The sequence below is a fragment of the Coenobita brevimanus genome, unplaced genomic scaffold (genome assembly GCF_032717465.1).
Source record: "Coenobita brevimanus isolate Jiangsu-jjx unplaced genomic scaffold, ASM3271746v2 jjx.HiC_scaffold_2782, whole genome shotgun sequence".
Lineage (NCBI taxonomy): Eukaryota > Metazoa > Arthropoda > Malacostraca > Decapoda > Coenobitidae > Coenobita > Coenobita brevimanus.
The window spans coordinates 1-62,500 of record NW_027643744.1 but is presented as its reverse complement, the minus strand read 5'-3'; the positions used below and the strand labels follow the sequence as shown (position 1 = coordinate 62,500).

The 62,500-nt window shown below is 41.9% G+C and overlaps 1 protein-coding gene across 1 annotated transcript; it reads right to left on the bottom strand.

The window, feature by feature from the left end:
* Positions 1-11,788: 11,788 nt before the first annotated feature.
* LOC145390063 (venom serine protease 34-like) lies at positions 11,789-46,309 on the bottom strand. The gene is made up of 8 exons (XM_080265137.1): positions 46,274-46,309; positions 40,410-40,416; positions 39,854-39,977; positions 31,321-31,456; positions 25,300-25,423; positions 24,575-24,593; positions 20,057-20,389; positions 11,789-12,677 (listed from the first exon to the last, which is right to left on the bottom strand). The coding sequence occupies exons 1-8, from the start codon at positions 46,307-46,309 to the stop codon at positions 11,879-11,881; spliced, it is 1,578 nt and encodes a 525-aa protein (XP_080121263.1). The 3' UTR covers positions 11,789-11,878.
* Positions 46,310-62,500: the final 16,191 nt, after the last annotated feature.

Below are 62,500 nucleotides of genomic sequence, written 5' to 3'. Positions count from 1 at the left end.
TAATACTATTCTGGCCACTGACAATGTACATGAACAGGTTGATGTGTTACCCTCAGTGTACACCACAAGTTTGTACAAATGTGCCCCGCTTGTTACTAGAGAAATACCACGTCCTGCTGCCCCTTGCATTACCCATGACATGTCCTGCCCCTTGCATTACCCATGACATGTCCTGCCCCTTGCATTACCCATGACATGTCCTGCCCCTTGCATTACCCATGACATGTCCTGCCCCTTGCATTACCCATGACATGTCCTGCCCCTTGCATTACCCATGACATGTCCTGCCCCTTGCATTACCCATGACATGTCCTGCCCCTTGCATTACCCATGACATGTCCTGCCCCTTGCATTACCCATGACATGTCCTGCCCCTTGCATTACCCATGACATGTCCTGCCCCTTGTATTACCCATGACATGTCCTGCCCCTTGCATTACCCATGACATGTCCTGCCCCTTGCATTACCCATGACATGTCCTGCCCCTTGTATTACCCATGACATGTCCTGCCCCTTGCATTACCCATGACATGTCCTGCCCGTTTGACACAGCTGTCACAGTCTTCCAATATCCAGCTAATCTCTACCCTGACTGTCTCCTGTCTTTTCCATCGCTGTCACAGTCTTCCAATATCCAGCTAATCTCTACCCTGACTGTCTCCTGTCTTTTCCATCGCTGTCACTGTCTCCTGTCTTTTCCATCGCTGTCACAGTCTTCCAATATCCAGCTAATCTCTACCCTGACTGTCTCCTGTCTTTTCCATCGGTACACAACATGACACAAAGTATTACTAGACACAAAAATAATCTGTTCGTTGCTAAGGTTAATAGCGACTCAGGTGCAAGATCCTTAGCAGTAACACGGCCAAAGATATGCAACCACCTGCCAGAAAATGTCAAGGAATTACACAGTTTATACACTTTCACAATTACACTTAACAGTCACTTACTAAACACCGTCAATAACCTTACTGTATAACGCTAAACAATAATAAACTAGTAATATATGAGGCAAAAATATGATGTGATAATTGACAAACCCAACAATTTAAAATAGAAAATGTACACACAGTATATTGATAATTGTACAGTTATATACCTTTGTATTATACTGCCAAACACTTATACATCTACAGTGTATAATCTTCACGTCTATACTTTGTACTGTTATTGTATACATAACTTATATTGCTATGTGAATAACCACTGTTTGTGGAAATAAACATTATTATTATTATTATTATTATTATTATTATTATTATTATTATCATTATTATTATTAGTGAAGGAACGTTGTGGGGTGGATGTGGATGTGGTTGAGAAGATTAGGAGAAATACACTGAGGTGGTTTGGACATGTGGAGAGAATGGAGAATGAAAGACTGACTATAAGAGGGTGTACTGTATGTAGGTGAGGTGGAGGGAGGGAGAGGGAGGAGTAGACCGAGGATGAGGTGGAGGGATGGAGTTGAGAGGTATATGAGGGAAGGGGGGTGAGGTGGGGGGAGGGTAGTCAAATGGTGGATGACAGAGCGACTTGGAGGCGTTTTGTCTGCGGCCACCCTTTGCGGGATTAGGGCGTCGGGCTATAGATAGATAGATAGATAGATTATTATTATTATTATTATTATTATTATTATTATTATTATACTCTCCTCCTTCCATCTCCCCTCCCTGCCTCCTGCCTGGCCTCACAGCTGCCAGCCAATCAGAGGGCGGCTGGTGCTAAGGGCAGAGGGAGGCGGACGCTGATTGGCTGAGCCAGTGTAAACACAGCCGCGGCAGCCATATTGCTCCGCCTACTTTCTCTTTAGTATTTTCCCTTTTCTCACTCTTTATCACCTCTTCTATCTACTCGCTTGTGTCTATTGATTTATTTGTATTTATTCTGAGTGTCTATTGGTGAGCTGAGGAGTTTGGGGAAGGAGTAGATGGGATAAGGTTTTAAAATGTGAGAGGGGGATTGCACCATGCGTTTGGCAACACCGTGGTGAACCCCGCGTTGCTGAGAGAGAGAGAGAGAGAGAGAGAGAGAGAGAGAGAGAGAGAGAGAGAGATTAAAATGAATGAGATCAAGAAACGACTGAAGGAGAGGCGGAAGCGCGAGAGTGAGGGGAGAGAACGAGTGGCGTGAAAGATAGTAAGAAAGTGAGCCAGAATATTAACTCTTTCTATTCTACGACGCCTCTCTCTCTCTCTCTCTCTCTCTCTCTCTCTCTCTCGTGAGAAAGTGAGTCAGATTATTATTAACTTCTTCCATCCCATGATTCTCTCTCTCTCTCTCTCTCTCTCTCTCTCTCTCTCTCTCGTGAGAAAGTGAGTCAGATTATTATTAACTTCTTCCATCCCATGATCATTCTCTCTCTCTCTCTCTCTCTCTCTCTCTCTCTCTCTCTCTCTCTCTCTCATATCAGTTGAGTGAACAAGATGAACAAAACAGAGAGAGAGAGAGAGAGAGAGAGAGAGAGAGAGGAGAAGAGGAGAGGAGCGAAGAGAAAGTACAGAAACAGACAGAAACAAAGACAGGGAATTAAAGAAAGTGAGAAAGCTCTAAATGTCGCAGGATTTAAGTCATTCAGATCTAAGTCAGAACTGCTACTCACACAACAAGGCAGTCTCGATAAAGGCTACATTCTGTCTATCTATCTATCTGTCTGTCTATCTGTCTGTCTGTCTATCTGTCTATCTATCTGTCTATCTATCTATATTATGCTGTCGTCAGTTCTCGTTTATAATTACCCGCGCTTCGCTGTGCCCATCACCACCACTTTTCTTCACTGTCTGCTAATAGTCCTTTCACCTAAGAGAGAGAGAGAGAGAGACTATAAGACTTTCCATAGTTTTCACTGCACTTCTTCGTGACTAGCATCATTTAGTGTTAATCTGATAATAGTCCTTTCACCTTCACTTGGCCCAGAAAGACAAGACTAAGGCTTTCCATAGTTTTCACTGCACTTCTTCGTGACTAGCATCATATAGTGTTGATTTGGTGTAGTTCTTTCACCTTAACTTGGCTCAAAAAGACAAGACTAAGACTTTCCATAGTTTTCACTGCACTTCTTCGTGACTAGCATCATATAGTGTTGATTTGGTGTAGTTCTTTCACCTTAACTTGGCTCAAAAAGACAAGACTAAGGCCTTCCATAGTTTTCACTGCACTTCTTCGTGACTAGCATCATTTTGTGTTAATCTGCTAATAGTCCTTTCACCTTCACTTGGCCCAGAATTTCGTCTTTTTGCAGTTTATTTCACGTAGCTCACTGGCAAAAGACAATACTAAACCTCTCTATCCTTCCCATAGCACTTCTTCGTGACTAGCATCACCTGGTGTTTATCTGTTCTTACAACTTAGCATTCAAAAGAAAGAAGAGGGAGAAGAACACGAAGAAGATGAACAAAAAGAAGAAAAAGATAAGATGAACAAAGAACAACGAGAAGACGGAGAAGAGGAGGAGGAAGAAGAACAAAAGGAGGAGGAGAAGAAGACAAGGAAGAAGAGAAGGAAGAAGGAAAGAAGATGAAGATGGTGACGATGATGATGGTGATGATGATGATGATGATGATGATGATGGTGATGATGATGATGATGATGATGATGATGATGATGATGATGATGATGATGATGATGATGATGATGATGATGATGATGATGATGATGATGATGGTGATGATGATGATGATGATGATGATGATGATGATGATGATGATGATGATGATGATGATGATGATGATGATGATGATGGTGATGATGGTGATGATGATGATGATGATGATGATGATGGTGATGGTGATGATGATGATGGTGATGATGATGATGATGATGATGATGGTGATGATGATGATGATGGTGATGATGATGATGATGATGATGGTGATGGTGATGATGGTGATGGTGATGATGGTGATGATGATGATGATGGTGATGATGTACTACTACTACTACTACTACTGATGATGCTGTTGCTACCGCTACTACAACTACTATACTTTTTTTTTTTTTTTTTATCGAGGCAAAGATGCGCTTAATAGGTTGGTGGTGATGGCTGAATGCAACCTGTCCAAATAACATGGTATGTCTGAGAATTACTGGGACTTATTTGCAATACAATGATGTTCTTTGGACGTGTTGCATTCAGCCAAACATCACCAACCTGCTGAGTGCATCTTCTCAATAAAAAAAACTACAACTACTACTACTACTACTATTACTACTGCTACCACTACTACAACTACTACTACTACTACTACCACCACCACCACCACCACCACCACCACTTTTTAAGACTACTATAATGCAACCAGCAAATCAGCTCCATCCATTTGGGAATTATACCGTGCAGCTCAGCAGCCAGCCTCATAATACAGTTCACCATTGGAGTTGTAATGTGAAGGTTATCACTAACCATAATACAATCTGTTGGCCCCAAACACACCAGCCACTGTCCTTACCAACCATATGCCAACACTTTATCATCATTCATTCATTCATTCATCATCTAATCCTGTGTTGCCCCATGAGGAGCATAGGAGCCTGGAGCTAGGCAAATTGGTCCTCACATTTATGATGAGAATGACCAGCCTCACTCATCCCTGAGTGGCATTACGTGAGCATTAAACCCTAACCATCCCTTGGATATAAACCTGCACCGGCTCAATCCGATTGGAGCGCCTTAATTGCCCACTAAACCATCAGGCGCCATAATTTGGTTGTATGGTTACCACCCAGCGTAGTAAATGGTTTCCTGGTGTACAGGAAACCATCTGGCTTGTTACGCAATGTATAGTCACCCGTAGACAGAAGGAAGAGGAATGAATGAAGGAAAAAATGACAGATGAGGAACGATAGAAAGAACAAAGGAAGAGAGGAATGGGCAGGCATCCGAGAACAGCACTACATCGAGTGAGTGGATGGGGAGTGCCCCACCAACCACAAAAGACTTTATTACTACTATATTTTTTATTATTACAGTGTCAACAAAAACTTTAATCTATTGGAGTTGCTGGTCAGTGTGACTCAGTCACAGTAGCTTCGTAATCCATACCTGCCAGAGAGACAGGCCTGAGGGCTGATGGTCTTGTGCCCCTGAGGCATAGCAGTGCACACCTCACAAGGGAGTAGGACAGTTGACACCTCATCCAGGCCATAACGGAACTCTGACGTTGACGCTTCTTAGAAAGAATCTCTGCCAGTCTCGAGAGAATATGCTCGCCTCTGGACCCGTCCCACCTGATGTTGTGAACACAAAGGCAGTGAATCCAACGTGGTGCAAAAGTTAGATCCTTTCTTGATAGTCTGTGTGTTTTTTTTTCTTGTTAATTCCTTTTGTGTGCAGCCTCGAGACACAGTTCACGATGACATGCTGCCATAGGATCAATTATCCTAATGTTGAAGAAAGCCCTCTGCCCACGTGTCCGCAAACCTGCAGCACTGACATCCACTCTGGCATCATTTGATGTGTTTGCTGTTCTGTGGGTGAAGTGCTCGCCGTCTAGGGGCAGCACAGCTGGCTCTGTGGTGACATCATGGCATATTTCCTGCAGCATTTTGGCAGTGACGTCGCGTACACACAGCCTGCCTTCTTGCACACCATTGCATGGTTTGCATCAAAGACAGTGCCACAGGAACAGTGTTGAGGTAGGGTCTACTACTGCTACTGCTACTACTTGATTTTAGCTTGCACACACACACACACACACACACACACACACACACACACACACACACACACACACACACACACACACATGCATGCATATATACATACATACACATACAAACACGTGTGTGGTGTGCGTGTGTGTATGTGTGTGTGCTTATATGTATATATATGTATGTATGTGTATGTGTACGTGTGTGTGTACGTGTGTGTGTATGTGCATGTGTGCGTGCGTGATTCGAAGCCAGAAATTCACAGTTGGAAGAGTTAAAAACAAAATGGCCATCGTGAGAGTCGAGTCACGGACTCTTACGGGCGAACACGAGACCAATGTAACGAGCTGGCTTGGTCAACAGATGGCATTGTGGTCGCCGGTGTGTCGTCTGTTTGTTTACATAAGTTGACAGGCGGGATGTGAGGGGGCGTGGCGGTACAAATAAACATGGCTCTAAACCCTGGACACCGCTGTGTTGTTTGTGGGAAAAACCCACTAACTGGAACTAACCTACGGTTTCGTTTCTTCCCAAAGGACAAAAAGGGGTGCGTAAAACAGATGTAACAAACTGTTATGCATAAACAGTTGTACTACGGTCATAAATGTTGGTGCAGATTAAGACGTCAACAGCTGAAACTGGGCCTCGGCACGTACGCCTAATATAGAAATCTGTAGAAATTACTATGTTTCATTACACGTATGATAAAGGATACGTTGGGCATTGATAAGGGACATGTGAACTTGCTGAGGTAATACCGCCACACTGGCAACGCAGGATATTATTTACCGGCCCTCACACAATCAATATTGATTGACAATATTCATATATGGTGCCGTATTATTGATCTTGTGAAAATGACAGTGAAGATATGCACCATCTATTATTAAAGGATATTACTCGTATACCGATAACGGGAAATTACTATTATATGCAGGTGTGGTGCGGTGAGGATCTGTCCGTTCTCCCCTTTGGGGCTAAGATGCGAATGATTGTGTTTGAATGGATGAGTAAATGGGGAGTGTGTCGTCCTGTCTCGGCTACCTCCTTTTCCCTGGGGGAAGCAGCCTAGGTATATATATATATATATATATATATATATATATATATATATATATATATATATATATATATATTGAGACATTTGGCACTGTTGAATTTTTTCTTCTAAATCCCGTCTCTGTCTTTCAGCGTTTTTTCATATATCTGGTTCACCAGTACACTACTGTCAGCTGGTGAACTGGTAAACCAGCTTTATAAGCACCTGTACTGTAGCAAGGGAATTTAAGTAGTTAATATTCCCATTATATCTTGCGGATTTAATGGAATGAAAAGAATATAAAAAGGCACCTTATAACGAAAGCTTACCTTACTGTTCTGTTAATTGTTTGAAATATTGCTGCCATATTACCTTGCAAGAGTGATATAGCTTTTTTTGTATGTGTCAGACTGGTAGTCCAACAGGCTGAGGAGCTGCAACCAGTTGTGGCTCGTTAGGGCTTTAATCCGGAGTATGTTTAGGGTTTACTGTTAACACTCTGGCACTCAGTGTCTAGGGATCACTCTCACCTTAAATACAGTGTCTGAAGTGTGTATTGGTAATCCAGCCATGGACCAATGCGCTTCTGATGGCACGATAAATGATAACTGATGAAGAAGTAGTTGGATTTAGCAAAGATTATGTGGTCCGTTCTTTAAGACTGAGCAGTTTTCTTGCGTGCCACGCACCTTCATTTGTCATCGCTTCGGTACTAATGTCCACCGTCCACGCTGAATATAAGTTAGGGTTGTCTCATTCAAGACAGGTAATAAGAAATTAACTACGAATATATTTGTGACATGTCGATGAGTTTAATGAAGGTCTATAAAGTTTGATATAAAGAAATTAATATCAGACTTATTCCCTACCCCAGCTTGCTATCAACTCGCTTCCTTCATCAGTATCTGAGTGGATTTGGTAGCGATAGTGGCGAGAATGGAAAGTTTTCCTATTATTTGTCTTTGTAATTTTCCCCTTAAGATGTAAATATCATTGTCTGCTTTTCTCATACCATTCTCTCGTAGGATTCCCCCCTCCACCCCCTCCTCTCTCTCTCTCTCTCTCTCTCTCTCTCTCTCTCTCACAGATCCTCCATCCCTCTTCTCTCCCCTCTTACCATTCCCTCGTGTTTACTTGTCTCTCAGCGTCTCATGGCCATTGAGTGAAAGTACAAGAGTCAATATTATTCCTACCAGCTGTTTCATCTCGTTTTGATTTTCCCTGCATCTTTTCTCTCCTTCCTGTAAGGCTTACTTTCTTCCTCCTCCTACTCTGTGTCTGTCAGTCTGTCTGTCTCTTCCTCTGTCTCTGTCTGTTTGTCTGTCTATCTATCTGTCTATCTATCTATCTATTTATCTATCTGTTTTACGGGCTTTATTCCTCAACACAATACTGGGAAAAGTTCTGAGTTTTGGTGAGGATGACTTGTTGGATGGAACTGATATTTTAAATGAAGTGGTCTCGGTGTGGAAGTGGTCTTGGTGTAGAAATGGTCTTTGCAATGAAGTGGTCTTGGTGTTGAAGTGGTCTTGGCAATGAAGTGGTCTTGGTGTTGAAGTGGTCTTGGTGTGGAAGTGGTCTTGGTGTAGAAATGGTCTTTGCAATGAAGTGGTCTTGGTGTTGAAGTGATCTTGGCAATGAAGTGGTCTTGGTGTTGAAGTGGTCTTGGTGTGGAAGTGGTCTTGGTGTGGAAGTGGTCTTGGTGTAGAAATGGTCTTTGCAATGAAGTGGTTTTGGTGTTGAAGTGATCTTGGCAATGAAGTGGTCTTGGTGTTGAAGTGGTCTTGGCAATGAAGTGGTCTTGGTGTTGAAGTGGTCTTGGCAATGAAGTGGTCTTGGTGTTGAAGTGGTCTTGGCAATGAAGTGGTCTTGGTGTTGAAGTGGTCTTGGTGTTGAAGTGGTCTTGGCAATGAAGTGGTCTTGGTGTTGAAGTGGTCTTGGCAATGAAGTGGTCTTGGTGTTGAAGTGGTCTTGGCAATGAAGTGGTCTTGGTGTTGAAGTGGTCTTGGTGTAGAAATGGTCTTTGCAATGAAGTGGTCTTGGTGTTGAAGTGGTCTTGGCAATGAAGTGGTCTTGGTGTTGAAGTGGTCTTGGTGTTGAAGTGGTCTTGGTGTAGAAATGGTCTTTGCAATGAAGTGGTCTTGGTGTTGAAGTGGTCTTGGTGTAGAAATGGTCTTTGCAATGAAGTGGTCTTGGTGTTGAAGTGGTCTTGGTGTTGAAGTGGTCTTGGTGTTGAAGTGGTCTTGGTGTTGAAGTGGTCTTGGTGTTGAAGTGGTCTTGGCAATGAAGTGGTCTTGGTGTTGAAGTGGTCTTGGTGTTGAAGTGGTCTTGGCAATGAAGTGGTCTTGGTGTTGAAGTGGTCTTGGCAATGAAGTGGTCTTGGCAATGAAGTGGTCTTGGTGTTGAAGTGGTCTTGGTGTTGAAGTGGTCTTGGTGTTGAAGTGGTCTTGGTGTTGAAGTGGTCTTGGTGTTGAAGTGGTCTTGGCAATGAAGTGGTCTTGGCAATGAAGTGGTCTTGGCAATGAAGTGGTCTTGGTGTTGAAGTGGTCTTGGCAATGAAGTGGTCTTGGCAATGAAGTGGTCTTGGTGTTGAAGTGGTCTTGGTGTTGAAGTGGTCTTGGCAATGAAGTGGTCTTGGTGTTGAAGTGGTCTTGGTGTTGAAGTGGTCTTGGTGTTGAAGTGGTCTTGGTGTTGAAGTGGTCTTGGTGTTGAAGTGGTCTTGGCAATGAAGTGGTCTTGGCAATGAAGTGGTCTTGGTGTTGAAGTGGTCTTGGTGTTGAAGTGGTCTTGGTGTAGAAGTGATTTTGGCATAGAAGTGGTTTTGGTGTTGATGTGGTCTTGGCATAGAAATGGTTTTGGCGTAGAAATGGTCTTGGCGCTGAAGTGGTCTTGGAGTTGAAAAGCGAGCGAGCGAGCGAGCGAGAGAGAGAGAGAGAGAGAGAGAGAGAGAGAGAGAGAGAGAGAGAATTTTTCTTTTAACGAACTTGGACTAAAAAGTTATAATCTAGCTTACATAATTTTCAGCTTCAGATAATCCTTTTCGGGCTCCTGTCTGCTCTGCCGGTAAGCACATCGCTTGCATGGCTGATTAATAATGTCGTCAGACGGGGTAGACACTGGTAACGCGAGTCGTCTCCACAACAAATGAGATTCGGTCAGTTAAGAAATAAGAGAGAAAATATGTGGATCATCCTGTATATACATCCACAGACCCAGGTAGACAGTGAAATGGTAAGCACAGGATACAGGAAAGAATATATGTTTTGATTTAATCACACTGTAGCATCATTGATAGATACGGGAATCGGCGTGGACTGATGGCTGTTAAAGGGTTGCTCCAGCTCAGCAAAAGTGCCACGTAAACAAATACACTGCCACCACATCGGTCTCCAACAATCCCCCTGTAGCGCTAGAAAGCGACGGCGTTTTTTCTTTCCCGTCACTTCTACTGCACTATCACATCCCTCTGTTACTCCAGCATCAGCATCACTACTACTACTCCTACTATTAACAGGGTGTGGTGCGATTGAGTCAGGAGGAGGACGTTGACCAAACGGGACATGCAGACAGCCTCGCAGCTCCTCAGTAATATCGGTGGGATGGCCAGCTGTACCGTTGGATTCTCACTTCTCTATTTTTCTCAAGAATATTCTGCATTCTCGGTTTTTAAAATCTTCATCTCTTTGACTCCTTACCGCTTAGACCTGTTTAGAATCCTCATCTCTTTGACCCCTTACTGCTTAGACCTGCTTAGAATCTTCATCCCTTTGACTCCTTACTGCTTAGATCTGCTTAGAATCCTTCCTGGTTAGAATTCTTACTTTTTGACTGCTGAGAATGTTCACTACTTGGGATCCTTGCTGTAATGGATTATTCTTTTTGTCTTAGAATCTACACTGCTTAGATTTTAGACTCGTTATGGTACTGCTTAGATCCTTACTTGTTCCCTGCTTTGAATGTTCCCTACTTAGGATTGTTTGCTGTCTTAGAATCCAAATGCTTGAGAATCGTCACTGCTTAGAATGCTTAGATTAATCACTGCTTAGAATCCTTATATTGCTTAGTTTCTTGGGAGTTTAGTTGCTCAAATTTCTACTATTTAGAATCATTAGAATATTTAATGCTTAACTTAGGATCAGTTCTTAGAGACTGCTGCTACTACTACTACTGCAACTACTACTACTACTACTGCTACTGCTATTATTACTACTACTACTATTACCACCGATATTATTATTATTATTATTATTATTATTATTATTATTTAATGACATCTGTTTTTAGCCTACTCCTGCTACCACCAGTTGATTTTATTTAACTTATGAAGGACTTCTGGTAGGAAATTGAGTTACTGAAGGCTATATCAAATCCCTTCAGTTTGATAGCTCTCTTGTCTAGAATAAAAAAACAAAAACAACCGTCTAATAAAATCGTCTGAGGATAGCAAGAATAATCGTATGTTAAAAAAAACATTTCAGTGAAGGGATTGAATCTAGGTTGCTTTAGAACTGAATCAGATGATCAGGAGGCAGTAAAAAGTAAATAAAAAAATAAATAGATAAATAGACCAAACCAAAATAAACTACGGTACTAAAGTCGTTAGAAAATGATACACGATGAACAATTGATATTTATTTTCCTGTACATTATAACGGTGTTCTGCACAAATGTACACTGAGATTGTATCATATTGTGTGGTGCTGGTACTCTGATGGCCAAAGTTAGATGTTTTGTTACTTCTATTTCCAGACTATTTTATTAAGAGAAACCATACATAGCCAAAAGGATGAAATCAGTATCTATACCTACATATACAACTATTATGTTTGATGCAGTAGTAAGTTATCGTGCCATATTCCCTTTTTACTTCATAGGTGCCCATCCCATCTCTGGCACATATTCTTGAGCGGCTTAGTTTGCTTTTTATACCTAAGATTCGCTTCTCTGTTATTTATATCGTCGTTATATCAACATATTTTACATTAATAGCATACAAGACGATATTAAGTTGTAATATGCAAACAGGTAGCCGAGGAAGAGATGCTACTAAATCTCAGATGCAACCAGACGGTGCTAAGGTGTATATGTGTGAAATAATTGCTCGGAAAGAAGGGTTGTGGAATCTCCAAAGCAACTTAGAATACAACCTTTAGCTCACGTCTGTATGTGGTTGCTGGTAAGTTATGGCTCTACGGACATACAGTGATACCCGTCTTTATCTGAATCCAGGCGAGGTAGTGGGTGACCTTAGCATATACCCCGGGAGTGTCCACACCGGCGCAACCGTAGCCCCAGGACACAACCCCCACGAGATAATACCTCCCGTCTTCTCCCTTCCAAGCCAGAGGACCTCCAGAATCTCCTTGGCAGGCATCGTGGTTGTGCTTGTAGGTGCAGATCATGTTTGAGGTCACGACGTTCCCTAGGTAGCCTTGGCAGTCTGCAGTGAACATCAGGGGAAGCTCCACCTCCTGTAGCACCTCGCTGAATGATCCTCCAGAGGACGTCGCACCCCAGCCAGTTACGATCCCGTTCTGTCCCTCGAGTTTCTGTGGTGTGACGGAACAGGGCAGGCAGATTGGTTTCACGCCGTTACTGTAGGTCACTGCCTCACTCAGTTCCAGGAGAGCTATGTCGTTGTTCACCGTCTGCCTGTCGTAGGCCTCGTGTATGATGACTTTGGAGACCTGCGCTGTAATGGTGTACCGTGTCGGTCTGGTCGGGTCTCTCCAATGGTCTCCAAGTGTGACGTAGATCTGATCCATGGGGTAGTGTGCAGCGCAGTGGGCAGCCGTCACTACCCAGCGATCGGCAATCAGCACTCCGCCGCAAAATAGCGCGTTGATCACCTTGTTGCGAACGGCTGCCTGCCACGGCCACTCGTTCTGCCCAGCATCCTGGCCGTTTACAATCCTGGATGGATTTTTCAGGCCGCACTGCCCTGTCTGTGGCGAAGACGTAGGAGGTCGGGGACGAGTGGTGCCTGATCTGAGGAATTACAGAAGACTTAGTTAATACCTGGAGAGTTGTAGGTAGCAGACAGGCCAACTACAACGTGTTTATTCTAACCTGACGAACGTCCCTAGCCCCTTGCAGCGCAGCTGATGGCCGCGTGTAGTCAGTTGATTTAACCAGCAACCAGGGAGACTCATTCCTACCTCATAACTCAGAATTTCATGCAACCACAAATTAGCATGCAATTTGTGGGAGTGCCCCAGTTCTGTTCGATGAAGACAAACCGACTAGTGGTTGTCTAAGTGAAAAATACGCACTGACTGAAAAAAAAAAAAAAAAAAAAAAACACTCAATGCACTGATGTATTTTTTAGATGGGGATGAATCTTAAGGAACTACCCCGTCCCTCTGTCACGCACTAGCATGCTTCAGACATGATGTGCTTCACCCCTGTAGACTTCAGCAACTTTAGCCAAGTACACCACACCACACCACACCAAACCACACACATCACACCAAACCATACCACACCACACCACACCACACCACACCACACCATACCACACTACACCATACATCATACCACACCACACCACACCACCCAACACACCACAACACACCAAACAACGCCACACCACACACCATACCATTCCACACCACACACCATACCACTCTCACAACATACCACACCACACAATATCACCCTCCCACCACACATTACACCAGGCATGGGTCCAAGTACATGTGCCAGTACTTGTGAACAAGTACAAGTACTGAAGAAAAGTACAAGTACAGAAGATTTGCCTAGTACTTAAGTCCAAGTGCTTGACAGTGTACTTAAGTAAAAGTACATTTCAACAGATTATCTATTATTTTTTATAGACATGTTTATTTCAATTTCAGTAACAAATATCTAGTGAAGAAGCATATTATGGTAATATAATACAGTGATCTTACTAAAATGAATATAGTTAAGCCCCCCCCAAAAGTACCTATCTGTGTAGTTCTCAGATTTTAGACAGTGAACCTCGGGCCACAGCGCCTAAGGGAGGTGAAGATCTACCTACAGGGCGGCAAGAGATGCCCATAGGGCTTTGTGAGTGAAGGTGATCAGAAGTGGGCCAACTCGCAGGTAAAGGTAATGATACAAATTCTAGTCAATTTTCTAGTTTAACTGATAATACAAATTTTAATAATACAAAATAGATTTGCGCTATAAACGAGAAGTGTGATACTTGCAGTTTAGAAAAATATGCAAGCAAATTATAATTTCCTTAGTTTGAATTTAATGATTTGCCTAGTAAGCAATAATGTCGGAAAATTAAACATTAACAAATACTGTACTAAGCTCAACCTGTGAGAGGTCCAGGTGGATGGTGCATTTAATGCCCACATTGTGAAACGTTTGTGGTTGCTCTAAAACTGTCAATTACAGAAGTTAAAGTTTGCAACTTGTTACAGGGCAGGTTATCACACATTTATTTGCCTTGTTTGAACACCAAAAATCCACATTTGACCAAACTCTTTATGTCTTAAAACAGTTTGCTGAGCCGTGTTCTGACAAATTTGTATTTATAGGCCAAAGTGCAGTTAGCCACGCCAGTGGCCATATGACAAAACCTCAACACAAAATGGTGGTCAGGTCATCGTTGGTGTTCAATATGAAAGTCAATCTTGGAATATGTACAGTACAATATCCAGTTAATTTCAATGCTTATAGATAGTAACACATGAAAATTTCTCAACTTTTTTATTAAAAAACCCTCCCCGCCCCCATGGGTAGTGGCATTCAGCTGGATACACCAGGCACGTAAGAGTTAACTGGTCATCCAAATTTGCTTTTCAAAGTACTGATACCATTACCAATACTGTACTAGCTACCTGTAGGACTTATCACTGGATTTCACAAACATCATAGACTCAAAATTCTTGTCTGCAAGCTGATATCTGTGCGGGCGGAAGATTTTTCCAGCGATGCTGAAGATCCTTTCCACAGGTGCAGAAGAAGCAGAGACAGATAGGTATTTTTGTGCCATCTTTGCTAGAGTTGGAAATGTCTCCATGTGCTCCTTTCAGTATACTAGTAGGCTACATCCCTTTCATCAGAAATGCATGGCTGACTCAGGTATCTTTGAATTTCAGTATTAATGGACTCCTGCACCTCTGTTACAGCTGTTGATTGTTGAGCTGGGGTGGCCATAAAACTTAACAGTTCTTCCTCTTTGGTTCAGAATTCCCTGAACTGGGCCCTGGATTATCTTCTGGAAGTTCTGTGCCGGGATTCATACTTGCAGGAACTGTAGCTTCTTTGGCCATAAACTGTGCTGTAGTTATGACAGAGGACTTCAGGTTCGCCTTTTCCTCCTCTTCAGAACATCAATCCATTTTAAACCTTGGTTCAAATATGGTTGCCAGTTAATATATTTTTCGATCTTCATTCAGCTGTAGGTGTTTCTGTACTGACTTCCTCAGTTCAAATACCAGAGCACTATTATACTTTGACTGCATCTGCTCTAGGTGAAACTTGAGCCCCCGTACACAAGGAATAACTAGACTTGAGGAAACAGAGTTCTGTCGTTGGGCACAGTCAGTGACCTCCTCAAATGGTTCAAAAATTTCTAGCACATCTTGAAGAATATTTTGATCATATGCTCCAAGGGTTGGGGCACCATCCAAACTACTTAGCTTTTCTTCTGGCCCTCGCAAAACAGATCTGATCATCTTCACCTGTGAATTCCAGCGAGTGGCACAACCTGATCTATTTTTTTTTTCTCCTTCCAGAACATCTGTGGCTATTGTTGACCTATGCACAAAAGATACCAATTTTGATGCTTTGCTGAGTGTAATATTTAAGTGTCCTGCATCTTTTAGGCTATCTTTTACCACCAACTGCAATGTATGAGCAAAGCAGGAGTTATGCTCAGTTGCTAATTCTTCAAACAGTTCAGCAGAATCAGCACCATCAAAATCATCAAGATCATCATCTTCCAAGTCAGTGTCATCATTTGTGTCAGTAGTGGTATCGGGGAATCCTGGCGTGTTGGCATCTGATAGCGAGGGTCAGCTGCAATAAGTAAACCACTAAAGTAAGGGCTGTCTACAACAGAAAAAGGCACAAGATCACATGCCACAAAGAGCACTAGTGCATCATCAAGTTACTTTTGACGAGCATCGTGTGTCGCACATTTCTTTGGGTCTGACACTGTAACAAAGCATTCCGTGGTTGACTGGCTAGTCCCAGTAGTGTTGACACGAGTGCTGACTTTCCTCTCATATAAAGCACTGTGTTTCCGCTGAAACAAAGGGAAAAATAACTATTAAGATGCACATATATTAAGTATATATATATATATATATATATATATATATATATATATATATATATATATATATATATATATATATATATATATCTGACAACTTTATTGTCATTAACCTAATCTGACAACCTAACCTAACCTTGGGGCTGTCGCCCCACCCCCTCGCCGGTCTTAAAAATGATGTAGATAATATCAAATTTATAAAAAATACAGCTGGGGAGTGAAAAACAGGTTGAACCTCGTGCATGTAAGAAAGTAGAGGCAGTGAAAGGGTAAACTCGTCTGCGAAAGTCATTGGAAGTCCTACAATATTATTTTAGAATTTAATATTGTTAAAAACTCCCTAAAACTTTGAAAAACACCTAGAAAATAAAATAAAAGCCGGCTGCAGGCGGGCTTACTTTTTGTCTGCCCCATGTGCATAGAAGGAAGCTGGATTACTCATTGGGTATTATACAAATTCTTCTTTTAGTTGGCGGGGGGTGTTGGTGCTACTATTACTAATACTACTTGTTAACCTTAGCAAGCTGTGCTTACTTTCATATGTTTGTAAAGGTTGGATGTAACATTTTTGCAGCTTGATATATCAATATCACACTGCTTGCAGACTGTCTTGAATGTTCCAGTAGTATATCCTGGTAATTTCAAGTGGCTCCATATGCCTGAATCCTTAGGTGATGCCATGATGCCACTCGTAGTGCTATAAATGGTGGCTACTGAAAGACTAAACTACAGTAGTGACCAGGTTGCAGACAGGAAGAAAGTCTACATGTTGTTGCCTGTTCAGTCTTGAAGTGTGTGCACCAGAGTTGCCAGATAGTACTACTACCCTACAGTAGTAGCTACAATGGAAATAATAGAATTACCACTAGTATTTAATAATTGACAGACATACTGTTTAGTAAAGCAAACAGTACAACTAAAAAAAACTTATTATAATTTGCTTAATGTCATAGTTAAAACAGTTATTGTTATTAAATTACAGTGTACTTATGCAATGTACCTTATATGATTATTACTGTACTGTACTGGAAAAGTACTTAAAAGTACTTGATTTTTCAAGTACATTTGGCCCAAGTACAAGTACACTGATTTTTAAAATCTCAAGTACAAATACTCAAAATTTTGTACTTAAGTGGAAATACAAGTACAAGTACTCAAAAGTTTGTAAAGTCCAAGTACAAGCACAAGTACTTGTACGTGGAACCAAGCCTGCATCACACCTCACAACACACCATACTACCCTGTCACACACCACACAAAATCACCTCCGCACACCACATCACACCTCACCACACACCACACCACCCTCTCATGCCACACAAAATCACCTTCGCACACCACACCACAGCTCACAACACGCCATACCACCCTGTCACACATCACACAAAATCACCAATATGTAGGCATTATATAGGCACTAGTATATATCTCATATCACAATGTGCAGGATGTAGTGTCTGCAGGAGACATACACAGCTTCTCAGTAGGAATGTCAATCCACATAATGTATATCCACAATCTGGTTGTCCCGGACTAATCAGGAATGCCAAACAGCTCTGATCATGTGCCGGAAACATGACCGACACACACACACACACACACACACACACACACACACACACACACACACACACACACACACACACACACACACACACACACACACACACACACACACACACAGACGCGCGCGCGCGCACATTCGTGCGCACACGTATGCCCACACACTTTAGCTGGAAGCCAGAGGGGGATATAAGTCCCAAATCACGTGTAGGAAGATTAGAGAACCTGAGAGACAGCCTGAGAGAAGAGGTTAGAGAGGGCCCAAAAATACGATCAAGGGCGGAAGACAGAGATGGGGTTAGCTAGGAGGTTTTGCCATCACGCTACGTTACGTTGTCAATCACGCGTCGATATAACTGTGTACAATTAACTCCGTAACCCAAGAGTGCTCTGTAACTCACCTCGCTTGTGATACACAAAGGGAGAAGGTGAGAAAGAGAGGCGTACCTTTTCACTCTAGTCGACGGCACATCATTTTACTAAGCAACGGCAAGTTCGAGCCATACGACGCCTCACGACCTTATAATGGTGGTACTTGGACAATTTACAACCAACCTCCCTATCTCTCTACGTCTGTCTACGGCGACTTCCATCGATACTGGCAGCAGCGGTGAGCAATGGTAAACTACGATAAACTACTCTCATCGATATTCCCACACCACACCACACCACGCCTCACAACACACCACACCACCATCTCATATACCACACAAAATCGCCCTCCCACTACACACCACACCTTACAACACACCACACCGCCCTCTCACACACCACACCAAATCACCTTCCCACACCACACCTGGCACCATACCATGGGGCAGGTCATTAACAGAAGGGCCCTGATACTTAGTTACATGTCTATCCTACCCTTGTTACCATTAAAGGATTGTTTTCAGCTTTGGAAGGATATTTAGCAGTGAATGGGTTGATGAAGGCTGTATCTATTTTCTGGAGAGAGACGCCTTCATGTGGTGATACCGAAGGGGAGGAGGGAGATGTTGCTCGGGTATACTGGTCCCCCTCAGTTCCCTCTCTAACCTCCGAGAGGAGGATGGTGGACTAAGGTCATACCGATGCCACCACGTGAAGGTGTCTCTCTCCAGCGCCAGAATACAGGGTGGAGAGGAAGGTGAGTGAGAGACTAACAAGGAGAGTGTATGTGAGCTAGGTGGAGGGGACGAGAGAGGTGGGGAGACCGAGGATGAGATGGGGGAATGAAGTGGAGAAGTATATGAGAGAGAGGGGGTGGGGTTATGAGTTAGGCGGAGGGCAGGAAACAGGGCGACATGGAGGCGATTTGTTTGTGGCCATCCCTTACGGTATTAAGGCGTATGGCTATAGACAGACAATATATAACTCTCCTCATTTACTCCCTCTGGCCATCTCTCGTGCGTTACGGGCACGGCTCAGTCAGTGTCATTGTCAATGCCTGCTCTGCATAATGTATTCACTTCCTACTCTCATTGTCACACTTGGCCAAGACTAGCAGACTGAGCCAAAGGAGTTTCTAGTAGAGCGCTATTTACGGACCATCCTGTACTGTATACAAAATTAAGGGCTGGATTCTGAGCAGCACTGGAGGCTTCGTAGCACCCTTTTCTCTACGATTTATTTTGCATATTACACCTTATCATCATCGCGTATGGTATTCATGTCGTTTAATATCGACATAATTTGCACCAACAATACACAAGAGGATCTATCTATCTATATACCTAGGCTGCTTCCCTCAAGGATAGGCAGGTAGCCCAGACAGGACCACACACTCATATATATTTTTTATTTTTATTTTTTTTATGTGTCCGACCCTGTACATAGGCTTCACAGCCTGCTCCCAAGGCCCAGTAGTCCTCCTGCTTACCATACACCTCTACATGTCACCATTTCGGCGCTAACACCTACCGTCCATATTGAATACATGCTAGGGCTGTCTCATACAGGACTGGTGTATTGGTATTAGCGGGGGTAGTTACTCATCTAAACACTCACATTAACTCGTATCATAGCCCCAAGGGAAGAAGGGACAGATCCTCACCGCACCACACCGCACGAGAGTCAACTGCGCAGTTTAAGCAGCGACATCCTCAGCAGGGCCCGACAGAGGAGCTGGTTTACCCCTGCCACATCATAGTGGACCCATCCCCTTACCCGCACCTGACCTGACCAGATGCGGGAGAATATCCCCTCAAGGGATATTGATGTATAAGATGCAGATAAAATCGCTTAGGTAGAGATGTTACGAAGCCTGCTATGCTGTGTACAATAGGGTTCAATGATTTATGCATTTCACGGTATCTTGTGTGTTGCAGGGGCAGCTGAGTATGTTGGTGTGGGCGTGTGTCACAGTGAAATTAGAAAATGGAGAGATAATCCACACTAAACGTTGATAACGTTGAATAAGCCGTCCCCACAAAGTGCAATAAATCTCTCGGTGCAGTGGAAGAGGAGGGTTATGCAATGCACCATCTTGTATGAAAAAAAAAGTCATATATACAACTGAGGCAAAGGACATATACAAGTACAGTACCTCGCCATGGCCGTCAGAATACAGGAGAATCCATTGTTTCTGTAGGGGAATATTTTGACGCTAGTGATGAAGGTGGCCACGAAACGGTTTGAATTCAGGGTGACATCAATGTATCCGCCCCCACAGTAGGAGATCCCGTCGCTGAGATTGTCCAAGCCATTCTGGGATATGGTCAAACGGTCCATCTGGCACAGGGGACTGCTGTAAACGTTGAAAATTGGGCAGTAGACGCGTATAACTGTGTTTATGGGTGCCTGAGCTACCCAGCGGCAGTATAGTGGGCTGGGATAGGCGTAGGGATAGTTAGGGAGGTTAAGGGAACGGACTGGCCCGCTTGTAAGGTCACAGAGCTTGTCCCGCACGAGAAAGAGCGTGGTTGAATCTTAGCCTCCTCCTCTGGTAAGATTTTGGCTTCTTCCCCAGGTAAGATCTTAGCAGCCTCATCCCTTGGTAAGAGCTTGGCTTCTTCCCCTGGTAAGATCTTGGCATCCGCTGATAAAATCTTGGCATCCGCTGGTAAGATATTAACCTCTACCACAACCCCCGCCATCGCCACCAAAACACATTGATATAGCCTTAACATCGTCAACACGAGTCGGAGGTGCGTTTAGAACTGGCGCAAAATATGTCATGACACTCCGTATATTAGTGTCAGCTCGCCCTACACCGGTACTCATAATTTACAAGTTTCTCTCAGTCATTCGTGCACATTTCACTGGAGTTCGATTTCACTAAAGTTCAATGCGTTTCAGATTGGCGCAAAATCGGTCATGACAGTTCTTATATTAGGGTCTATTCTCCCCAGAACGGTACAGTTTTCCTCCCTGACATTTTCACATACTTCACTAACGTTCAGTGTGTTCGGACAGTGCCACACCTGGGTCATAACCTACTTTATATCATTGCCTATTCGTCCCACTCCGGTGTCAGTAATATAGTACTCGTATTTCCTGTCCCGTTATTCGCACACATTTCACTAATTACACCACAGAGGTTTTAATAGATTTTCAGCTTTTGGTGTGTGAATGTGTGTTGGTTCGGTGTACAAAGATTCTAATGAAGGTATTGATGGTGCCAGACTGAGTGCAGGTAAGGCTCAACACCTGTGCACACATACATACACCTTTAACCCCCCCCTCTCTCTCTCTCTCTCTCTCTCTCTCCTATAAACTGCAGCACCTGATGGGACTGGGCAATTTCTGGAACTTAATTACTAGTTTCTGGTTGTAGGAAATTCGATGAGGCTTGGTTATGAGGCACGAATGAGTCTCCTTGGTTACTATGCATCATGTTCGGCCAAACTTTATTCTTTCATGCAAGGAAGCAGGAATCAAAGCCCAGAAGCCTGCAAGATTGTTTCCTCCAAGAAGATGATATAAACAAGATAACAGAGAGCCAAATTCAAGATCCCTTCATTTCGAGATGCCTGGACACACTGCGTTCGGAAGACTGGAGATCATAGGCAGAAGGAAATACAGACAGAAGACAGTTCCAGAGCTGACCTGTTGCATATATGAAGGACCGGTAGTAATGGTTAACCCTTGCATTAGAGGGTTGGACATGCATGAATGGAGACGTGTTGAGAGAGAGAGAGAGAGAGAGAGAGAGAGAGAGAGAGAGAGAGAGAGAGAGAGAGAGAGAGAGAAGGCAATAAACGGATTCTTTTTCTCTCGCTGCAAAAAAAGTTAACACAAATATTACAGATTTTAGAAACACACACACACACACACACACACACACACACACACCAAAACTCCCCCCCCTCTCTCTCTCTCTCTCTCTCTCACAAACAAGCTTATCTTACAGTTCGGCTGTGTGTGTGTGTGTTTGTGTATATATTATATATATATATATATATATATATATATATATATATATATATATATATATATATCATCATCATCATCATCATCATCATCATCATCATCCATGTGTGTGTGTGTGTGTGTGTGTGTGTGTGTGTAATTACGTAGGTGAAGCTTACAATTTATGAGTTAGATGTGTGTGTGTGTGTGTGTGTGTGTGTGTGTGTGTGTGTGTGTGTAATTACGTAGGTGAAGCTTACAATTTATGAGTTAGATGTGTGTGTGTGTGTGTGTGTGTGTGTGTGTGTGTGTGTGTGTGTGTGTGTGTGTGTGTGTGTGTGTGTGTGTGTATTATAAATGTCTCTAAAATATCGAATGATAAAGAAAGTCAGAGAGAGTGAAGAAGGAGAAGGGAGGTGAGGGGGAGGAAGGAGTTGAAGGGGAGTGAGGAGGAGAAAGGGGGTGGAGGGGAGGGAGGAGGTAAAAGGGCAAGGTAGGAGGGGAGAGAGAGAAGGGAGGGGTGAGGGGGACGGAGGAGGGGATGGAGAGTGAAAGACGGGGTAAGAGGGGAAGGAGAGAGGGGGGGATGGAGGGGGATGGTGGAAATGTGCCTTCCAGGGAGGAGGATGGAGCAGAGGGGATAAGAATGGAAAGGCGGAAAGACAAGGAGGAAAAGGAGGAAAAGAGAAAGAGAGGGGTTGAGGACAGGAGGGGGAGGAGGAAGAAGAGGTGTGAAGGGAGGGGGGCGGTGGAGACAGGGAAGTTGGTGGAGGGGAGGGAACTAGTGGGGGGAGGGAGGGAGGGGAAGGGAACCAGTGGAAGCAAGGAATTTGGGGCAGGTGGAATCTGTCTGCTTTGGGTCAGTTTGGCTTGAACGGTGATTGGTTAGGGAGCTCGGCGATTTGGGTAAGAGTTTGTCGTTTTCCATCCCATTAACTGCTTATATGATACTAATTTTTGATGATATTTTAAACACGCTGAGTATTTCGGTAGCTTACTCAGATAATTGAAGACGTAATAGTAGAAAATAGGATAACAGCTGTATGTGTGTGTGTGTGTGTGTGTGTGTGTGTGTGTGTGTGTGTGTGTGTGTGTGTGTGTGTGTGTGTGTGTGTGTGTGTGTGTGTGTGTGTGTGTGTGTGTGTGTGTGTGTGTGTGTGCTTGTGGGTGTGTGTGCTTGTGGGTGTGTATGCGTGCGTGTGTGCGCGTGCGTGTGTGCGCGTGCGTGTGTGCGCGTGCGTGTGTGTGTGTGTGTGTGTGTGTGTGTGTGTGTGTGTGTGTGTGCGTGCGTGCGTGAGTGCGCGCCAGTCCTCCTCCTCCTCGTCCTCCTCTCAAATTCATCTCTCGTTTCTGTTACTTTTGTTCTATATTTCTTATCGTCTTTCTTTTTCCATCTTATATATAAGGAAAAAGTCAAAACAGTTTTGTAGAATGTATAACTTGTTATTTTCAGAGAGGGAACTTTCGTTACTTCACAAACCTTTCAGGCCTATGACGTTCCTTGGTACTTTTTTCCAACATCCTTCACTACAAAACATATTTCCCAGTTAAATGGAAAAGATATCATTGCAGTTAAGGGGTTAAGTAAAAGTTTTGTTCCTTCGATTAGCTAGAGCGCCTGACATTTTTACCTGACGCTGGCTCGGCACGACTGCCTCAGAACTCCTACTCGGGCCGACGGGTGAGTGGGTGGGGCCAAGGGGACGGGGCACAAGAGAATCAGGCTAACGTTAACGGTATAGCACAACCACAACCATCATTTTGGAGAAAGTATTTAACTGGATACTGATTTGGTATGTCAAAATCTGTTCAATTTATTATTATTATTATTATTATTATTATTATTATTATTATTAGCTTGCTACCTCCACACGGTTTCTCTGGAGAAGTTAGTTATATTAACTTCCACAACTCGGTTTTCAATATTGTATGACGAGTTTTTCACCTGACAAAGATCCCTGGCCCCATTTCAGTTAATGGCCGTGTAGTTAGACTGGAAAAGTAACTCTGACTAATAACCAGGGAGACACATTCCTTGCTTAAGGCCCATCAGGTTCCATGCAACAACTTCAAGATCCCCAGCCTCTTTTCAGTTAGTTTATGGTCATGCATAGTCAGACTGGGAGGGTAATTTTAACAAGTAACCAAGGAGACATTCCTTAGCTAAGGCTCATCAAATTCCACACAATAACTGCATCAAGATCCCTAGCCCCGTTTCAGTTAGTTGATGGCCAAGTATAGTTGGACTGAGAGGGCAATTTTAATTAGTAACCAAGGACACTCATTCACAATAACTTGGTCCATATTTTTAATGTGTAAATTTTTTCACATTACTCATTGCCAGAAAGACAGTGCTATGACTTTACATTCATTCCATAGCACTTCATGACAAGCCTCTTATAATATTACAACTTAGTATTCAAGATGGAGAGATGGAAATTTCAGGCCATGTTAGAGGAAAAGCAGTATAGTAACCAAGGAGACTCATTCCTAACTCTTAACTACGGCTTTTCAAATGCAACGATATCTTCATATTGAGTTGTGGATTATAGGAGCAGGTATATGTAGCTGATGTGGTACTGGAATCATCATCGAGACCTTTCTCACGCCAAGGTAGGGTAATGTAGGGTCCTGCGAGCCAGAAAATACTTGATAGAATGAGATATTGACCAGAATTTGCCCAGCTGAATGACCCACACTCCTATTCACTCACCATTCAAGCCCTTGGAATCCTGGAATCATGGGGTTAAGATGTTATGTCAGAGCAATTGGCCATTATTTAGCAATCTAAATGGTACTACACCAGTTTTACCCTAACGTAACCAAAAATTGCTCTCGATCTTTATTGCTGAACTTTAACAAAATAGGAACACTAGAACATGATGCTAATCATGAAGAAATGCTATGGATAGGATGTAGAGCTATGGTACTGACTTTCTGCCATTGAACAACATGAAATAAACTGCAAAAGGACAAATTTAGGCCTACCTCTTAAACCAAGCCGCCGTACTTTTATCTTGAACTTGACCTAAAATGTCCTGTCTTTGAACTCGATTTTTAAGACTATTCTTTTCACTCTAATTTAATCTAAAAATAACTCCTCATCTTGAAAACTAAGCTGTGACAAAACCCTATCAAAATAAGGTGCTTTGCCCTCTTTGGTTTAAAATGTCTCGGTATCTTGAATTTTGAGTTGTAACAGTAGATGAACACTGATATATGTTGTTAATCATGAAGAGGTTCTGTGGGAAGGGTAACTAGCTATAGCATTATCTTGTTCTGCCACTGAACTTTGTGGAATGGACTGCATGAGGAAAAACCTAGGGCAAGTAGAAGGTAGAAGTAGTAGTGTTATCTACTGTATAATTTTGTCTACTCTAAATGTAAATAATTTGTACTATATTTCTACAATCATTGCAGTGGTATTCGAAAGGTGACCTTGGGTTCGTGTGGTTGTGAACGGAGTATCAAGATTTTCTAGTTCCAGAGGAGCGATGGGAGACTCAATGGAGAACTCAAGAAGCGGAGAGGCCTTGACTGCTTGGAGGAAAGTTGCAAAAGTCTGTTCGGATAAGTACAGTATGGCAGTGCATTTGTATTAATCTACCTTCCCTAAGCGTTTTCAGCTGTTAGTGTAGTCAGTGAAATATGGAGGGTTGAATTGACCAAGGACACTCATTCCTACATTATAACCAAGGGATGAGATGGAGGGATGGGGTGGAGAGAGAAATGAGAGAGGGGTGTGAGTTGTAGGGAGGGCGGTCAAATGGCCGAGGACAGGGCAATGTGGAGGCTGTTTCTGGCCACCCCATATGGGACTGTGTCTGGCAATAGATAGATAACTGAATTTCAAGCAACCACACAGTATTGGTGTGCGAGTGTTAGTTCTGTGTAGTGGAAACAAACTGATTATAGTACCCAAGGAGACTCATTCCTACCTCCATAAGTATAAAGTTAGTGAAATTTTGTGTAGTCACTTGTTGTGCAGGTGGACCAGTTCCATGAGATATCAAACGACAATATAGTTATGCAATAAGAATTTTCTGACGGTAAGATAATTTATTTCAAGGTTAAGAAATTGAAATGAGAGGGAGGTATAATTTATATATATATATATATATATATATATCTATCTATCTATCTATATATATATATATATATATATATATGTATATATATGTATATGTATATATATGTATATGTATATATATGTATATGTATATATATGTATATGTATATATATGTATATATATGTATATGTATATATATATATATATATATATATATATATATATATATATATATATATATATATATATATATATATATATAATAAACCTAACTGCTTTATCCAGCGTGGGAGTAGGCAGAGATAAAGTTTATCTATGTAGGTGCAGTCATAGAAATTTAATGTGGTCCATTTCAGTGGACATGTGAAGAGAATGAAGGCTAACAATGGAGGGTGAGAGGTGTGAATGTTGAGGCCAGAGTTGACAGACTAGAAAAAAAAATGGGATGTAGACGGTGTGACCACAGGGATAAGGGGCTGAATAGAGAGGATGCTAGAGATCAAGCAATATGGAGCCAACATTAGGTGATCAAGGCTTTATAACTGAACGATTGAAGGAAATGATGGCTAATTCCCCCTGTTTTTCTGAACCGTGCCTCATCCCATCCATAGGTGGGTAATAAAGAGGCTGAGATAGAAATAGCTACTCCCCTTATTGTATCTTCTCTATTCTTGCTTTCTGCACCCTGCCTCACACCATCATTAGGGATGAAGGAAAATTAAGATTGTCACCGGATGGTTCATATACTTTTTGCACTAGCTTAGCTTGACTGGGGAAGTAGCATCATACGGTAAAGAAATAGATGCACTGGTTACTATGCACATTTTGATGTGCATGTTTATCAGTGAGAAAAACTTGTTTACTAGATCCCTTAACACAGTTGTGGGTTCTAGTTTATCTGCACGTGAATCTGGGGGACTTCAGGCTAAAATTACCCTTCTGCAGTCCATCGTCGTCCTCTTGAGGCATAAGTATGTTCCTGTATGACAAGAGTATTAACTGATAAACTCTTTGAGTTATGTCCTTCAACATAAGAGTCAACTAGTGTTGGGGTAGCACTGTCATTGTAGTTTAAGGGTTAATGAGTTATAAAGCATATTCGTATTTCAGTGCAGTTGGATGGGAGGGGCAGCTCGATTCCAGAGGAGGCCACCCCTGCTGGAATGGTGTCTGGTGGTAGACATCCACCATCACCACCACCATCTTTGATATGGGGGAGCAATTAAGCTGGATACTAAAATGGTGAGTACCTTTAAATGTGTTATAGCTACTTAATTTAGATGCCAGTCTGTTTAAATAACCTTTGATGGGCCTAGTATATCATATCATTTTGTATTACTATTGTTTATAAAGCCTCCAAAATGCTTGCATGTGTTAGTCTTAGTCACCTAATGGCGGCTCTCCACGCTGCTCGATCTCTTGCAACCTCCCTATTCAGTCCCTCATCCCTGAGATCATACTCTATAGTTTTCTTTAAATCTTGCCACTGTACTATCATTTGCTAATTGCCAGTTGGTTGCAAAACTTGCCTCAAAAGGTGTTGGAAAGTTAGAATGCACTAAAGCATATATTAAAATAGCTTAGGAAGTTAAAGTTGCAAGAGTATAGCTGAAATTTATATAGAGACTTGCTAAATGGAAACAGCTACAGTTGGAGTGTGTATAGTTGAATGGGAAGGCTAACAACCATATCTCCGGAAATTGTTTCCACACCTTCCACTTTATGTATGTTTCATTCTTTACTTTTCTATATTCTCTTAATAACCTTTGGAGACTTGGAATAGGTTGGATATAGCAATCAATACCCCTTCACTAAAGAAAATATTTCCTAAACTGGATAAAATAATTGGGTGTTAGCAGGAGTGAATTAAAGCAAATGACACGATTCTGTGTTAAACCAAAGTCAGCTTGAGATCCATGCATTTGAAAGGAACAGGAGTGGTGTGATAGTAAAGCCTTGTCTTTTGATGTGGTTATTTTCTAAGTTTCATTGGTAGCTTTAACTTCTTGACTCAGATTTTGATTTTAGTAATGCTATTTTCAGACGATTTTCTTTACCATACACCTTTGGAATGGGAGACATGGCCTTCCTTAACCCCGTCACAGCTGAAGATCCTCCCTAAGTTGAAAAATTGCCTAGTGGTAGCAATTGTAAACCCATATCGGATTTAAGGCTCTAGATGTATACCTCAGTCTGAAGTTATCTCTAGGCCCGTTTGAAATATGAACTAGGTGGATTGCAGGCTTAAATTGCACCTCTCATGCAGCCCACCCTCCTCCTTTCATGGAATAGGGAGTTAGTTGAGGGATTTTTCTCTAACCAGGCAGTTAAGCAGCTCTTTTATATCAGGCCTAACATATGGGTTCTCTTTAGCTCCTTCTTTTTAACTACTTTCATAAAAAAAAAAAAAAAATAGTCCTGCCCATGAATTTCCTTCTGCCTGTGACTGGCTTTCCTTCTGCCTGTGTCTGGCTTTCCTTCTGCCTGTGTCTGGCATTACCTTGACTGACTTTCTGCCCGTGTCATGCTTTCCTTCTGCCTGTGTCTGGCTTTCCTTTGACTGACTTTCTGCCTGTGACTGGCTTTCCTTTTGGCTGTGATTGACTTTCCTTCTGCCTGTGACTGACTTTCCTTCTGCCTGTGACTTTCCTTCTGCCTGTGATTGGCTTTCCTTCTGCCTGTGACTGGCTTTCCTTGTCCCTGTGACTGGCTTTCCTTCTGCCTGTGACTGACTTTCCTTCTGCCTGTGACTGACTTTCCTTCTGCCTGTGACTGACTTTCCTTCTGCCTGTGACTGGCTTTCCTTCTGCCTGTGACTGGCTTTCCTTCTGCCTGTGACTGGCTTTCCTTCTGCCTGTGACTGACTTTCCTTCTGCCTGTGACTGACTTTCCTTCCTTCTGTCTGTGACTGACTTTCCTTCTGCCTGTGATCGTTTCCTTCTGCCTTTGACTGTTTCCTTTTGCCAGTGACTGAATAACTGTCCTTTTACTAGTGACTGTGAATGCCATTTCCTTCTGCCAGTGACAGTATTTTAAATGCAGCGTCCAAGCGTCTTCCAATGAATGGATCTTGATTTTGTTCAATTTCTTGGTAAGATTATTTTTTTAAGTGTTCTATTTTTTTTTTTTCATGTAATTCAGACTTAAAAAATACTGTCCCTGTGATTACTTTTTTCTCCTAATTGTATTAGGTTAAATTCGTCTAGAAATATAAAGAGCAATAGATAGACAGATAAAGCACACAGGGAGTATGGTGGATTACCTTTCAGTGTATTTGCAGTGTTTACAGTTCTTGCCTTCAGTGAAAAAAAGTCTTGAACTTAATCAATAAGTATGAAACCTACCTGCCATACACGTGGCAGCTAAGTATTCCTTTGTTACCACCCATTTTTCCATTCCCGGAAAAGTCTTGGCAGCTCCTTAACTGCGGCTTCTACACCCTCATCCCACCACCATGCAACCTTGTTTTGGTGGGCCCATTGTTCATCCATGCTGACTTAGTAACTCTAAAGAAACTGTTTTTGAGAATTATCTAGTGCTCATTGACGCTGACAATAGCTCCCTGTTCACCCACCACTCTTAATAATTATCTCACTATACAGTAGAAGGCATCCCTTACTGCTTGTTTTTTCAACTTTCATATTTATCTCCTGGGTGCGTAGATCCTCTCCTTCACCACCCACTCCATCAGCAACAGGTCACATCAGTAATTTTATGTTGCTGCACACACACTTCTCTTTTTATAACTCTTACAGCCTTCACTAACTTCCTACCAATCCTGCTGACCAGGAAATAATCAGTCTGGCTACTGTTACTCCCAGACTGATACGTAATCAGCCTACTCAGCCTTTTCCTAAAACGCATGTTGCACACAATCATGTTCATTGCCTCCTCAAGCTATGGTATCCTTTCCCCTTCCACATTTCTTGTACCATATGCGCATTCCCTGTGCACCCCTTCATATCCATGAGTTGCAGCACCCACATGACCATTTAAATACCTATCCAAAGTGACAGTCTCATCCCCCATGTCAAATACCCAGAAAATTTGTCCTTTTCTTCATCATCCAAGCCAACGTGCGATGCATGTCAAAATAAATGTACCCAGGAGTTTTCAAAACACTATTTTCCATGCTATAATCTTTTTACTTTACTTTCATTACATCCATAACACATTCCACCCATTTCTCCTCGACAAACACGTCCACATCACCATATCCGTCCACACTTCCCTTCCAAAATGACTAAGTCTTTCCCAGAAACCATCCTAGCTGACCCTCCCCTGAACCAAATTTCCCGTAAGCAGCAGGCATCTACCTACCTCCTGGCCAAAGTGCCCACCATTTCCCCACCTTTACCTTTCAACCTACCTACATTTTAAGATGCCACTCCTTTTTTTTTTTTTTTTTTAATGCGAGGAAAAAGGAACCAAAGGCCACGAGACCTCAATAACTGTTCCTTCCAAGAGAAAAACAAAATACTAGAGAGAGCCAAATTCAAGATCCGATCATTTCGAGATGCCTGGACACACTGCGTTTGAAAGACTGGAGATCATAAGAAGTAGGAAATATCGACAGAGGGAGACAGTTCCAGAGTTGACCTGTTGCATAAGTGAAGGACGGGGAGTAACGGTTAACTCTTGCATTAGATAGCTGGACAGAAAAGGGATGAGAGTTTGCTGTTAGACGGGTGCTACTCGCCCGTCGTAGGGGTGGAGGAATACATGCAGACAGTTCAGAGGAGCAGTGACCATTGAAGTAGCGATAGAAAAGAGATAAAGAAGCAACAGTGCGGTGAAGAGACAGAGGTTGAAGGGAGCCAGTAAGAGGAGAGTTAATGAGACGAAAAGCCTTTGACTCCACCCTATTGAGAAGAGCTGTATGTGGGGAGCCTCCCCACACATGAGAGTTATACTCAACACAGGGGCGGATAAAACCCGTGTATAGAGTCAACAATTGTGCAGGGGTAAAGAAGGAATGGAGTCGGCTTAGCACATCTAATCTCTTGGAAGCAGATTTTACAAGAGATGTAATATGATCTTTCCCCTTTGGGTGATTTGGATTCCTCAGACTTGCTTTTTACGCTTGGCTTTGATATTGTCATGATAGGTAAGTCAAGGAGGGGATGGATCACAGGCCCAACCCACCCACACATTCTCAAGACCAAACAGGGGATCAAGGACCCATAGCTCACCAGCCGTGGCCAATGGCTGTGGTAGTGGCTTCAAAGCCAAGACATCTATAGGGGCACCCTCCAATTACGCCTTGGCACTGCTAATGCCGCGCCATTATACACCCATTGATAGGGCAGCATCCTGGGGCACTACTCCAAGGTTCGGGCTCCTGTCTGTTGGGTAGGAGCTGCAGCCTGGGAACCACAATGACCTGTACCTTCTGGTACAGATCTGAGGCCCAACCCATCCTGGCCCCAAAGCCGCACAAAGAACCTGCATCACGCCTCCCATCAATTCCACCACGAGGTAGCAGGGGCAAAGGTATCTGACCGCATTCCCTTGCTGACGTCAACCTGTGACAGTAATGTGATGTGTTGTATGTCAAGTGCTTGTAGTGTAGTAAATAAGACAGGGAAATGCTTTCATCTAATTGCTGTTTTCCTTCACAGAAACCGATGGCACCAGCAGAGTATCAACCCCGCAGTCTTAGAGGAAAGGCAACCAAAGACAAGCAGATGGCAACTCCAGAAGACAAGACAACCCTAGACAGCGAGTTGTCCAGTCTAGTAATGATTGTGGGATAAGTCTATATTACCACCCCGCTGTTCCCTGTTCACTGTTGTCAGTTTAGTTTCCATTATATTTTTTCATTTTGTCCAGATATCATTAAGTTTTTTTCTTGTATTCTTTGATGTTCTTTTTCTTGTTTTCTCCAAAACGTCAGATTTTTGCTACAATGACTTGGGTGCCTCCTTGGTAGGGTTGTTGCAGTAGTATGCCTTTGCTTCTTATTTCGCTATATCCAGTAGCCCACAATGTGGAAGGAAATGCTCCAGTCTACCATCATCATCATCACTGCACAGGCATGCTTCATCTCCTCCGAGGGATTTGTTTCTCCAGTTCAGCTTGAGTGTGTTGCTTCTAACTTTTGACATAAACATACTTTCTTGGTCGTTCTCGGTCCATTTTGCTCCCCCGATTTCTGTCTTTAATCTTCTGTATATCTGTAGAATTGATTTTTCTTGCATGGTGTTTCTCCAGTTTTCCGTGTCCCATAGTTCAATTTTCATTTTTATTTCCTCTGCTTTCATCTTTTCGATTTGGCGTAGATTGATGTTGAATGTGCTCATCTATTTTTTATTTTTTTTCCACTTGTTCTGGTCTTGAAATTCCTGGATGAATATTTCTTTAATGTATTTCTGTCCTCTTGGAGGGCATGCTTTGCAAAGAGGACTTTTGATTTTATATCAAGTGCTTTGCTTGACGAGACTCCACTTTCACCTTTTAAGGTTTCTATGACTGTGTAGCTTGGCACTTGTTGGATTGCTCTGTATATTTTGTTTTCAGTTCTTTGGAGCTTGTTAAGATCTTCCACAGTAAAGCTGAATATTTCCGAAACATGTGTAGACGGTAACACAAACCCTTTTTTCTATGTTTTGCATATAAGAAGACTGTTACAGCATCTTTCTGGGACAGTATATGCAGCATCTGCCATTTTATTTGCCTTATTTATGCACCTCTCTACGTGTTCTTTGAAGCAGTCTTTTATTTGTTATTTTAAGCCATGGTAGATTATACTGTCACATATATTTATCCCTTCTATTTGCTGGGGTGTATCTTCCAGACTGAAAATTATTTTATTATTTTCCTTGTCGATGGTGAGTCTACACTCACATGCTACTTCAGTTGTCTTCTGAATGATTTTTCTTGATTCCTCCATTGATGAGCTAAGTATGAGACAGTCGTCTGCGTAAAAAAGTGTGGATATGTTGAAGTGGTCTTTGAAGCCTGGGTTATCTTCTTGTAGCCTTGTTTTATGATACTTGTTATTTCAAATTCGGCTTGTTTATCTCCGTTTAGTAGCAGGTTTGTTCTGTCTTCACTGTAAATGTTTGCTGTGGCACTAGTAATTTTGGGATGGATGCTGCATTCCATCAGAGATATAACTAGTTTTGCTCCATTCACCGAGTCAAAAGCCTTTCTGAAGTCGACTGGCAACACAGTTAATGTTTTTTTTTTTTTTTTTTTAAGTTTGTAACTTTCACTGATAGCGTATCTTTGCATATAAAGACTGTGGCATATTCTTCTGTTTTCCGTATAACTTGCTTGCAAAACGCTCCTCCTCTGTGTGCTTTAGACATGATTTTCTGTTTTCGTTTTTAGTATGCCTGTAAATATTTTGTAGGAGGGCTTTAGGCCTTTAGAGATTGGTTTCTTTGTTTTGGGGTATTAATACAGTGTTTGTGTTCTTCCAGCTTTCGTCACTATTTTCATTTATTAATAGGTTGTTTAGGCATAGAGTGAACTCTTCCATTCATTGCTGTCTCCAGCTGTCTTGAAGAGGTCTGGTTTTACGCCGTCTGATCCTGGTACTTTCTTGTTTTTTACCTATTCCGCTTGTGCTTTTACGTCTTCTAGTTTTAGTTGGGTTTCTTCCAATGCCATTGGTTGAGGGTGCTCTTGACTACATTTGTATGCCACATCGAAGTGTTCCCGTAGTTGGTGGGGTCTCTCTCTCTCTCCCTTCATCTCTGTGGTCATTTCGAAATATAATTCTAATATTTTGCCTCCTGCCTTTCTTCTGAGCTCTTCCTCTTATTCGTTTCTTGTCGTGTTGTTCCAGACCTCATTTATTTTATTTTCATGGCTTTTGTAGACTGTTTTCCAGAAACTTTCCAATTTCAGGAGAATGTCTTCTTCCATCACAGGTGTGCCTTCATTGTCATTGATTGAGATTTTCTCCTTGTTCATGGTTTCTCCCTTTAGTCTTCTTTTATATTCCCATGTTTTCTTGTTTCTGTTTGGGTCTTTCAAGATTTCCTCTGTTTTTTAATTTTCTTGTGTTCCCTTGGCTTCTTGTACCATTTCTTAAACTTTTTTTGTCTTGATTCAGGTACAGTTCCACGTATCTGTCGTGTTTCCTTCCTTTTTGCTCTGCTTCCTTCTTTGTTGAGGGTTCTTTGATTTACTTCACATTTAATTGTACTTGTTAGCCAGATTGGTTCTATTGGTTCTGGGGTGCTTCCTGCTGTCTTCATTTTAAGTTTTGTCATCATTTGCCAGGTTGCTGTCTCATTCTTTATTTTTGCAGAATGAAGAATATTTCCTTTACATGCTTCCGGCTGTGCTGCTAGTTTGTCCTCCATTTTTTGAAAATTTCTTAGGGTGTTCTCATTTATTTTCAGGAATTTTATTCCCTTGATTTCATCCACTTATATTTTGGGTTTTTCTAGATTTATGTTGAATGTGGCACATAGTTGGTTGTGGTCTGAAAGGTCAAAATGATTTCTCTCATCATTTTCCATGTTGCTGAATCTCTCACATAAAACTTGGTTTTCTGACATAAAATCAGTTGTGCTAGTTTGTTCTCCTCTGGCCAAGGTTATTTCTCCTTGACATCTGTCATCTCCATTCAGAATTATTAGGTTATATATTTCTGCCCAGTTTAGGGCTCCGTTGCCTTTTAAATTTACTTCCTGTGAACCTGTAAAGCCAATGTGGCCATTAGAGTCCCCTATAAGTAATGTTGGTTCTTCATGTTTCTGCAGAATGTGATCAATATTTCTTACTAGTGTTTGGTTTCTTTCATGGTCACTGATTGCCATATATACCAAAATTAGGTTAAATTGTAGGTTTCCTGCTCTGCATGTTGCGTGTAGTATGTCCTCGTGTCTTGTTTTTTGCTTTTCTATCTCTATACCACTGTTTAGGTTATGTCAGATGTAAAGGCCACCTCCTTTCTTGTCTTCAATATTTTCAATAAAAAAGGTGTGTTTGAGGTTGCCTGGTTCGTTCAGATTTTCCCACTTACGTTGAGTTTCAGTTATACGGTATATAGTTTGCAACTTTATTTCTCTGTGTTTCTTAAATTTAGCTTAAATCAGTCTTTGTATGTTGATTAACTTAATACCTAATTTCTTAATTTTATTTTGATTTTTGTCTTTCTTGTTTTCTTCATTTTGTTGGCGATATTTTAATGAAAATTCCACCTGAAAAATCTGTCCTTTCTTAATGTAGCTGCCTTCTTCTTGGTCATTTTACTCCTTGAGTTCCATTCTCAGCTTTCTGTCCACTTCCCTTTCTTTGCGGGTTAGGTCTGTCACAAATGATGTTCTTTGAATTTCTGGCACCAGGGTATTTTTGAGGTGTTTGTTATTTTCAGTATGCCCCATTTCATTTTGGCACTCTTGAGCTTGGCCACTAGAGATCTTGGCTTAGGCTGTCATGTAGTTTATTTTTGAGCTCCTTGTTCATTCTGGATATCTTGGCTGTTTTATTCCTCTCCTGTTCTTTGGGTTTTGTTTGGCTCATTGAGTTTGGCTTTCTGTCCAAGCCTGAATGCATTCTCACTCTCAAACTTTTCCATCTTTATTTCTTCTAAGAATAGGTTAGCAGTACACACATTGCTTTTTCCATCTTCTTTTTTTTCTACCTGGTCATCACACTCTTCTTCCCTGAGCTTGTAGATAGCAAAGTTGCATTGTCTTCTCTCATATCCCTTTCTTATTCTAACTCTTCCATATATTATTATTATTTTTTTTTTTTCACAGCTCTCACAATTTGTTTTTCGAGACTTTCTGCCTTCTTGTCCAACTCATCTACTATGCTCCTCAGTTTTTGTTTTTCTTCCCTCAGTTTCATATTCTCATCCCTTAGCTGCTTAATTATGTTCTTTATGCATTTGAAGTTTCATTTACATTCTTTTCAGAACCAACCGTTCTCACCATTTCCTTCCAGGTAGTGCTAATACTTCTCTGGTGTTGCCTTTTGGCATCCTGCTTGATACCACACGTCACTCAGGTCACACTGGAGCCAGTTTTGTGTCCCACGCTGATTTATTTATTTATTTTTTAATATCCCTTTCGCAGGTTCCGCACAAGTTTTCTTGCTCGTCCTCCTGCTCTTTGCGTCTTCCTCCTTCCGCCATGGTTCACTACAATTCGGTTTGCTGACATAACAAACGGCTGCAGCCAGTAACCACAGCAGCTGGTGCTCCTGCTAGGTGTGACGATTGCCGAAAGCCTGACGATATGAGAACGAAAGGACTGCAGACGACGAGATGCCACCCTAGGATGAGGAGACTGCAACAACAGAAGAAGAGATGGCAGCCAAGGATGACAAATGGCAACCTTGGACGGGGAGATCACAACAATAGAAGACAACTCAAAACAAGATGACAACCCCAGAGAAGCCATCAGTGTCTGGGTCAAAAGTGGCACAGGAGGCTTCCTAGCACCTTTCCCTTAATTTATTTTCCTTTTAATATCGATAGTTTGCGTCAGTACTAAGATTATTGAAATGTGTAGACCAAATGGCTAAGAAAGGGTTTTTAGGAATCCTCTAAAGCCACATATTGCCATGTAGTGTGTATTTGTAGGTGATGTAGTAAGGATGATAGCAGTTATGGGGGTACTTGTATACCGTTACTCTGGTAAGCAATCCACTCCTTAGGCACCTTCAGTGTTCCTGTATTTCCCTAGGCGATAGAGACAATGATGCTAGGGAGAGAGGAGAGAGAGAATCATGGCCGGTAATGGACTGATTGTAGAGAGAGAGGAGAGAGAGAGAATTGGAGCCGGCTGAGAGAGACCAGAGAGGATATGGTCAGCACCAGACAGGACAGGTTACAGATTGTATTATTCTTTGTATTTTTACTTCAGAGTATGGTGTGTGAGGGGGTGTGTATTGTTCAAGAGCAGTGGTTCTTAACGTGGGGGTAGTAGGGCTAAGACATTGCTCGGCATTTTTTTTTTTTTAATATGTAAGAGAATAAAAAAGATTATCATGAGCAGGATCCGGCTGCTTTCTGGATAAAGCTTGGCAAAGAATACATCATCCTATCATAGTGGGCACACAAGATCCTGATCCCTTGCGAACTATAAAAGGCTGTCAAGTGGGCTTCTCTGCTGTGCTTAAAAAAAACACACACACAAAAAAAACAGGATGCTTATTGACTGACATGTGATGCGTATTGCGTCTAACTGAGCCACGTATTGCAAATCACACCAGCAGTCAAACCTACTGTATGTTCTACTGGAAACAATTTAATGTAGTTGAAAACCATACTACTGACATCTTGTAAATGATAGCTTGTAAAATGACTTGGAAAATACATTACCAGTACCAATATGCATTCCACTTTCACCCAGTTTCCATACGATGGGGTAGTAAGTCTGTCTTGGTGTAACAGCAGCAAAAAGGTCAAGAACCATTGTTCTATGGTGAGCAGGAGTAGGAGAGCAATCGAGATGGAGATAGCTTATTATTTCACTGATACACTTTTATAATACTTGAGCTATATTGTGACATGATTTTTTGCGATATACTTATAGTTTTACTAAAACCACCTCCTGCCCGAGTAACTAACATACTGTCCTCATAGCAACTAATGTTCATTATTTCAGACTTGTAAGAAAATAGAAGCTAATAAAAGATTTTGTATAACAAATTTATTCGACCTTTTATGGTAAGGTTGGTATTTTTTAGACCATACTGAACTAGGTTAAATTTACTGATATATAAACCCACATTTCGACTGAACTTTTCGAGCCAGTGGGGTATGGTGTAAACTTGACGGCTGAATAAACTTTTTTTTTTTTTCAGCTAAATAATCAGAATTATCTGATAAGGATAGCAAAAGAGGCATTCCATCACTTGTGCTTTATTGATGGATAGCTGCGTTAATTTTCTACTTATCGGTTAGCTATAGTAATTTGTACAGTTATGACAGCTTGGTTCTTAACGTTCGATAAGGAAGCTCTCTAACACCTCTTCCTTAGCGATTTTATTTTGGATGTGGCGGATTGATATCCATTTGTATACCATTCATGTACAGTATGGCCACATTGGATTTATGTAACACAGAGCAGGACAGTAAGATGTAGTAAACAAAATAAATCACATAGGAAAATGTGTTAGGGAGCTTCCTTAGCCAACGAGAATACCAGCTCTTGAGTCCCAGGTCCTGTTTACTGCCATGTTAAGTGACTAGCCCAAATAGCATCATCATGGTTGTATTATCCTCCACAATGCTAATTTCACATAGTAATAACAGTGTTTCTTTCTACTGCCAGGTTATTTCTTGCTACTACCAGGCTCTTTCCTGCTACAGCCAGGCTATCTCTTGCAATCTGCCAGGCTATTTCGTACAGTATGGGAAAGATACTAGTTATGTTCCTGTAGACTAGTTTTCCAGGTTCTCTTGTATATTTCAGTTAGTTTTATCTGTTACTTTTATTGTTTAGTTTTGTCTCTTAGTTACTCAGGTTTATGCTTTATATAACGATGCTGCCTACTTTATATTTCTCTGTTTCCAGATGCCTTAATCCCATGAAGGGTGGCAACAAAAAATCGCCTCCATGTCGCCCAGTCTGTGGCCATTTCGCTGCCCTCCCTTCAACTTAAACCTCCCTCTCTCAGATACCACTTCATACCAGCATTATTTATACCATGGTTTATACCAATATTGTCTAGCTATCTGGATCTCTATCAGTTTCATATACTTTTATCAAAGCTCTTATTCAAAGCTGTTCAGTTAGAAGTGTATACAGAAAGTAATAACTTGGGACTATAGTGGAGCAAAGATATTAAAAGTTCTATTGCTAGCTATGGAATAGATTTGCCAGCTTTGTGATAGCAAGCACTGGGAGAAATACACTGAAGTGGTTTGGCCATGTGGAGAGGATGGAGAGTGACAGACTAACTATGAGAGTGTATGTGAGTGAGATGGAGGGAAGGAGACAAAGGGATGGATGGAGCAGAGAGGCATATGAGGGAGGGGTGTAAGATGGCGGAGGGCAGTGAAATGGCAGGGGACAGGGCTACATGGAAATATGTTTGTGGCCACCCCTTACGGGACTGAGGCGAGGCATCTGGCCATAGATAAATAGATAGAAACAGATTGGCCAGCTTCCCCAATTAAGTAAATTATATATAATGAGCGTATACAGGAAGTCCTCAAAACTTAGGTCTCTAGTGGAGCAAAAATACCATTAAAAGTTCCCTTTCTACTTACGGAACATTGCCAGCTTTGTGCTAGAAAGCATTAGCAGGTACACTGAGGTGGTTTAGCTATGTGTGGAGGATGGAGCGTAAGAGACTAACTAGCAGAGTGTATATGAGTGAGGTGGACAGGAGGAGAACGAGGATGAGATGGAGAGAGACTCATGAAGAGGGCTGCCTGAGTTAGGAAGGGGGCTGCCTGTGTTATCAGATCCACTGTAGGTAGTTTACAAGTAGTACCCTTTTGTTCAAGCCATTTTCAGAGTAGTTAATTATTCTTCCTTTGACTTATGCCTTAATGGAGATCCAAATACCGAATCCTTTTGCACTGCTGCCAAAACCAGTCTAAGTTCCAAGCTTATTTCATAGTCATCCTTGCCAAAATCCATCAGGGTTTTCCTATTAGGTAGACAAAGTCCCCTTATCAAAGCTTATTACCAGCAATGAATGTGGCCCAGATACATGATACTCTACTTCCTCGTGGCTAACATTAGTCTTGAATATTCTAAGTGGCTCTGGAGATATCGTAACAACTCTTCCTTTGCGATTTAATATTTGCAATACACTTCAGTCTCCCCTTCCTTATTACTGACACCAAATAACTAAAATACAGTACCAGTTCCAGCCGCAACGCTAGTGTGGGCGTGGTGGCAGAGTGAGTAGAGAGGTGGCCTGCCACCAAAAAGACCCGGGTTCAATTCCCGGGAGGATAGAGGAATATTTAAAAATGTGGCAGTGTCCGTAGAGACCTGTCATTTGGACCCGGGTTCGACTCCCGGTTGACATAGAGGTTAATTGAGGTAGCCTGGCAGTCATTTAGTGGCTTGTCTGGTGGGGGGCCGTAGTGGGAGTGTGGGCAGTCACGTAGTTGACCTGCCGGGGGGAATGTAAAAGTCTACACACACATATCCATACAGACACACACATAAAACACCTACAGACGGACACAGAGAACATACGCATAAGGGTAGGGCGTGGAAGGTAGGGGGGTTTTATTTCAAAGTCCAAAAAAAGGGTATTGGTTTTTTGAACTTCGAAATAAAACCCCCCAGCCTTCCACGCCCTACCCTTACACATATGTCCTGTGTGTGTCTTACAGTATGTATGTGCGTGTCTAAGTGTTAGTACATGTGTGCGCGTCTGTGTAGCAAGTCACTACGGACCAGCCACAAGAGTTATTAAACATTCCTCTATCCTCCGGGAATCGAACCCGGGTCAATTCATTTATAAGGCCAAGCCTATACAGACTCGGCCATCACAGTCACACCTGACAGTTGTCTGGAACTTCTACTGTATTTTCCTTACTTGTTACCTGAAAAAATGTAATATTAAAGTGTCACATGCAGAATAAGTTGCTAAGGAAGAGTTGTTACGATCTAGAACCTCTTAGAATACGTAAGACTGTAATTTAATGCTAGTCACGAAGAAGTAAAGAGCATCGTATATCTACTTACATACAGTACAGGGAGCAAATAAAATTAACACTTTGTATTTTTCCCTTTTTTATTCTGGGTAATTTACAATACTTTCCTTACCTTCCCTGTGGTATTTTTATTCACCATATCTGTCAGGCTTCCATGACACTCGGCTGGACAAAACCGCCTGTTGTCAGCTGTAAAGAAATGCTGGAGTTATTCCAGTCATGCAGGGGTTAATACTGACAGTGTATTAACTCTCTAAGGCTCCCATGACACGCTCTCAGCTCAGTAATATCGTCTGATATAAATGAAATGCCACTTGAATTGTCCCGAGCATCTGGGGATTAATAAATGCCTAAGTTAACCCTGTAATGCTCTGGAGTACTCTATGTCCAGCTGAAGGGGGAACTATGCTGTTCAGCTGAGAGATATTCATAGGAGCCTGGGAGAGGTAATACGATACTTTATTCACTTTAACTTGGATAAAAATGCACTTGTCATCTCCCCATCTCGATTTCTGACCTGTAGCAATACATTAACACTAGAATACGATGTTAGTCACGAAGAAATGCTATGAATGGATGCAGGGCCGTAGTATTGTCTCACTCTGCCACTGAACTACGGGAAATAAGCTGCGATAGGACAAAAAAAAAAACCGCCCAATTATTCTATACTTGCGACTCAGCATTCAAGATGGAGAGAGGGCCATTCTAGGCCAAGTTAGAGTGAAAAAAGCAGTGTCGTCCGCTTGACCTCCTCCCGTCGCAACACTGCAGCGGTGGCGCCATCTAATGCGTGGAATGCGATAATTCCAGGCCCATTCAGTACCAGGACGCATATCTGTTTTTCGTAATGGAGGGATTAGATATAAATTTCACTGAGCCTTTCCATAAGACAAGGGAACCCAAAGCTGAATAACATCGTCTGGAGGTATCAAAAATGAATTATAAAATGTCTACATGATATAAAAACATCTGTCCACCTCTGGGACTCGATCCGTGGCGTCTAGAACAGCCCATTCCATCTGCTGACGTCATTTTTTACTCTCGCTCTTTGCTAGGCTTCAGACGATTTCCTGCACTAAAAAAAAAAAAAAAAAAACTCAGGATGATGGGAGAGAAACAAACTTCATTTACCCCAAGTCTGAGAACGACTTATTTACTATGATCTAGCTGATATCACACCCCACCCAATCCCACTCCAGCCCCCTGCACCCCCCCAACCCCGCTCGTACCCGACTGCACCCCACCCAACCCCCTCCTACCCCACTGCACCGCACCCAACCCCCTCCTACCCCACTGCACCCCATCCAATCCCGCTAGTACCCGACTGCACCCCGCCCAACCCAGATCCTACCCCACTGCACCCCACCCAACCCAGCTCCTACCCCACTGCACCCCACCCCACCCAGCTCCTACCCCACTGCACCCCACCCAACCCAGCTCCTACCCCACTGCACCCCACCCAACCCAGCTCCTACCCCACTGCACCCCACCCAACCCAGTTCCTACCCCACTGCACCCCACCCAACCCAGTTCCTACCCCACTGCACCCCACCCAACCCAGTTCCTACCCCACTGCACCCCACCCAAACCAGATCCTACCCCACTGCACCCCACCCAACCCCGGTCCTACTCTGTTTCAATGTATCTATCGAAAAAATCTTAAAACATGGTGATTCAAATATGTTATCCCGTGCATGGACTATGGAATGCCCGGGAAAGAAGTGCTGGGTAGATTTTAGACGTGCAGCAGGGTAGGTTTGGTTCGGTTAGGTTAGGGTAGAGTAGAATACGGTAGGGTAGGGTATGATAGAGTAGGTTCGGTTATGATAGGGTAAGGTAGGATAAGGTAAGATAGAGTAGGGTAGGGTACGGTAGGGTAATCAAGGGTAAAGTAGTAAAGCATGGTAGAAAAGGACTCGTACGGTAGAATCAGGTAGGGTAGAGTAGGTAAGGTAAAGTCAGATTGGGTAGATTAGGCAGGGTAGGCTAAGGTCGGATACGGTAATCAGTAAATGTAGATTAGTTTTGGTATTGTAAGTTAAGGTAAGTTCAAGTAGGTAGTTTACTTTTCGAAATGAAGTGGTTAGACATATTTCATTGAGCCCTTTTATAACACGAGGCTACCCACAGCCGAATAAAATCGTCTGGAGGTAGCAATAATAAAATATTAATCGTCTACACGATAAAAAAAATCTGACCACCTCCTGGACTTGAACCGAGGTGCCTTGAACACAGTGCACTCAGTCTGCTGACATCATTTTTTACACTTACTCTTTGCTTGCTTCAGACGATTTCAAGCAGCTTAAGAAAACCATCCCAGGATGATGGGAAAGAAACAGTCTTCATTATCCCCCAGACTGAGAACGACGTATTTATTCTTTTCACGCTATCACACTCCACCCAACTCCACTCAAACTACCTGTACCCCACACAATCCCTTTCCTATCCAGCTGCACCCACCCAGTCCCTCTCCTAACCCACTACACCCCACCCAACCCCGCACCTACCCAATCCATCCCCTATCATACCCCACCGCACCCCACCCAACCCCGATCCTACACCACTGAACCCCACCCAACCCCAGTCCTACCCAGCTGTATCCAACTCAATCCTGCTCGCACCGCACTGCACCCCACCTGCTCCTACTCCGCTGCAACCCATCCAACCTTGATCCTACCCCACCGCAGTCAAAGTAACTCCAATCTCTCCCCATCGTACCCTACCCAACCCCGCTCCAAACACACTGTGTCATAAAAAGACTTTGTAGTTACTTGTAGCTGAAGTAGCTGAAGTTTTTTTTTTTCTTCCTGATTTCCTTTCTAGCTTTCTTCCTGGCTTTATCCCTGGCTGGTGTTTATTCTGACTTTCGTCTTGGCTGACATTCATTCTGGCCGGCTCTTTTCTTGACTTTCATCTTGGCTTTATTCCTGCTTTTCTTCCTGGCTATCTTCCTGGCTGGCTTTCCTCCTTCCTGGCTTTCTTCCTGGCTTTTCTCCTTCCAGGCTTTCTTCCTGCTTTTCTTCTTGGCATTCTTCCTGGCTGGATCTCTCCCTGGTTTTCGTCCTGGCTTGATATGTTCCTGTTTTTTGCCTGGCTTTCTTCCTGTTTTTCTTCCTGGTTGTTTTTCTTCCTGTTTTTTTTTTCCAGGTTTCCTTCCTGGCTGGCTTTTTTCCTGGCTTTCTTCCTGGCTGGCTTTCTTGCTGGCTTGTTATGGATTTCCTGCCTTGCTGTACATTTGTCTGTAGGCAAAAATTATTATCATCACCGACACATCATCATCATCATCATCATCATCACCGTTCATCATACTGATATTATTATTACTATTGTAATTATTATTATTATTATTATTATTATTATTATTATTATTATTATTAAATAGGACTAAAAAGCCATAATACGAAGAATCTGTAAATCAAGAAAATTCATGTTCTCTGATATGTCTAACAAAAAATAGGAGTTTCCTATTCAGTGACACAGTATACAGATAAAATATGTAAGAGAACGAGGTATAATCAAGGAAAAATGTCGCATAATGATCTACTGCGTCTCCTTTACACTTAAGAGCAACTTCGTAATTTTCTTTCCAGATAGTTCATATAAAAGACACATCTACTGTATAGCCAGAGAAACATACTAAGCCTCTCTCAGCCTGGGAGTATTAGCCAGCAGACTATAGTGAACCGTAAAAGAGGTAAAATAGTAGGCGAATTCTTGTCCCAGATTATACTAGTACGTGGGGCGAGCAACAGGAAAAAGGCGGGGGTTTGTCTTCCTCCAAATACTCCCATCCTCTCCATCCATCATCCGGATGTGTAATCTTTCACTTGGTCGGATAAAGAAACAAAGGGGAGAAACAATGAGGATAGAAAAAGAACGGAGGGAAGGGAGGGAAACAGAATAACAGAGAAGTGAGGAAACAAAGACAAGTGAAGGTGAAATATAACGAACGAGAAGCAGGGGAAACTTGTGCTTGTGTACAGGGCAAAATCAGCCAGGAAAGGAAGAGCAAGACTAGAAAGGTAGTTAACAAAAAAGTAGACCAGAGGAAAAGAACCAAATGGACGTAAAAAGAACGGTAAGGGAGGAAAACAGAAGGCACAGATGAGTCAAGGAAAAAAAAACACTTGATGAGAAAGATAGGCCTAAATAGATAGATAGATAGATAGGCAGATAGATAGATAGACAGACAGAGGGGGGAGAACGCGTGACAGTAAATCATTGTTGGATGACTATGATAACGGAGGGGGAAGAGGAAGAGAGAAATATTATAGAATTACTGGCAACATGGTGGGATGTTCATCAACAGTGAGAAAGGAAGTGACTGATTATTTCTGAGGAGTGAGCATGATAAATGAAGATATACTATAATTGAACAACGTCAAAGAGAGAAAGAAGAGAAAATTTCACCAAATGAAAGTGGAGAAGCGAACCTGGCTAAAACCGAAACAGATAATTACAGAATGAGAGTATTGGGACACGGAATGATGAGAGACAGCAAATATAGCAATCGGTGAAAAAGATAGGAATGTGTGTGAGGGGTATGATGGAGTGATGGTGTGGTGGGAGCGAGGTGGTGGTGTGATGGGAGTGGGATGGTGGGGTGGTGGGAGTGGGATGGTGGTGTAGTGATCAGAAGTTATGGTTTCGCTTCTCTGCTTCAGTATGTCACATTTTCCGTTTTTGTACTGACTGAGGGATGGTAGTTGGATCACGGTGATCATCTGGAAGAGGTTTGATGCCGATCCAAGGATGGAAACACTTGAAAGTTGTTGAAGCAGCATCAAAGAACAAGTACCAATGGGAAATAATGAGCAAAGTCAACGATGCTTTGTACGGCTTACCTGTAAAAAATCATTTCAACTTTTATGTACCTATTTACTTATTTATTGATTGATTGATTTACTGATTTACTTAATACGACTACCATTTGTGTAGTGCAGCTTATCCCCACTTCAGTGCGGTGTGGGTACAGCTGGGGACATTATTATCGATCCACTTCCCTACAAGAAATATCGAGGCGGTGAACAATGACTTTCAAAACCCAGCGATTCGATCATCGGAGCCAAACACACTTTTCACAGTACAGTATGATGGGAGAGTTTACTAACTGCACGATAAAAACCCGCAGCTAACTTCGTGCCATCACTATAAGCGTTGCGTTGTGTGGTCACTACATCTTTCATCAACTCTCTATCTTTCTCTTGGCTAGACACTTGTTTGCCTTTTCTTGTGTTTCTTAATTCATACATAGTTTTCCCCAGATTCTCGGATTCTTCCACTCTTTTCTCATCTCAGTCACCTTTCTTTTTCTCTCCCACACAATTACGGCTAATTGTTTAATCTTTTCTTCTACTTCTTCATCCATGCCTCTTTTTCCAATAATCTTAGCTTCTTCCACTCTTTCCGTTTTCATCGCCTCGGTCCTCGTTCACGTCTCGTCCAGTAACATAATTTCCTTTCAGTTTCTACAGCTACTTCTCTTCTCCTTACCTTCTCTGTCAGACCACAGCCGTGTAAACTCCTTCCGTCGGCCCCTTTTGTTGCTCGGTGTCCCGCATAATGTAGTGGGTTGAGCAAGGAAAAGGGGAAGGTATTTAATTCTGGCAGTACAGGAGGGAGGCCATGGACGCGTTCTGAAAAGAGGAATGGAGCCTATGGTAGGAAAAGACGAGGGTGAACTTCTGTGTTGGGAGAATGAGGGAGGGACTATGTAGGGAGAAAGAATTGATGTTTACTCCCTTACCTTCGTGGCTGGGTCTCTGTTGCTGAGTATAATCATCTGGCTGAGACAAGGATGAAGTAAAAGACGTTATGGTACTAAAGGAACAAATTCTCTCCCTCTCTCTCTCTCTCTCATACACACACACACACACACACACACACACACACACACACACACACACACACACACACACACACACACACACACACACACACAAAGCGGCTCAACTTCTACCCTCAAAGCACGTACTAAACACACTAGTTTCATCAAGTTCACCTGTGACACAGTGGAACATGAATATAACTCATTACTGAGGGTCTTACTTTGGCATTAAGTCCCTTAACAGTAAGAGGGATGCTGACGCTGCCTCTGAGTGCTAATAATCTTGCTGGGGCTCACCAGGCTTCCTCTCATATATATTAGTGTGTAGCGTTTGAGACGACCTCCACACACGGTAATACACATAATCAAGAATTTTATTAGTTACAAGGCTGATGACATTTAGAACAAGGTAAATCATAGGTACAGGTTGTGTTTGGGCCATAAGTTTTTCCTCTTGTTTTTTTTTTTTATGTGACTAGTGCCCTGTTAAGCATTATTTTCGTCAGAAATTACTTTTTTTTTCTTGAACTCCCTCCAACTCTCATTAATAATGGGGTAGCCGGTGGGAAATAGCGGTTTTGGGATGAGGGGAAAGCATGGGAAAATTAGTCATTCCCAACGGAAATAAAACTTGAAATAGCACGAATCGCATAAAACAGAGAAAAATGTAACCCAATTTATATTATTATTTATTGCGGATAAAATATTTAATAATGAGTGAATTATTACAGGTCATTTTAGGCATCAACCTATCTTGACTCAAAGTTGCTTAACCTAGAACCAGCTGTTTATTTTAACTGGTGAAATATACAAAACGTACAAATGAAAAACTATACAGACCTTTGACCTAGCCTAACCCCACGTTACCTAACCGACACCCGAGCAACTGAACACTAACTTACGATGTAAGACAAGTGCAACGACATTAAGTCGACCTCCCCGGTTCACATAGCGGTACTCATCTTTGCACTCGGGGCTGTTCAGTGTTGAAAGTAGCATGCCATGAGGCCGCAGAAATACAGATTTGCTTCGTTATTTATGAAGCAGAGTTGTTTTCTTTCATAGGACAAGAAAACACCCCCACCACATACGACCGGCATTTCGAAAATGAATTCCACGTTTCTCGCGGAAGAGAGGAGGGACGCATTATGTGCTACAGAGCTGGTCTGTCATTGGCACATTTAAGAGGACATTGCAGCTCCCTAATTGGCTAAATCCAATCCCGCTCCTATGACGTCGCACACATCTCACTGTGATAATCGAATCTCGCTCCTATAAGCTCCCCAGCCCCAGGCATACTTGACTGCATGATTAATATTGCACAGTGGAAAACTGTAACTCTATAAATATCACTTTCCGATGATATTGCCCCCAACAGTTATAAAATGAATGATTAAGGAAAATATACAAGCAAACCTTGGAGAGGGCAGGGGGCATTTTATGGCCAAAGCTTAATGTACATCATATTGTCTGACGTTAAATGGATAAGAGCTGGTAAGGCTTCGGATGCAGGATAAATTTCCATGTGTAGTTTTGCAGTTAACTCAGCTTAGTTTTATACAATAGTTTACGTTATATATAGACATATGTGTCTGTTAAAAGAAAAGAGCCTACACATTACAGTTCAAAACGGAGAGACCAAATTGCAAAAAAAAGTGAGAAAAAGTACTTAATTCTCCGAGAAAGAGTCAGTGTTGGCAGTTGTGGGAGAGCGACGAAAGGTTAAATTGGCAATAAAGTGAAAATCGGTGTGACGACCAGAGTGTGGGATGGGGTCCGCAGCACAAACTTTTGTTTTGCGTCCTTTTGCAGCGTAGGCGATGAATGAGAGCAGATGACCGATTGTGCAAGCTTGCATTTTTTGTGTACAATACGTGAAACCTTTCAGCAATTTCCCAATAGGACAAGAAAATTTTGGTCATTATGTATTTCGAGAGAAACGATTCTTTAAGAGTAATTGGTGATAAAGATTGAAAATTTTGTTAATTTAGTTTCGGAGTTGAGTTTGGATAATTAGGAGTTATTCACACATTGTCTTTTGAGTTAAGAGGTATTTCGTAAATGTACCGGATACAAACACAAACACACACACACACACACACACACACACACACACACACACACACACATAGATAGATAGATAGATATATGTATATGTGTGTGTGTGTGTGTGTGTTTTAACAGAAACGCAACGCGTGCACCTCTGTAAAGGCGAGAGAGAGAGAGAGAGAGAGAGAGAGAGAGAGAGAGAGAGAGAGAGAGAGAGTTGAGATGATAAGGGTGAGCTTGACGGAGTGATGAGTTCCATTACAATTAGGAGGCCAAGAGTAAAGAGAGAAGGAAACGAGAAAGGGAGGTAGGTTTGGAGGAGGGAGGCAGTGGGATGGGCAGCGAGGAGGGTGAAAGGAAATAACAAGGGCGTGGAGGGAGGGAAGAAAAAGAATGGGAAGGACAGGTAAGAAAAAAAATCAAGAGAAAAAGACGTGAGGCACAGACGACGATGGTAATGTATTGAGAATATCAACACGGAGAGAGGGGAGGGGGGGAGTGGAAGTAGGCTAAGGAAGATAATACGAAGGGGTGTGAGGGAGGAGGCAATTAGGAGGAGCAGGTAAGAGAGAGAGAGAATACTCACAGAGATAGAAGGAGAGGGGTGGGACTAGAGGGAAGGTAAGAGAGAATATCGAAAGGGAGTGAAAGATAAAGGAAGTGCAGAAGGGGAAGGTAATAGAGGGAATATCAGGAGGAGAGGAGGAAGGGAGGGAGTGGAAGGGGTAGGTAAGGGAAAGAAAAGGTGTATAGCAAGCGTCGGTGGCAATAGGCATTTAGGTATATGATTACCCCTCAAATTAGTAAAAGTTTTCTTGGGATAAAAGTAAATGAAACTGTTAATCTCACCCCCGGAATAAGTCTCTGACAAGCTGAATATTATCGGTCACAAGAGTTATGTCATAATTTACACTGCATTTACGGAATTTGTTTCGGACAATGATAGTTTCACACTTTACCCTGAGAAGCTAAACATAATCCTCTGGCGGAAGCATGAATAAACTATCTAGGCATGTCTGTATTGTTGGCACTACTTTCATTCAGTAGTGACGGTTCCATTGTTGCTGTATAGTTAGGGTTAGACATTTGACTTCCATTTGGCTGTTATTTTAGATCATTTCTGGCAAAATATGAAGTTTCTTAGCACCTCCTCCTCAGCTATTTATCTGGCACATTAGACATAGTTTGCAGCAATGTAGCAAGGAAGGATACCGAGACGAGACGTAGCATGGAGAATACACCACTAAGAAAGGGCTGATACAAAATCTCCCAAACATTAGGAACCTTCGGATGAAAATCTGATTCATCCCTCCCTTCATCATCCAGTCCTGTATGCACCTAAGTCCACGCTTTTAAGGCAAAGGGGACCAGTCACATGAGTCTGAGCGGCGTTAATGTTTATAAGCAATAAATCGCAAAACCCCAGCTATCCCCTGGACACTTACGCCAATGTGCCACTTCTGACTGGAGCGACTGCGGGCCTGGTCGCTTTGGCCGTAAGTCATTCAGGCCGTAACTAGCCTAACCTAACTTAACCTAACTTAACTAACCTAATCTAACCTAACTTCAGCAATGTCATTTTGATGAAGTTTGGTTATTTAGACTGTTTAGGCCGTTAGACGATTCGGCCGTTTACCAGTTTGGACGTTAAGGCCTAAATAACTTACGGCCGAAACGACCAGGCCCGCAAAGCTTTATGTACCGTAATAGTTTACTATATGGGGCGTCTATGGGAGGTTCATTACCTACGAAATAATCCTCTTACCCTCTTCGTCCTCGCATCCTACACACATAATTCCCTAATAATTGGCCTCTGATCCCAAAGTATGTTTGTTCTCTTTCACATTTAGAACAGTAAGAGTTATCAAATGATCTTGTATTATAGACTGGCAGAAAAAGGGAAGTGAGCAGAATCACATTATTTTGCATTACTCTCAGCATTTTGGCTAGTACTGGGTGGAGAACTTCAGTGTTACCAATAAAGAGGTCACTGTATTCCAGGTTAAGTCATACGTCTACACCACTGGACAAGGCCAAAGTTATAGCTCTGTGTGGACAATACCCTTCTAAAAAAAAAAAAAGATAAATGTTTCAAGTCACGCGACCCCCCATAATTATGCCCGTTTCAGTGATAAAATGAAAATCATTACAGAAATTTACTAGTGCTTATATCGTACGAGAATCCTATCTTGAGACTGAAAGTAATCTCAAAGTAACTTTTTAAACATTTAGCTCAAAGGGTATAAATAAGCGGACGCCAGAATAAATTATGGCCTGGACTCTGGCCTGGCCCAAGGACCGTACTGTGTTTTTTCAGTGGCTATGTATTGCTCAGCTACTCACCTACACCGCTGTTCCCATCATACACAAAAAGGAGGGTTAATGTCTGTGTATAATTTCCAGTTCAACTCTTTTACTCCACCATACACACCCACCGTTTTTCCATCATTCAAAGAGGCAAAAGGAAAATGTGTGTGCATAATATCTAAACCATGTCCTGTCTTTTTCTCTACCAGGCATCCAGGTCTGTATCCATTACACAGTGACAGAAAAGGAATAATGTCTGTATAATTTCCAGTCCAGACCACCTCTTCCAACATAATGAAAACGTACCATATGAGATATTATCTTGGCCTTGGCGTCAGGAGGCTGGGGCAAGTCCTCGTCTCTCTCTCTCTCTCTCTCTCTCTCTCTCTCTCTCTCTCTCTCTCTCTCTGTGGGGCGGGGGAGGAGGCAGACAGTAAAACACACACATACACACCTAATAACTTGAAGCTTTCCTTAGCAAAAAGCAAAAAATTATGTCCCTATATAAAGCCTGTTTTTATCACAACAAGACGACAACGACGAAAAGTATATATTCTTCTGTTGCTTATGAATGTTCTTTTTCTGTTTCTGTGTATTGGCCCAATGTCTCTGTCCTCTCCTGTAGAACATAATACTGCTGGGTTATCTTCCTTCCGTAATAAAATCAGTCATTTCCTATCCCTTAACCTTTTGGCTGCGTAGGGATTCTCACGGGTTGGTATCATCCACAGGATCCAGAATAAAAGAGCAAAATTCCATCACGTTAGAATAGAAATTATCCAGAATTAAAATTTTCGTTAGCTTTCAACTGCACAGGATATCTCTCTACAGAATACACTAGTCTGGTGGTACTGAAAATGCAATATCAAGTACACTTATCACAGGTACAGCGTTAAGAAGTTACGTTCAGCATAAATGCAAATAGATATATAACCACACCTTAGACCGTGTAAGATTATGGTAGGTAATCATATTCATCATACACTTGATGCTTGTCGTAGTCAGAGGGATTGATTGTTGGGTGCTTTCCATGTCAGTTACGCGCCGTGTTTTCGTCAAACGGAATTGGATCCCTCACATATACTGAATTTTAAGTCGAGCTAGCATGAAAATCTATAAGCCTTAGTTACGAGGTAGGAATGAGACTCCTTTGTTATCACTCAGATCAATCCAGCATTCTGATGAAGCCTGGCCATCAGCTGAGCTGAAAGGCGTTAGGGATCTTCATCAGGCTAGGAGCGCGTGGTATATTTCACGGCCTTTCCAAACACTCTCCACTCCGTCCTATCTGTTTTGGCCCGATGCAACAGAGGTTCGTAATTTATGGACTCAATTTCCCAACCTGCTTCACTGCCTACCCTTTCCCCTCACAATTCCCGCACCTGCTTCACTGCCTACCCTTTCCCCTCACAATTCCCTCACCTGCTTCACTGCCTACCCTTTCCCCTCACAATTCCCGCACCTGCTTCACTGCCTACCCTTTCCCCTCACAATTCCCTCACCTGCTTCACTGCCTACCCTTTCCCCTCACAATTCCCGCACCTGCTTCACTGCCTACCCTTTCCCCTCACAATTCCCTCACCTGCTTCACTGCCTACCCTTTCCCCTCACAATTCCCGCACCTGCTTCACTGCCTACCCTTTCCCCTCACAATTCCCGCACCTGCTTCACTGCCTACCCTTTCCCCTCACAATTCCCGCACCTGCTTCACTGCCTACCCTTTCCCCTCACAATTCCTCCACCTGCTTCACTGCCTACCCTTTCCCCTCACAATTCCCGCACCTGCTTCACTGCCTACCCTTTCCCCTCACATTTCCCCCACCTGCTTCACTGCCTACCCTTTCCCCTCACAGTCTCCCCACCTGCTTCACTGCCTACCCTTTCCCCTCACAGTCTCCCCACCTGCTTCACTGCCTACCCTTTCCCCTCACAGTATCCCCACCAACTTCACTACCTACCCTTTCCCATCACATTTCCCCCATCTGCTTCACTGCCTACCCTTTCCCCTCACAATTCCTCCACCTGGTTCACTGCCTACCTGTTCTCCTCACTCCCTCTCTGGGTTCCAATTAATACCCAGGTGGGGACCCATGAAGATAATACAGGAAATAATCTGCACAAATAATTTTTACAACTGCATAGTTTTCAAACTAAATATACTCGTAACTGTAACGTAAGAAAATAACACATAAAATTTTTTATTTCTCTGGCACACCTACAGCCCACAAATATTCACAGAAAATCTGGACACTGCACAGTCAAACAGATAAACACAACATTCATAAGAAAATAAAACCAGAAAAAGACAGACTCCCTCCGGCACAACGATGGCCAGTAAATTCTCAGCTTAATCTAACGACCTACTCTCACCTGAATAATATCCTCTGTCAGCTAAAATAGAATATTTGAAGTATTTTAATTGTGAAAGGGGTGACATTGCACAGTCTTGTAGATACATATAACTAAACAATGATAACATATACATAAAATGGCCTTAGTACCACAATCTGCATATACCATACGGAAACTATTACAAAGTCGCAGAGAGGATGGAGGGTGAAAGACTGACGAAGAGAGTGTATGTGAGTGAGGTGGAGGGGGGAAGAGGGAGGGGGAGGCCGAGGATGAGATGGAGGGATGGGGTGGAGAGGTATATGAGAGAGGGGGGTGTGAGTTGGGAGCAGGGCAGTGAAATGGCGGGGGACAGGGCGACTTGGAGGCGATTTGTTTGTGGCCACCCCAAACGGGATTGAGGCGTCTGGCAATAGATAGATAGATAGATAGAAAGTCTTTTTTTTTTTTTTTTTTTTTATAGCAAAATGATTGCCCGTAGACGTATAGGTTGTCGGAAGGAAAAAGCGTCGAGGGAATAATGGCGAGGTTCATTCAACATCAAGAGTAGCTAAATTTGTGGCATCCATCAGTGACGCCACACGCGGCAAAGTGAAGTGAGGGATATACAGTCCACTGCCTCTCCTGAAACACTCACTAAATGACTGACATCTGAATTACAGACGAATGCGGCAGCTGATTTACAGAAGTTAACTAGAATATATAGACCTACTTTGGGGAAGAGTTAACTGACCATATTACCGATGATATGACTATAATTTGCACAAGACATAACTATAATCGAGAAATGTAAGCATAATTAACTGAAAAGTTAACTAAATTGCGGACATAACTAGTCAGTAGCCATGACTCTCACTGAACTACCGTCTGTTGGCGTTTACCGAAGGACTGCTAGATTTTAAGTGAATGACATTAGGTGAATGACATACTATCCTACGTCAAGAGTCGGGCATAAGAAACAAAGACTTCACTGAATATGGCTCAAATACACTTAATATTGAACAATGAACCAACCAGGGTTTTCGTCTGGAAATATTCCCATCTATTCAATGTATGTCACGGAAACCTATTAATTATATCGGTATATCTCCTCAAATCTTCATAATAAATCGATATAACGAATACTAAAGTGAATGGGGAAATATTAGCTATTTGTTACGCGATGCAATAATTGTTACAGATCATGTGATACAGAATATTCAAAATTAATATAGCATGCCTCATGCCAACATAGTTTGAGTACTTCCAAAGCTGCAGCATTGGCAGGATGAGGCTAGATAAAAAGAAAGATGTAAGGATTAATATTAAACAAAGGGAGGGAGAGAGGAGAATGAAGGCGAGGAGAAAACGGGTTAATAATGATTGGACCGGGGTGAAAAATGGAGGGTGTGCGGAGACGAGGTAGAACGAGGGGGAAGGAAAAATGCGAGATTCAAAAATAAAGATTGGGGAAAGTGAACAGGAATGCAGGAGGGAAATGAAGGTGTGAAAATGTATCGTGAAAGGTGGCAAACAAATAACCTTGCCATGACTGGGGTAACTCTAGTATAAATTCCATGTAACGCAGGACGATTTTAATCAACTAAGGGAGAGTCATGGGAGTGTGAAGTAAGTCACAGAAGTCTGTGTTAATACCGTTGCAATTAACCTTCAATGGTCGGTGCAATTCCAGTCTTTTCTTCAGCCATCGGCAAACTATTTTATTCAACTAAGAGTAAGCACATTAGACCGCGAGTGTTAGTACTATCACCATTAACCCTCTCACGGTTGAGACAGCTCTAATAATCTGCTTCAGCCAACGCCATATAATTTTACTTAGGCTATAGTACTGGATCCTAAGGGTGTTAATAATGCATTCACGTAAGATAGAAACAAGTGGATGTGAAAAGGAGTTGCAAGAGCATACTCGTATACTGAGAGTGGCGAGATGCGGTCCTACCGATGTGTTTAAGAGTAAAAAAAAAAAAAAAGAAAGAATGAAAGAAAAAGTATAGCGACACAAGTTGGCAGATGAAAGTGTGTTCAGGCAGTGATTGGTAAAGCTGTGGACATAAATATTAACCCACTTCATAACAATAAATGAGACAATGAGCAATGACTCTGGAAACCCAGTGATTCTATCTTCGGACCTCAACAAACTTGTTAGAATATTATGTACTGTATGAGTTTCATAACTGCTTGGCAAAAAATAGGAACGACACTGTTCTCTGTAACAATACCTACCTCCCTTCCTCCAGACTACTACCCTGCTTGAGCCAAGTCTACATTATCCTCTGAGAACATCAATATTTTTCCTGATGATGGCCGCCTAGATATGTCCAACATGTCATCAAGCTAATTAGTTTATAAATTCTAGGGTCTTTACCTTGCACCCCCTCTGGGAAAATCAGGGTAACCTATCTATCTATCTATCTATTGCCAGACGCCTCAATCCCGTTTGGGGTGGCCACAAACAAATCGCCTCCAAGTCGCCCTGTCCCCCGCCATTTCACTGCCCTGCTCCCAACTCACACCCCCCTCTCTCATATACCTCTCCACCCCATCCCTCCATCTCATCCTCGGCCTCCCCCTCCCTCTTCCCCCCTCCACCTCACTCACATACACTCTCTTCGTCAGTCTTTCACCCTCCATCCTCTCCACATGGCCAAACCACCTCAGTGTGTTCCTCATAACGCTTCCTATCACATCCACATCCACACCACAACGCTCCTTTATATCCTCATTCGTCAGCCTGTCTCTCCACGTGACTCCACAGGCTCCTCTTAACTCATTTCCACTGCTCTCACTCTTGACTTGTGTCCTTCCAACCACTACCTAAAAAAAAAAAAAAAATCAGGGTTACTAAAGCACAAGTTGTGAGTAGGGTGGAGAATAGGGGAGATTGCGAGACATCAGATACAGTGGAGATAAGCATCAGATTATGACATTTCTGAAAAAGCTGGGAAAACTGTACTACTGAAGGATAATACCTGGAAAAATATAGAGATAGGTAGAAAAGTATATAAAGACTAATGAATAGATGGATAATTACAGAGGAGAGACAGATAGATAGATAAATAGACAGGTAGCTTGCTAGCTAGATAGATAGATAAACATATATACTAACAGACCAACAGACAGACAGACAGTTGGCATTAACAGATGAATTTCAGCACATAAGGAAGAATTAGGCAACGGTTTGAGAGAGGGATGAGGTGGCATGCAGACAACTGCTATAGCTAGCCTACACTTAAGCTGGCTACAAATTTAGCTGTTGTGGAGAAAAGTAGGTGCTTGAAGGGAGGGAGAGGATGGTTAATGGAGGTAAGGGCTGGGTGGGGGAGGGGAATATGAACTATGGATAAAATAAAGGCAAATATGTAGAAGGCTCATTCAGCGACTAAGAAACTGATACTCAGTACAAGTGGTGACATGTGAAGGTGTGCAGTGTGTAGGTGGATAATTTGAAATACATTTTCGTACACACAAACGAAGTGGAGAAAAATACCTTAAAATGGGATGATGGTAGTAGGATATAAAGATAATGAAGATGGATGGTAGGTGGAAATCTGGATGCGCCTTAGAAAGTTTCAAGAAAGATATAATAAAGAATTACACTGAATCTATTCCACGTAGATATATGAAAAGGTATGCCGAAGATAACAAATGAAAGGCATGAAAAGCAGAAATTACAGTATTTAGCTAACAGGAATGACAGAGAAACAGAAAAAGACTTATTGTGCTGGAGTCTGGCACTTAGCAAGACAATGGTGAAAAGTACCATTTGCAGAAGAAAGGAATCTGACAAGCACTTAATAAGCGTAATGCACGAAAGATACTGAGATTACCCAAGGATTAATGAATTAACAGAAGAGGTAAAGTACTGTTCATTCGACGAAAAAGTGCATTGGAGACTGCCATTGTGCTTTAAATTCTGAAAAAAAGAGAGTTAACAGCTTTGAAACAGTGATTATATTTTGTTTCAGTGACACTTACATTTAATTTTGTGATATCTCTCTTTCAGCTAGTAACAGAAGGCGTCAGTCTCAATTGCTGAATTATTAGTCTCACTGAAATATATGACAGAATAACACGCAGGTCTAGCAACATCGAACGTATTTATTTATAAATTGTAGATGCAAGAGAAAAAAAGCAGCCCTATGAAATGCAATCAAGACTGGTATTACCGGTAGTTACGTGAGACATAAACCATTTGCACTGAGTTATATTTAAGAGACTCATGCTGTGCAATTACCGATAGAAACGCTTTACGAGGGAGGTTGGGAAGTGGCTAAAAAAGAAAAAAATCATTAATTTTCTTCCATTTAAAGATCGAGTATGATATGGTTTAGAAAACAAAGAAAACCGTGGTTATCAGGATAATAATACGATGGAAGCAAAAAAAAAAAAAAAAAGGAAGAAGGAAAAAAAAACAGTTTCAAGCATAGACTAGATAAGCATATGACAAGTAAGGGTTGGATATAAAAAAAATCCACTTACCCTTTCTCTACAACAGATGTAATTTGACTAAAAATGTTTCGTGGTAACTAAAATGTAAAAAGTAACTGAGCGGAAGGGGTTAAAATCACGTGTCCTATTTCAATTTTTTAATTCTGAAGAATTATATCTCAAAACCTTAGCAAAATAAAACAAAAATATTCCCAGGCGTTGGCTTAAAAGTGCTAACCACAGAATTCATCGAAAATATTCCGTGCACCAAAATTCTCTCATCAAGGCAAATGTTGACTTGCAAAGATTCAGAGGTTGCTGGTGCGGCTAGTTTTCTAAAAGTTATTTGTTAGCAGAGTGTAAGGACAACAGAACTGGTTGCCATATCATAATAACTGGGTTGGATTACCCCATTATGAACCGCCTTGTATAAACGCTCTTTGTGTAACTAATGTTGCTATGGTAATACTCTTCCTAAAAATTAGGGGGAGATATGAGCATCTATGTACAATGTGACAATTTTGGAAGGCTTAAAACAGCAGTATAAGACACAGACCATAGAAAACTGGCCTCTGAATGTATTGGCACTGGAAGACACACCGGCCAATTGATAACTACGCTGGAGAAAACTGAAAAGTAGATTTACTGTTGAATCTCTTACTCGGAAAAATCCTTTAACTTGCTTTTATGCTAAGTTTACACACAAGGTATATGCAACAGGTTCTTCGCAATACTGTGTGAAAAATATACCTCAAAACAGCAATGGTCTAGGTTGGGAAGGGGACCAAAAGTGTTCCAGGCAGTGGTTCCTTTTATGGTGACAGCCGCACGAGACGACCTGGACCTTGAATAGGCATCTCTAAACGAAAGCCGTTGGATTTAGCTGTCTTTGGTTCATTTGTAAAAGAGGCCATTCCGAAGTACTGGAGCCCATGGTTCTCTCTCTTTGCTTTGAGGATAAAATAGATATACATTAGAGTTAGCAGCAGGAGGTGAGGGTAACTTACACTATTAAAAATAACAGAAGGTAATGTAGATACTTGAAGCGAGTCGCATATCTGCAGTACAGGTCACACCTTTCGGCAGTCTAACACTTCAAAATCTTTCCTTTCAGTGCTGGCGCTATCCCTGATGTCATTTGACTTTACAGATACCTTTTACAACTGGTCGTTTGTGAGTCAGGAAATTTATGCCTCCACACCTCTTGCACTCTATCAATTCTCACATCTTTATCAATGGACCTTTCCACTTGGTGAGCACCTTCCGGGCTGACCAAGCAATCTTGGCCACATTCACCACCACACCCGTAAAACCCACCATTCGCGCTTCACAGCCCTCGCTGGTCACCACCACTCACGTAAATCCCACCACGGGTCAGCCATCGTACCCAGGGGTGGGATTCTCACACATATTTACGACTGATTAGCTGTCGTACCATGGATTTGTTTTTGTAGGGAGAACTAGAGCCATGGGAAGATTCTGCATGCTACTTTTCGTGTCCTTCCTGCTGAAAAAAGTCTTAACCAACGATAATTTCCTTCTCTTAACTAAGATTTGCTGTTTGTACGATTAATTCGAGACTTGAAAACACTCTGCACTCCCTGTTCCTTGTCCTTCCTGTGAAAACAAGCCATAGTGTATGTAAGACAGGGAATCGGTTTTTATTATATATATATATATATATATATATATATATATATATATATAGGATTCCACCCCTGATATTCTTGAGGGAGGAGGTAGTACGGGTAAGCATCTCTAGAATTCACCTGGAAAAATCAGAATTCAGTTCCCTGGCCGGTCAGTCTCTTGGACAAAGTTCGTTTCTATTTTTGTCTCCATTCAACCAGCGGTACATGTGGGGAACCAGTACTTTAAACCAATTGTTCTGTATGGTCTTCTAGCGGATGATGGTCACTTGGAATGAATATTACCTAAATGAATCTCGTGCATTCGATAGGCATTAAAGCCATCTTGATATTTTTCCATTCAACATAATGCGTCGCCATATCTAAGTTTTCGTTTCAGGTGCGATATTTACTTCTTTTGCTGAAATCTTGCGTTCTCTCTCTTTGCTGCTGCCTTTGTTGCAGTTCATATTCCATTAACATTGTGCTGCTGTCTCTTCTTTTTTCCTGGTATGTAATTCGTTTATGTTTTATCTTATGTGTAAAGGTAAAAATATATTAATTCGTTACCATTTGAATGTTTATAAGTAGGTTTTATTGTTTTTGGAATGACGTCATTGGATAATATGCGTGAACAGGTCAACGGCTGATGTCACGATAAGGCGAGTAAAATAAAATGCAGGTGTAATGGAAAAAAATATATAGTTAGGAACTGCATGAAACAGTGAAAATGCAAGAACTGGTGATATGGCTGGAACTGTGGAAAATGTGTGATATACTATACATGGGAAAAGACGTGTACTGGGAGCAATGCAGGTAATATGGCAACTGTTAGATTTGGAGAGAATGCATGAAAATAGAGGTAAGTACTGGGAAACTTCACGAAAGGGGGATGAATGCAGACAGTGGGAAAATTGCTGAAAATGTGAGAAAATACTAGGAAGAAAAATATCCCTCTTAAGCATATTTCCCCAACATATCTAATGTTTCCTGTAGAATCACTCCATTTCTTTCATTTCCCAATTCATGTACAGGAAATATGAAGAAATGCAGGAAGCATAGGAAATGTAAGAAAGGGAGGAACTGCGATGAAGAAAGAATGCAAAGAATGGATTGAAACTTTATGCAAATAAGATAACTCGTGGGGGGAAAAAAACAATACAAGTATTGCAGTTATCAAATGTAGCGTATACTGAAAAAAATCACAAAGTAAAATATCAGTGCTGAATGGCGGAATTATGACTGAAATATTGTTTTAAAACTTGATCTAATTGACAGACATACGTCATATATATGCAAATCACAGGGACGAAAGCCGAGAGTGAGCATTGGATATGTAAAAAACGAGTGGTATAGGATGCTTCGCAGCACCTTTTCCTTAGCATTTTATTTTGCATTTTGCCCTTTATCATTCTCTTCTATGCTGTTTTTATAGTTTTATTACTGACATAGTTTGCATTAAAAAAAAAAAAAATAGATACTGAAGTCCAGTGTGGAAAACAATTCGCTAAGACAAGTGCGACGAAATCTTCACAGAATACAACCCGAAGACCTGAGGAGACCTGCAAATATCGTGGCAGTAAAGTCAAGACGGAAGCTGATAAGATAGGGATTAGTAAAAGCTTTATTTTCATAATGTAGATGTGGTGCAGCAAATCTCAAAATGGAATAAGAAAATGGGTCCTTTATATCTAAAATGACGAGACAAGATCCTCACCTAATAAAGAGAAAACTGTGGTACTTGATGGCTTCCTACGGCTGCACAATCCCGTCAACTTAGGAAGCTGTCATTTTAAAATTCTCTGTTCTCTGCAAGAGTACTACGCTGTCTGGAAAAATTGCTTACAAACTTCTCTGCTTTCTACAAATTACTCACTGTACACAACAAAATAATCTGCTCTCTACAAACGCTCTAATGTCCAACAAAGGACTATACATACAAAATACACTGCTCTCTGCATAATATTTTTGCTCTCTCTATAGAAGAGAGTATTCTGCTTTCTGTAAAATAATTAACTTACTCTATCTGTGTGTGTGTGTGTGTGTGTGTGTGTGTGTGTGTGTGTGTGTGTGTGTGTGTGTGTGTGTGTGTGTGTGTGTGTGTGTGCCGCCTCGTAGTTTACGTGTCTGTTTACGACCCTTTGTCGTCTTCACCCCGTCGCTTGGTTCATAAATCACATCGCTTTTGACACATGGCATTTTCCGCTAAGCTACCCGTAGAAGATTTATACATGAATACAGGTGATGTTACAAATAATACAGATATACAGTGTCCAACCCTACACGCAAAAGAAGGCTGAGAGTTTATGAGCAAATGAAAAAAAGAAAACATGAATTTCGTATGCAGAAAGGGATGAAAAGGAGATGTGCAAAGTACAGGTAGGGACTATAAAGAGTGTGTATGCAAAGAACTATAGGCACTTGAGTTCCTGGTTTGGGATATTGAGATTAGCATATACTACGGGACTTTATTACTTTTTGAAAGGAAATAGATAGTGGAGTAAGCATAAGTATTCTTATTTAGAATTTACTCAAAGAAAGCAGCATTTTCTTTTTTTAATGAAGGGGGTTAAACTATAGCAAATATGCTGAATCCTTCATTATTAGAGGTCTCTCTCAAACTACATTTGATCCCCCCAAAGGCAGAAGGTTTTCATATAACTGATGTCATTTTAAGTAAAGGACTAAGAGAAATTCTGGTGGGATTATGGATAAGACGTATTCACTGACTCATTCGCTGCAAAGAGCACTCCCCTTAAGATAAATAAAAATGTCTGATGATAGTGACAAATAGTGACAATAAACAGTTAAAGCCTTTTCATTCTGGACACGAAATGAACTAGTAGCATAAATAAGGGAGAAGGACACTAGAACAACATGAAGTGAGTGGCAACTGATGGAGAATGACCGATGATGGACAGGATAATCATTGGAAAATTATTTGGGACTATAGGTTAAGGCATTGTAGGAGTTCCAGGGGTGACACGTATACTGTATCTATCTATCTATCTATCTATATTACATCCCAGAATGTTTTCAACTGTGATATGAAAGGTCCACCAACAAATAATGCTTGAGTGTGGAAATGTTGAACTGGATATTACAGTACGTGAGTCACGCAAAGTGCTCTCTGATGGAAAAATATTGATATCAAATTCATGGAACTTACACTTGGAGCAGTTGATGAAACTTTCAATATCAGGCAAAGCTATTAACATGGTCATAAACAATTACAGCTGTCTGTTTACATCATTCATTGGAGTAATTCCCTTGGTATCACATCCACGTTATTCATTTTTCGTAATTAGCAATGATGAAATATACTACAATGATGTCTTTTTGTAGCAGCATTTCTGCAGCTACCCAATACTTTTACCCAAGT

Bases quoted from the DNA above. Each gene is read 5' to 3' on its own strand.
- LOC145390063 (XM_080265137.1), bottom strand. From the start codon at position 46,309: ATGATTATACTCAGCAACAGAGACCCAGCCACGAAG. The intron at 31,457-39,853 runs GTCTCTACGGAC...TTACTGTCACAG, and splicing joins AACCCGGGTCCAAATGACAG to GTTGACGTCAGCAAGGGAAT. The intron at 12,678-20,056 runs GTACTGTACTTG...GTAATTCCTCAG, and splicing joins ATTCTGACGGCCATGGCGAG to ATCAGGCACCACTCGTCCCC.